Raw genomic sequence first — 68,881 nt, 5'->3', positions numbered from 1 at the left:
GGCTGTAGCAGACGCCCCCCCGAGTCTGCTACTTGGAGGCCATGTGGCAGATCAGGTCTGTGGCTCTGCCACCGACCACACCTCGGCCGCAGAGGATAGGGCAAGCGGCGCACCGTAATACCTACTTGCCTCTTCCTCTGCGGCCCCACCAATGCCGTTCAAGCGGAACGGCCCCGCCAGCTCGCAGGGGGGGTAGGGAAAGCGGCAACCTACCACAATGCCTCCCCCCCCGCGATCCGTCCTCGGCCGCAGAGGATAGGGCAAGCGGCGCACCGTAATACCTACTTGCCTCCTCCTCTGCGGCCCCACCTCGGTGCGCATCCGCAGCGGACTCCTCCAGTCCGCTGGGAGCGCCCTCCTCGGGCCAGGCGGCGACACCGGCCGGCCCTGGTTGCCTCTTTGCTTCACCGCGGTTGTCCAAGCCGCGGTTACTAGAGCCCCACCGCCACGACAAGGCGTGCAACCATCGGGGGGAACCTAACCTAACCTAACCTAACCTAACCTTTTTTTTTTTTTTTTTTTCCGGAGGGGGAAATGCATTACGCATACCACCCAGGCGCAGGGGGCGACCCGAGTGGTTATGTGGGACTCCCGCGGCTAATGAGACCACGGTATACCCACTAAAACCCCCCCCCCATCTTCCGCCACGCCGCATATTGACGGGGCCACAGGAACGATACACACATCTGTGACCCCGCCAGCGGCCCGAAGACTCCACGATGGGCGCACAACACGTGCGCCCTCCTCCTCGGCCCCCACCAAGGCTGTAGCAGACGCCCCCCGAGTCTGCTACTTGGAGGCCATGTGGCAGATCAGGTCTGTGGCTCTGCCACCGACCACACCTCGGCCGCAGAGGATAGGGCAAGCGGCGCACCGTAATACCTACTTGCCTCCTCCTCTGCGGCCCCACCAATGCCGTTCAAACGGAACGGCCCCGCCAGCTCGCAGGGGGGGTAGGGAAAGCGGCAACCTACCACAATGCCTCTCCCCCCCGCGATCCGTCCTCGGCCGCAGAAGATAGGGCAAGCGGCGCACCGTAATACCTACTTGCCTCTTCCTCTGCGGCCCCACCTCGGTGCGCATCCGCAGCGGACTCCTCCAGTCCGCTGGGAGCGCCCTCCTCGGGCCAGGCGGCGACACCGGCCGGCCCTGGTTGCCTCTTCGCTTCACCGCGGTTGTCCAAGCCGCGGTTACTAGAGCCCCACCGCCACGACAAGGCGTGCAACCATCGGGGGGAACCTAACCTAACCTAACCTAACCTAACCTAACCTAACCTAACCTAACCTAACCTAACCTAACCTAACCTAACCTAACCTAACCTAACCTAACCTAACCTAACCTAACCTAACCTAACCTAACCACCGAGGAGAAATGCGCACACTGCTCCGGGGCGCATCACCAGTCTCAGTGTGATGATCGTAAGGAAGGTGTGAGGCCGTGCTGCACGAATTGTCAGAAGGAACATCACGAAGACACAGGCCATAACGCACTTAGTGCGGAATGTCCGGTCCGTCAAAAGTGGGATGTCATAGCGCGCGCAACAGTCGCATACGATCCCGACTCTAAGTGAGATATGGTGTTAAGTGGTTGCAGAAATTGGTAAATTGGATGTAATTAATTATGTAATTAAAAACACCAATGCAAATAAACAACTTGTAAATGTGTTGTGAAAAAAAAAAAAAAAAAAAAAAAAAAAAAAAAAAAAAAAAAAAAAAAAAAAAAAAAAAAAAAAAAAAAAAAAAAAAAAATCTTAGCACCTACATGAGATTATTGATAAAGCAATAAGACAAGCATGTAAGGCATAAGATAAGATATTAAAAAACAAAATAGCACAACACATACGACGATCTCTCTGTAACTGCACACTTATCTATTACCTGTACTTGCGCGCGCTATGACAACACCACAAAACTGCACTTCTGTTATGCTTTATAACACAATGCAACTAAAAACTGGCCGGGGTTCCGGACTGGATGCTAAAGACAATTGTTAATATGGAACTGTACCTTATTTTGAATTGTAAAATTGTAGTATTGCACATAACGAAACCTTATGAAACGAAATTGTATATTAATATGAATGTAACATAAAAATAAATGGAAAAAAAAAATATTTTGGAAAATGGATTAATATAAATAAAGAAATGTAAACTAAGCAAGTCACGAAAAGAAATGTAAAATTGCAATATGAATAAATTATGTATTGAAATTCTATGTAATAAAAATTTATATAAATGTGAATGTATCAAAAAAAATTAAAGAAAAATGTATCATCTAATAAAAATGTATAGTATAGTAATATAAATATAAAATAAATGTAAAATTAAATATAAGTAAAATAGGATCTTGCAGAAATAATGTATGATGCAAAGAAATTGAAATAGAAAATAAAACTAAGTTTAATATATTAGTAAATAAAACATAAAAATTAATACGAATGTAAAAAGTTAATAAATGCAAGCAATTGTCCCTTCTTATGGAAGGGGGAACAAGAGGTCCCAAATGAGGGGCCGTAAAAAAATAAAAAAAAAAAAAAAAAAACCTAACCTAACCTTTTTTTTTTTTTTTTTTTTTTTTTTTTTTTTTTTTTTTTTTTTTTTTTTCCGGAGGGGGAAATGCATTACGCATACCACCCAGGCGCAGGGGGCGACCCGAGTGGTTATGTGGGACTCCCGCGGCTAATGAGACCACGGTATACCCACTAAAACCCCCCCCCATCTTCCGCCACGCCGCATATTGACGGGGCCACAGGAACGATACACACATCTGTGACCCCGCCAGCGGCCCGAAGACTCCACGATGGGCGCACAACACGTGCGCCCTCCTCCTCGGCCCCCACCAAGGCTGTAGCAGACGCCCCCCGAGTCTGCTACTTGGAGGCCATGTGGCAGATCAGGTCTGTGGCTCTGCCACCGACCACACCTCGGCCGCAGAGGATAGGGCAAGCGGCGCACCGTAATACCTACTTGCCTCTTCCTCTGCGGCCCCACCAATGCCGTTCAAACGGAACGGCCCCGCCAGCTCGCAGGGGGGGTAGGGAAAGCGGCAACCTACCACAATGCCTCTCCCCCCCGCGATCCGTCCTCGGCCGCAGAAGATAGGGCAAGCGGCGCACCGTAATACCTACTTGCCTCTTCCTCCGCGGCCCCACCTCGGTGCGCATCCGCAGCGGACTCCTCCAGTCCGCTGGGAGCGCCCTCCTCGGGCCAGGCGGCGACACCGGCCGGCCCTGGTTGCCTCTTCGCTTCACCGCGGTTGTCCAAGCCGCGGTTACTAAGCCCCACCGCCACGACAAGGCGTGCAACCATCGGGGGGAACCTAACCTAACCTAACCTAACCTAACCTAACCTAACCTAACCTAACCTAACCTAACCTAACCTAACCTAACCTAACCTAACCTAACCTAACCTAACCTAACCTAACCTAACCTAACCTAACCTAACCTAACCTAACCTAACCTAACCTAACCTAACCTAACCTAACCTAACCTAACCTAACCTAACCTAACCTAACCTAACCTAACCTAACCTAACCTAACCTAACCTAACCTAACCTAACCTAACCTAACCTAACCTAACCTAACCTAACCTAACCTAACCTAACCTAACCTAACCTAACCTAACCTAACCTAACCAGTTTCGTGCCGATTCTTGCCGAGAGCACATGTTTTTTAACCTCGCTCCTCTTTAAAAATTCAAAAAAGTGGTAAAAAGTGCACCGATTTTAAAGATTTTGGTACCAATCGACGCGTCTCGGTACCCCCCACACGAGGGTAATACGACCCCACCTTAAGTCGTGCGAAAAAGTGTTGAAAAATCGGAAAAACCGAAAGTGATAAAAATCAAAAAGTTTAAATAGCGATAAAAGACGCACCAGTGTGAAATTCGAAGTGAAAGTTTTTAGACATAGTGCAGGATAGTGACCTTGACAAGTGTAGTGATTTTCACAATTATAGACCCACCGGAAGTACCTTTGACCTTGTGGTAAAGATTTTGGCGTCCCCACGAGGTCGAGGAAATCGGGGGTCTAGCGACACAAAACGTATGCATATGGGAAGACCCTGATAAGAGGAGACCATTTCTGCAAAAAGAAAAATTTTTCGACACACAGGGGGTGAGTTATTAAAATTAGAAAATAGGTTTTTGAAACATTAATAGCGGAGCAGCATACAGAGACGCGTGGGTTTTGGCAGTGGAATTAGCTGGAATAAATAGGGGCGTTTACAACCCACACCAAAAAGGTAGGTGGTCCTGAAGAAGAACCCAAAGAAAAATCGGGAAAACCCTTTTTCCAAAAAAGTAGTGACCACACTGACCAGGAGAAAGCTGCAAACGTCAAAACCCATCAGAAGCTGCCCGCCCTCACTCCCTACCGAACGCCGCAAACCGGAAGTCTCCAGCTGCTCCAGAACCGGAAAAAACTTAAATAAGGTAAAAATCCTGGATAAATAGGGAACGGCTGGAATAGCTGGAATACTTTCTGAACGAGGCGATAGACAACGAGGAGACGAATCCAACGATACGTCGCACATCTCTCTACGACCAAGGGTTCCGGAGATAATTAAGAAAAACGTTTTAGCGGCCATTTTGTCGGCCATATTGGAAAAACTTGAAGGCCGACAGCTCCGGAACCGCTCATCATACAACTACGTGCGACACATCGTTGGAACGGGCTCGGCGAGGAGCATCCGGACAGATCAAAAAAGGGGGGAAAAAGGGGGGAGTTGTAACCCCCCCAAATTCACGCACCAGCATCTGCCCAAGGTGAGGATCCTCCCAGCAACTGGAAACCGCGATCCAGGCAAGTTAAAATTGACGGAGTAATCGAGTGAAAACAACTGACTTTGACGTTTCGTCCGCCATCTTGTAAAAGTTCAGACGCCGATTGCTCCGAAACCAGAAGCCTTAGAAGGACGCGGTTTTCAACATTAGGCATTACGAGACACCAGCTACGCATCTCGGGGGGTCAGAACTCGGAAAAGCCGGAAAAGTCCAAAAATTTTCCGAAAATTTTTTTCATCAAACTGACACCGAAAAACGATAGAGGAGCTCAGACCGAGGCCAATAAGCCCAAGCACCCCCTATCTAGGACAAACGGTTACAGAGAAAACAGGCTCCAAATATTGACTTTGACAGTTCGACATCTGTCAAACAGCGGACAAAAACTTAAATATCTCCGCTTCTAGAGAAGCTACAGAAACGCGGTTTCTTTTGTATTAAAAGGCCTCGCCTCAGCTACCCCCTCCCCAAATTTAAACCAAATCGGGATCAACAAATTTCTAAGGTCGAATTTTGGGGGCTGACCGACACCATCAGGAAGAGCTCAAAAAACTGAGAAAAACGAGCCCAAACTCGGTCCAGTTCGCCCAGAAAATAGAGAAGCAGCGGAATTTCTAAATTCCAGGCTGAAAATTGGCCGCCATATTGGAAATTTTAAAAGCCTGATAACTCCGCTCCTATAACCAGCAGAGAGACGGGGTTTTCTTCGGTGACATCGGCAGGCAGAGCTTTATCCAGACGTGTCCACACCGAACACCTGGAAAAGGGGTCGACCCCTGAAAACAACAAAAACTCACCTGCAAGCTTCGGGACATCGCAGAGAGCTGCGGTTTTCGGGTACCGGTACTGGAGAAGGTTGAAGACGCCACACCTGCAAATCCGGAACACCTGGAACGCCTGCAGCACCTGGAAATAAGAAAAAACCGAACTCACCTGGAAGGAGACGTCGCACCGGGAACTGGACAGCTGCCACACCTGGAAAAGAACTTAAAGCTAAGGTACAAAAATTGTAAATAGTTTTAGTGACCAGTAGCCCCTATTGGAGCTACTGTTTAGTGTGTAAGAATTTGAATAAGGACCAACTACACCATTTTTGGTGTAGTTGTTAGGTTAAGTCCTGATTGCTTTGTGTGCTTAGGGAACCCCTCACACAACACGTTATTTTATTTAGCTAGAATAGGTCAGTTAACCCCCTATTGGGGAAACTGTTAGGTTAGAAAATTTTGACATTTTATTAATTTGACATTTATTTTTAATAATTCAATTTTAAATTATTTAATTTATCTAATTTATTACTTATATTTTAATATTATTCATTCATTCATTTATAATTGTATTTAATTGACATTTTAACTTAATTTTATTTAATTTTGACTTAATTCCCCCTAACAAAATGATGTCACGCACCCCCCCCGCCCAATTACACCGAGCTAGCGACACCTTCATAATTTCACCACCTAAAAGAAATGAGGCCGATGAGGGCAGAGCCCAGTCGCAGCCGATAAAGACCTCCGCTGTGCGGAAGAGCATCGACAATTACGAGACGATAATTATAAATAACGAAACGCCAACTACTAGTAAAGTAAAGTCAAATCAGGAACCTACGGCACCTAAAACAAAAACCAAAAAACCTGTAATTATAGAAAAAGTTTATAGCCCCGTTCCACCTAACAAACCCAAAACAACAGAAGGAAGAGCCTGTCTAGAGCGAGCGAAGAGATTCATAAATTGTTCCAAAAATTTTAAGACGGAACTTAAAGAAGGAGCCTTCGCCGCTATAGAGAGGCTCTTCGAAATAGTAAAGGAATTAGAAAACGAACTCACCAGTGTCAGAGCCGGGAGCAATGGCGGGCTGGGGAAGGACCCTATACATCCTCCTCGGTCAGCCGGCGCAGGAGCGAATGTGGAGGCAGAAGCACTGGTGAGGAACCTGGAAGAGAATAGTAAATTAATCATAGAAAATATAAAAAAGATGGAAGAAATAGGAGAAAGCATAAAGGAAAACAGGGATAAAATGGGAAAATTGAGCTCGTTGCTGGAGAACAACATGACTGTCGCCAAACCGGCGACCTATGCGAGCGTTGCTTCGAGAGGTGTCGTAGAGAAACCTCCTGAAGCAAGAGCTCTGCATTCAGTCATGGTGTCCTCCAGAGACGGGCAAGATAATGGGGAAGAGTTATTAGAAAAGATTAGGACGACGGTTAATCCAAAAGATGGTTGGGTAAAGGTGGAAAGGGTTAGGAAAGTAAAGAACAGAAAAGTCGTCATAGGCTGCATAAACGAGGAGGAGAGAAACAAGGTGAAGGAGAGACTGGGCAGGAACGAAGGATTAATAGTTGAAGAAGTGAGGAATAAAAACCCCCTTCTAGCTTTCAAAGATGTGATGAAGGTCGACGTAGCTGACTTCGTCACTGCGTTCTGCAACCAAAATGCAGACATCTTTGAGGGCTTGAGGGGGGAGGAGAAAAAGGTAGAGGTAGCGTATGTGAAGAATGCTAGGAACTCCCTACAAAAACATCTCGTGGCCAGAGTCAGCCCACAGGTATGGAAGAGGTGTGTGAATGCTGGCCATGCCCATATTGGGCTTGGCAGGGTGCGTGTGGAGGACCACAGTCCGTTGGTGCAGTGCTCCTGTTGCCTGGGGTACGGGCATACGAGGAGGCACTGTCAGGAGAGTGAGGTGCGATGCAGTCACTGCGCTGGTCCTCATCTGAGGACTGATTGCGACAAGTGGCTGCGGGGAGAGAAGCCCAAGTGCATTAACTGCACGAAGGCGAAGAGAGGCAACGAGGAGCACAGCGCCTTCGATAGAGAGTGCTTGGAAAGAAAGAGGTGGGATGCTCTGGCCAGATCGGCGGTAGCGTACTGCTAAGGTTGTCACCGGTGAGTACTTCCAGTACCGAATTCTGCAGGCCAACCTCCAGCGGAGCCAAATCGCCACAAGGGAGCTAATGCTCGAAGCCACCAAGCGTAAGGCCTGCGTGGCGCTGCTGCAGGAGCCCTACATAGGTGGGGCCCGGAGTGTGAGGACACACAACGGAGTGAGGGTCTACCAGAGCGATGGGGAAGGGGGCGGTGTTGTCAAAGCGTGTGTTGCAGTATTCGACGACACGTTGGATGTCGAACTGCACACGCGCCTCAGCAACAACAACATTGTTGTGGCCACCCTCCGAACCAAAGCCTGGGAGATGGTTGTTGTGTCCTTCTACTTCGAGCCCGACAAGCCTGTGGGGCCCTACCTGGACCATCTTATGCGGATAGGAAGAGAGTTGGGATCCGATAAGATGGTCTTGGGAGGCGACGCCAACGCAAAGAGCCCGTGGTGGGGTGGCGATGTGGAAGACCCGCGAGGAAGAGACGTGTCTGCTGTACTGGAAGCAATGAGCTTACACATACTCAACACCGGAGACATACCCACGTACGACACCGTCAGAGGGGGTAAAAGGTACACTAGCTTCGTGGATGTGACAGCATGCTCCGACGATCTGCTGGACCGAGTGGGCGACTGGAAGGTGGAGGAGGGTCTGACGAGCTCGGACCACAACGGCATCTCCTTCGGCATCACACAACATAAATCCACAGGCACGAACATAATACGTACCACACGCATCTTTAACACACATAAGGCAAACTGGACTCAGTTTCGTGAGAAACTGACCCAGCTGATGTCAGACAGACAATTGACTGTACAAGCGATAGACTCAATACAAAGCACACAACAAATAGATGACGCAATAGACAGTTACACAGAAGCCATAACACAGACATGCAGAGACACTATGCCGACCAAAAAGCACACACAGAAATTCACCTTGTCGTGGTGGAATGATGAGCTCGCGCAGATGAAGAAGGAGGTCGCCACGAGGAAACGCAGGATCCGAAACGCAGCGCCTGATCGCAGAAACCGCGTGGTTGGGTTGTACCTGGAAGCGAAAGAGAAGTATGAGAGTGCAGTGAAAGAGGCTCAAGTAGCGAGCTGGAAGGAGTTTTGCCGAAAACAGGATAGGGAGGGGGTCTGGGAGGGCATCTACAGAGTGCTGAACAGAGTTGGAGGGAGGGAGGAGGATCTGCCCCTGACAAGGGGTAGTGAGACCCTCGACGCCCGAAGCTCCGCAGAACTGTTGGCGGAGACCTTCTACCCCGCGGACCTGGAAAATGATGAAAGCGAGGAACATCGACGGATGCGCCGGCGTGCGGAGTCTTTAGACTCCGAGCCGCCGACGGGTCCGGACGACCCCCCTTTCATCATGGAGGAGTTGAAGAGAGCCGTAAGGTCCTTCAACCCTAAAAAGGCCCCCGGGGCGGATGGTCTCACGTCTGACATCTGCCAGCACGCTGTAGATTGTAACCCGGAATGGTTCCTTGCCCTGCTGAATAAGTGCCTTACTGTCGGCTACTTTCCAGAAAAATGGAAGCAGGCGACAGTGGTGGTGCTGAGAAAGCCGGGCAAGGAGTCATACCGGATACCAAAGGCCTATCGACCGATCGGCCTCCTTCCCGTTCTCGGCAAAATCTTCGAAAAGATGCTGGTCGCCCGACTTAGGTTTTACCTGTTGCCCAAAATAAGCCCCAACCAGTATGGCTTCATGCCCCAAAGGAGCACCGAGGACGCCCTCTATAGGTTGGTGAACCACATCAGAAAGCTGAGGGAGGAGAAGAAAATTTCTGTTGTGGTATCACTGGACATAGAGGGGGCCTTCGATAGTGCTTGGTGGCCGGCCATAAAGGTTCGGTTGGCTGAAGTTGGGTGTCCGGGGAACCTGAGGCGAGTGTTCAGTAGCTACTTGAACGGCAGAAGAGTGAATGTGAGGTATGCCGGAGTGGAAGTTGGCAGGGGGACCGACAAGGGGTGCGTACAGGGGTCCATCGGTGGACCGATCCTGTGGAACCTCTTGTTGGACCCCTTGCTAACTTTGTTAGAGGAGATGGATGTCTTCAACCAAGCGTTCGCAGATGATATAGTGCTGGTATTTGAAGGGAAAACGGCCCTGGAAATCGAGCTTAAAGCTAACAAAATATTAGAGGAAATTAGGAAATGGGGGGAGTCGAACAAGCTAAAATTTGCCCCCCATAAAACTTGTGCGCTTCTGTCAACAAGGAAATTAAAATTTGACGTTCCACGACTAACTATGGGGGGTGTCGACTTAAAATATTATGACAATATAAAAATACTAGGTTTAACGATTGACAGCGGCCTGACATTTAATACCCACGTCACTGAGGTATGTAAAAAAGCAATATCACGCTACAAGCAGCTCGCCAAAGCTGCTAGAGTAGGATGGGGGCTTAACCCCCAGATAGTTAGAACCATATATATGGCCGTAATAGAGCCGACTATTATGTATGCAGCAGCAGCGTGGGCACCCACCGTGGAAAAGATGGGGGTCCAAAAAAGGCTCAACTCCGTCCAACGGGGTTTTGCCCAGAAGATCTGTAGAGCATATCGAACCGTCTCCTTGAACTCTGCAATGCTGTTGGCTGGGATACTCCCTCTTGACCTCAGGATACTCGAAGCATCGAGGCTCTATGAGGCCAAGAAGGGAGTACCACACCCGGTACTAAGAGACAGGGAGGTGGAGCGAATGGCTCCTGCGATTGAGGACCCACATCCGGCAGAGCAGGTAGAGCTGATGTTCGGATTGGTAGATGAGGACTCATATGCTGACGTGGTTAACAGCCACGTCCATAGGATTTATACGGACGGCAGCAAGATTGAGGGTCGAGTCGGAGCCGCACTTTCCGTATGGAAGGGTGAGGCCGAGACGAAGGCCGTCAAGCTTGCATTGCCGTCGTATTGCACCGTCTACCAAGCCGAACTTCTAGCGCTCCAAAGAGCTGTAAACATAGCCTGCAAGAGCGGAATGGCAAAGGTCGGTATCCTTAGCGATTCCAGATCGGCACTCCAGGCAGTCACTCTTAGTTCCCCTCATCCCCTGGCGGTGCAAACGAGGGCGGCCCTCCGAAAAGCTGCATTGCAGAGGCGGGAGGTCTCCTTGTTTTGGATTAAGGCGCACGCAGGATTGAGAGGGAATGAGAGAGTAGACGAGTTAGCCAAGGAGGCCGCTCTGGGCTCGAAGAGGAAACCCGACTACGATCTGTGTCCTGTTTCATTCGTCAAGCGTATCTTAAGAGAGGATACGGTTGAGGAATGGGACAGGAGATACGAAGTGGGAGGGACGGCCGGAGTCACTAAGCTCTTTTTCCCAAGCGCTGCTGCTGCACACAAAATAGTCAAGAAAATAGACATTACACATCACACAACACAGATACTGACTGGCCACGGCGGGTTCGCCTTCTACTTGCACAGATTCAAGTTGAAGGAGGATCCGTCGTGTTCGTGTCAGCCCGGAGTTGAGGAGACGGTTCCTCACCTGTTACTCGAGTGCCCAATTTTTGCAAGCAATAGATACGATATTGAGCAGAAATTGGGCACATCGATGACGGGTGAGAACCTGCCTTCTATCCTGGGGGGAAAGAAGAGGGAGATATTCCTCGGTTTTTGTAAATATATTGTTGAATACGTAAATAAGACAAACTGTGATAAATTAGTGTGATGATAGTTGTAGGTTCTTTACTGTTAGGTTTTTACTGTGATATTAGGGTTAGATTGAATGTTTGTGCCGTAGTTTTATCATTTATTGTTGACATTATTGGGCTTCATTTTATTGGATTTTATTTGAGTTTTATTAATTTTATTGTATACCGTCCGAAATTTAGTAAATTTATTGATTTTATTGTATTAACTATTATTGCTTTTATTTTTAATTGTATTGCTTATTATTCTGTGTCAAAAACTTCGAAATGTATATTAAACTGACATGTACTAGAAGTACTGCACTGTATACAAATGACAAAATTACTAATGTAATGAAAATTAAAACCATACTGTACTAGATAAAAGATGAAAACAAAGTTTGTAAGAAATCAATGAAAAAGAAATGAAAATTATAAGAGCATTACTTAAAAAAGAAAAGAAAAAGATGAAAAGAGCCAAAAAATAAAAAGAAAGCAAAAAACAAGCCCTGATATTGTTAGGGGAATGGCAAAAAAAAAAAAAAAAAAAAAAAAAAAAAAAAAAAAAAAAAAAACCTAACCTAACCTAACCTAACCAGTCTCGCGCCGACCGCGGCCGAGGACGGACGTGTCTCCGATAGACATCGGTTACATGCGGTTACATCTGTGACCGCATGTAACCGAGTGTAACCGAGTGTGACCGGGAGTGACCGGGTGTTGCCGAAATCGGCTACATCACAAAATTTTATGTAACCTTCTGTTACCCACGGAGACACGTTCGACTATCACATGTTGAGTACATCAACCAGGTGCCGCGCGCGCACACCTTTGGTTACGATTAATGCTCCCGAGTTCCCTCGAACGCAGGGTAGCACCGCGCGCGTCGCGAAGCAGCTATCGGTCGGCTGCCGTTACCATCGCCGGGACGCTCCCAGGCGCAGACAGTGATATTGGTGAACAAACAGTGGAATTAGTGTTAGTGAGTCGCCATCAACATTCGCGGTCGAGTGGAGTGATACACGATAACGAATGTGTCTCCGGTAGACATCGGTTACATGCGGTCACATATGTGGCCGAGTGTAACCGGGTGTGACCGGGAGTGACCGGGAGTGACCAACTTCGGTTACATCACAAATTTTATGTAACCTTCTGAAACCCATGGAGACACGTTCGACTATCCCGGGTCGAGGACATTAACCAGGTGCCGCGCGCGAACACCTTTGATTATGCTCAACGCTCCCGAGTTCCCTCGAACGCAGGGTAGCACCGCGCGCGTCGCGAAGCAGCCACCGGTGGGCTGCCGTTACCATCGCCGCTAGGATGCCTGACGAAAACAACCAACCAAAGAAGTTGACACAGAAGAATCAAGATTCAACATAGCATAAATGACATTGTAAACAATTGATATTGTATATTTTATCACAAATAAAGAAGAGAAAAAAAAAAAAAAAAAAAAAAAAAAAAAAAAAAAAAAAAAAAAAAAAAAAAAAAAAAAACCCAACCGATATCACAACCTACCAACCCAATGCAACCAAATGCAACCAAATTATTATTCTAACACGCCACGCCACTACTACTATATACTCAATACCATATACAAAACAACCAAAACACAAAACACCCAACAACTCAGCACTACAATCAAAACTATCCTATGCACATCAAATCTTATGTATATATACAATCAAAACACAAACATCCAATAACTCAGTTACATTCGGATACACTCGGTTACGCTCGGCTACACTGGGTCACACATGATCACACTACCAACCCTATACAAACTACGTCACTAACCCAACTCATATTCATTACAACCAAAAACAAATAAAGCAATCCACACACACAACCTACCCAACCCAATACAAACTTTGTCACTAATCCAAATCGTATTAATTACAACAAAAACAACAAATAAAACAAACCAATCTCACAACCCAGCAACCCAACACAATTACCATTAACACTCAAATCATAGTAATTGCAACAAAAACAACAATAAACAAACCAATATCACAACCTCCTAACCCAATCCAAACTTCATCACTAACCTAACTCGTACTCATTACAACCAAAAACAAAAATAAAGCAATCCACACTCACAACCTACCCAACCCAATACAAACTTTGTCACTAACCAAATCGTATTAATTACAACAAAAACAACAAATAAAACAAACCAATCTCACAAACCAGCAACCCAATACAATTACCATTAACACTCAAATCATAGTAATTGCAACAAAAAACAACAATAAACAAATCAATATCACAACCTACCAATCCAATACAAAATTTATCACTAACCCAACTCGTATTAATTACAACAAAAACAACTAATAAAACAAACCGATCTCACAACCCAGCAACCCAATACAATTACCATTAACACTCAAATCATAGTAATTGCAACAAAAACAACAATAAACAAACCAATACCACAAACTACTCAACCCAAAACAAATCTTCTCACTATCAAACCGTGCTAATTACAACAAGAACAACAAACAAAACAAACCACAATCATAACCCAGCAACCCAATACAAATACCATCAACACTTAAATCATAGTACTTGCTACAAAAAACACTTATAAACAAACCAATATCAAACCTTTCAACCCAATACAAACTTCATTACTAACCCAACCCAAATCGTCTCAACTGAAACAAAAATCAAAATATAAAACAAACCACACTCACAACCTACCCAACCCAATACAATCATTACTCAACCAGCTCTTATTAACCCCAACTCGTCACACGTTATAACACACACCAACCCAACAATCCAACAATCAGCCCCAAACCAAGCTCATACCTATCAACCTGAAAACAGCCTGGTGGAATGTGTAAACCGATAGCGCTGAACACCGGGACGAAGCCCCAAATAACTGCCCCTCAAAAAAAAAAAAAAAAACCTAACCTAACCTAACCTAACCTAACCTAACCTAACCTAACCTAACCTAACCTAACCTAACCTAACCTAACCTAACCTAACCTAACCGAGTCTCGCGCCGACCGCGGCCGAGGACGGACGTGTCTCCGATAGACATCGGTTACATGCGGTCACATCTGTAACCGCATGTAACCGAGTGTAACCGAGAGTGACCGGGTGTTGCCGAAATCGGCTACATCACAAAATTTTATGTAACCTTCTGATACCCACGGAGACACGTTCGACTATCACATGTTGAGTACATTAACCAGGTACCGCGCGCGCACACCTTTGGTTACGATTAATGCTCCCGAGTTCCCTCGAACACAGGGTAGCACCGCGCGCGTCGCGAAGCAGCTATCGGTCGGCTGCCGTTACCATCGCCGGGACGCTCCCAGGCGCAGACAGTGATATTGGTGAACAGACAGTGGAATTAGTGTTAGTGAGTTGCAAGTCAACATCCGCGGTCGCGTGGAATGAAACACGGTAACGGACGTGTCTCCGGTAGACATCGGTTACATGCGGTCACAGATGTGACCGAGTGTAACCGGGTGTGACCGAGTGTGACCGGGTGTGACCAACTTCGGTTACATCACAAATTTTATGTAACCTTCTGAAACCCATGGAGACACGTTCGACTATCCCGTGTCGAGGACATTAATCAGGTGCCACGCGCGCACACCTTTGGTTACGCTTGATGCTCCCGAGTTCCCTCGAACGCAGGGTAGCACCGCGCGCGTCGCGAAGCAGCTATCGGTCGGCTGCCGTTACCATCGCCGGGACGTTCCCAGGCGCAGACAGTGATATTGGTGAACAGACAGTGAAATTAGTGTTAGTGAGTCGCAAATCAACATCCGCGATCGCGTGGAGCGATACACGGTAACGAACGTGTCTCCTGTAGACATCGGTTACATGCAGTCACAGATGTGACCAAGTGTAACCGGGTGTAACCGGGTGTGACCGAGTGTGACCAACTTCGGTTACATCACAAATTTTATGTAACCTTCTGAAACCCATGGAGACACGCTCGACTATCCCGTGTCGAGGACATTAACCAGGTGCCGCGCGCGCACACCTTTGGTTACGCTTGATGCTCCCGAGTTCCCTCGAACGCAGGGTAGCACCGCGCGTGTCGCGAAGCAGCTATCGGTCGGCTGCCGTTACCATCGCCGGGACGTTCCCAGGCGCAGACAGTGATATTGGTGAACAAACAGTGAAATTAGTGTTAGTGAGTCGCAAATCAACATCCGCGATCGCGTGGAGTGATACACGGTAACGAACGTGTCTCCGGTAGACATCGGTTACATGCGGTCACAGATGTGACCAAGTGTAACCGGGTGTGACCGAGTGTGACCGGGTGTGACCAACTTCGGTTACATCACAAATTTTATGTAACCTTCTGAAACCCATGGAGACACGTTCGACTATCCCGTGTCGAGGACATTAACCAGGTGCCGCGCGCGCACACCTTTGGTTACGCTTGATGCTCCCGAGTTCCCTCGAACGCAGGGTAGCACCGCGCGCGTCGCGAAGCAGCTATCGGTCGGCTGCCGTTACAATCGCCGGGACGTTCCCAGGCGCAGACAGTGATATTGGTGAACAAACAGTGAAATTAGTGTTGGTGAGTCGTGAGTCAACATCCGCGGTCGCGTGGAGTGAAACACATTAGCGAATGTGTCTCTGGTCGCAGTCGGTTGCATGCGGTTGCAGGTGTGGCCGAGTGTTGCCGGGTGCGACCGACATTGGCTACATCACAAGCTTTATGTAACCTTCTGAAACCCATGGAGACACGTCCGACTATCCTGTGTCGAGGACATTAACCAGGTGCCGCGCGCGCACACCTTTGGTTATGCTTAATGCTCCCGAGTTCCCTCGAACGCAGGGTAGCACCGCGCGCGTCGCAAAGCAGCCACCGGTGGGCTGCCGTTACCATCGCCGGGACGCTCCCAGGCGCAGACAGTGATATTGGTGAACAGACAGTGAAATTAGTGTTAGTGAGCCGCAAATCAACATCCGCGATCGCGTGGAGTGATACACGGTAACGAACGTGTCTCCGGTAGACATCGGTTGCATGCGGTCACAGATGTGACCAAGTGTAACCGGGTGTGACCGAGTGTGACCGGGGGTGACCAACTTCGGTTACATCACAAATTTTATGTAACCTTCTGAAACCCATGGAGACACGTTCGACTATCCCGCGTCGAGGACATTAACCGGGTGCCGCGCGCGAACACCTTTGGTTATGCTCAACGCTCCCGAGTTCCCTCGAACGCAGGGTAGCACGCGTATCTAGGCCGGCGATGCGCATCTCCGCGCTTGCAACCGGCCGTCCGACCTTCACCCCTGTTGGCAGGACGGACCTCAGCCTCGCGGCAAAGGCGTCCGCCTTTTCATTTGCGCCCTCGCCAGAAATCGCGAGGAGGCGCCCTCCGGTTCGGGCCCGGCGGAAGCGGACTTGTGGAATGTCAAGTTCCGCGATGTTAACCGCCCGCCGGGCCGTCTCAAGCGCCTTGGCGTATGTCATACCCGCCTTCACGGCCGACTCCTCTATGGTCAGAGCAACGGCCGCAGTGGCGGGGACGCGAAGCCTTGGCTTTCTCTTCTTCGGGGCGGCTGTAGATGGCGTAGCCGCCCCCTTCTTCTTCTTACCCTTTGGGCCCACCTTGGTCCAAGGGGTCTCAGTACGAGGGGAGCTGGTGTTCGCTCCCCCCTGTGCCGCCTCCTGAGCGGCCATTGACGGCCGCTTCTTCTTCCGGCCCTTCTTGGCCTTGGGCGCCTCGGGCGCGGCAGGGGCCTCTTGCGGGGCCACTGCGGCTGGCTGCCGTGTCTTCTTTGGGGCCGGTTTCCCCTTGGCCTTCTGCTTCGGGGGCTCCGGCGTTACATCCGGTGGAGCCTCTACACTCTCGACGGGAGCCGGCGTAATACTCCGGGCTCTGTCCGCCGCGAGCGGAGGGCGCAGTCGAGGCTCTGGAAGGAGCCGACTCTCCAGTCCAGCCAGCCGAGCGTTCAGCATGTTGCTGAAGGTCTCCACGTTAGATCGAGAGACCTCAGACAACAGCTGGCGCATATCCTGCTCGGCCGGCTTCAACACCTGACGGCGTAGCTCCTCTAGCTCTTTGCGCAAAGACTCCACTTCATTCTGGAGCCGCGCATTCTGAGCCTCGAGGGCCCTCATCTCTTCGGTCGCTCCGCGACTTCTCATTTCGGCGACAGTGGCGCGTATATCGCTGACCGCCTCCTTGAGGAGCCGCTGGAACGTCCCCTTGAGGTTATTCGACTTCGCTGCGACCATGGAGATCGTTCCCAGCGAAGTCTCAACACATTGGGCCAGAGCGTGGATGGTCTGCTCTGGCCTATCTTCTTCCATGGGGGCGGGGCTGGCGAGGAGCGAAGAACGCATCTCTCGCGCCGCCCTGGCCGCCTCGGCTACCTCCTCCTCCGCCTGGAGTCGAAGGGCCTCCTCCTTTTCTCTGTTTAGATCGGCCTGCGCCTTCGCCAAGCCGACATATTGTCCGGTCGTTGGTGGGCGGCCACGTCCTCTCTTTGCTTTTGGTACGGCCCCTTTGCTGAGGGGCGGTGTCACGTCATCGTCAGAGCGCCTCTTCCGGCGCGTCAAATCCGAGAATGCGGGCAAGCCCTCGGAGTCCAGCGATATGCCAGACATCTCACTGGAGTCCGAGAGCCAGTCCTCGCTGTCATGTCCGGGTAAGTCACGTCCATGTTGGGAGACTCTACCGCGAGGGGAGTCTCTACCAATCGGGTCCTTTCCGGTGCTTGGAGGCGGCATTTTCACGTCGCGTGTCAAAAGGACACGCGGAAGATCCTTGTCGCCTCTCATCTTCTTCTTCTGCATCAACTTCAGCATTCGCTCAACGCCGTTAGGCTGCGGCTGACTGAAGTCGATGTCTTCGTCCGTTAGAAGCTCCGCCGCCGGCGCGGTAATGGGCGCCGGCTTCGGGCTGTCGCGCTTCTTCGCGCTGTCCCCTCCTCCTCCTAACGCAGCCAAGATGGCCCGCTGCCTCGCCGCCTTGGCGGCCTCCTCGTCCTTCTTCACCGCCTTAGCGGCCCCCTCATCCTTCCTCGCAATAAGTGGCCCCTCCGTATACGAGGGCCGGCCACCGTCCGAAGACGGCGCATGGGATTCTCCGGCTCCTGAGGAGCCGGGACCCACCCGGAGAATACTTGGCTTATTACGACCTTCCATCATTACTAACACCGACACCCCGGGTCGCGGGCCCCTTCGTCACACTGTGGGCGCAGCCAAACATACAACAACAAGCACACACACAAACACACGCCATACCGGCGTTCAGCCACCCCTCCCGTGTCACCGTGAAAACGCTCACGATGGCACGGGGGAGGTGCCCAGGGACACGACTAACCTAACCTAACCTAACCTAACCTAACCTAACCTAACCTAACCTTTTTTTTTTTTTTTTTTTTTTTTTTTTTTTTTTTTGATGCGCAGGGGAAACCCATCATGGGTCCCCCGGGTCGGGTACATGCCTCAGTTAAGCTGAAGCACCCCGGGGGTATGTGAGACTCTTACTCACTAAAACCACCTGCGGTTGCCTTCAGCCGTATAAAGGAGGGATGTCCCGGATCTTACAAACACAGGACTCCCTCCACGACCGGCCGGTCTACCTCAAGGGACCGGACTTTCACCAAAAGTAAGGGAACACTTAGGCATACTAAAGCGTTCCCCTCGGCGCCGGGACTAGCTAAGCCGGGCAGGTACCCATCCTGACCCGGAGCCCCGTGGGACGAGAGTTATTGGAGGTTCGCATAGCGACGCCTCCGCACTCCCGTTCTACGCCGGCGGAGCGGAAGAGAGGACCTGTCATCCTCTCTATTCCGCTCCGCGGTCTCTTTCTGCGAGATGACATACTCGCAGAAAGAGACCGCCGCCTGCCAGGCCTCATCGCTCTCAAGCATGCAGCGCACCATGCTCGGGAGCGAGAGGTCCCCGCCTAGCACTGCCACAAGATCGTGGCGCTGCACGGCCCAGCGATCGCACACCTCGAGGGTGTGCTGGGCCGTGTCCTCCGCAGCGCCACAGTCGTGGCAGGCTGGCGTAGGCTCCCTCCTGGCGACCTTACACAGGTACGCACCGAAACAACCATGTCCGGTGAGCACCTGAGCAAGGCGGAAGGTGAGGGGTTTTCTCTTGCGACGCATCCACGCCGCAAGAACTGGACGCAGGGCCTCAGCAGTACGTTAACCTAACCTAACCTAACCTAACCTAACCTAACCTAACCTTTTTTTTTTTTTTTTTTTTTTTTTTTTTTTTTTTTTTTTTTTTTTTTTTTTAGGAGGGGAAATGCATTACGCATCCCCCGCCCCCTCGGGGGAAGGGGCGGGGGTATGTGGGACTCCCTACACGAGGTTTACCCACTAAAACCCCCCCAGCCCTTCGTCATGCGCCTTGTGCGGGAGGGACGGGAAACCGCGGAGCGACTACAACTCCGCCCCTCCCAGCGCGCAGCCGCAACCGGCACCTTCTTCAAGCGGCTTGAGCCGCGTTCCTCACCGAGAGCCCCCCGGGCTATAGGGGGGCTGTCTTCTCGGGACCCATACAGTGGGCGGGATCCCCCGATCACCGCCCACGGGTCTAGGCGTCCGTCTCCATTCGGGCGGGAGCGAGCGGGGCCCGCGCGCCCCTTGGCCTCGACTTCTGTCGGGCTTTTTTGGTCGGCGCCTTGTCTTCTCCGGGGGCCGGCTTTTTGGCAGATGGACATCTGCCCAGCTCGTGCCCCCTTTCAACTCTGCCAGCGGCCTCGCACAGGGAGCAGTTCGGCTCCGCTGCCCCGCACTCCGCCGCCTTGTGCCCCGGCTTCCCGCACCGGAAACATGTCCCACTACGGTCCACCGGGCACTGGCACTTGGCAGCCACGTGGCCGGTGTCCTGGCAGCGGAAGCAGCGCGTTGGCCTCGCGGCCAGCAACGCCACCCTCGCCGACACCCAACCAATACGCAACCGCCCAGAGCTCGAGAGCTTCTTAGCGGCCGCGACTGGAAGGCGGACCCAACACGATCCGTCCCCCCGCGGCCCCTCTCTAATCGGCCCCACCCGGACATCGCCGGCCAGGCACTCCCCTTCAAGTGCGACCGCTTCCATGATTTCGGCGGCCGTCACAGAGTCGTCAAGGCCGGCGATGCGCATCTCCGCGCAAGCAGCTGGCCGCCCGACTTTCACTTCCTGAGGCAGGACGGTCCTCAGCCTCGCGGCAAAGGCGTCCGCCTTCTTCTCTGCACCCTCGCCGGCGATAGTGAGGAGGCGCCCTCCAGTTCGGGCCCGGCGGAAGCGGACTTGCGGAATATCGAACTCCGCGATGTTCACCGCCCGCCGGGCCGTCTCAAGCGCCTTGGCGTACGTCATACCCGCCTTCACGGCCGACTCTTCAATAGTGAGAGCGACGGCCGCAGTGGCGGGGACGCGGAGCCTCGGCTTCTTCTTCTTCTTCGGGGGGGCTGTAGATGGTGTAGCCGCCCCCTTCTTCTTCCCACCCTTCGGACCCACCGTGGTCCAAGGGGTCTCTGTACCAGGGGAGCTGATGGTCGCTCCCCCTTGTGCCGCCTCCTGAGCAGCCATTGACGGCCGCTTCTTCTTCTTTCGGCCCTTTTTGGCCTTGGGCGCCTCGGGCGCGGCAGGGGCCTCTTGTGGGGCCTCTGTGGCGACGGGCTGCCGCGTCTTCTTTTGGGCCGGTTTCCCCTTGGCTTTTGGCTTCGGGGTCCCCGGCGTCTTCTCCGGTATTGCCTCTACACTTTCGACGGTGGCCGGGGTAACACTCCGGGCTCTGTCCGCCGCAAGCGGAGGTCGCAGTCGAGGCTCTGGGAGGAGCCGACTCTCCAGTCCGGCCAGCCGAGCGTTCAGCATATTGCTGAAGGTCTCTACGTTAGAACGAGAGACCTCAGACAACAGCTGGCGCATGTCCTGCTCGGCCGGCTTCGACACTTTTTGACGCAGCGCCTCTAACTCCTTGCGCATAGACTCCACTTCTTGTTGGAGCCGCGCATTCTGAGCTTCAAGGGCTCGTATCTCTTCCGTCGCTCCGCGGTTCTTCATAGCGGCGACGGTAGTGCGTATGTCACTGACCGCCTCCTTCAGAAGACGTTGGAATGTCCCCTTCAGGTTGTTCGACTTCGCTGCGACCATGGAGATCGTTCCCAGCGAAGTCTCAACACATTGGGCCAGAGCGTGGATGGTCTGCTCTGGCCTGTCTTCTTCCATGGGGGCGGGGCTCGCGAGGAGCGAAGAGCGCGTCTCTCGCGCCGCCCTGGCCGCCTCGGCAACCTCTTCCTCCGCCTGGAGTCGAAGGGCCTCCTCCTTCTCTCTATTCAGGTCGGCCTGCGCCTTCGCCAGACCGACATATTGTCCAGTCGTTGGCGGGCGGCCGCGTCCTCTCTTGGCTTTTGGCACGGCCCCTTTGCTGAGGGGCGGTGTCACGTCGTCGTCAGAGCGCCTCTTACGGCGCGTCTTCTCCGAGAGTGCGGGCAAGCCCTCGGAGTCCAGCGATATGCCAGACATCTCACTGGAGTCCGAGAGCCAGTCCTCGCTGTCACATCCGGGATAGTCTCGTCCATGTTGGGAGACTCGACCACGAGGGGAGTCTCTACCAATGTCGTCTTTTCCGGTGCTTGGAGGCGGCATTTTCACGTCGCGTGTCAAGAGGACACGCGGCAGATCCTTGTCGCCTCTCAGCTTCTTCTTCTGCATCAACTTCAGCATCCGCTCAACGCCGTTGGGCTGCGGCTGACTGAAGTCGATGTCCTCGTCCGTTAGAAGCTCCGCCGCCGGCGCGGTAATGGGCGCCGGCTTCGGGCTGTCGCGCTTCTTCGCGCTGTCACTTCCTCCTCCTCCTAACGCCGCCAGAATGGCCCTCTGTCTCGCCGCTTTAGCGGCCTCCTCTTCCTTCTTCACCGCCTTAGCGGCCCCCTCGTCCTTCCTCGTAATAAGTGGCCCCTCCGTATACGAGGGCCGGCCACCGTCCGAAGACGGCGCATGGGATTCTCCGGCTCCTGAGGAGCCGGGACCCACCCGGAGAATACTTGGCTTATCACGACTGCTCATCTTAACTCACTCCGACACCCCGGGTCGCGGGCTCGTTCGTCACACAGCGAGCTCTGCCAGACATACAAAACAAACACGCACACAAACACACGCCATACCGGCGTTCAGCCACCCCTCCCGTGTCACCGTGAAAACGCTCACGATGGCACGGGGGAGGTGCCCAGGGACACGACGTGGACAGACCGGTATCGCCCCCAACCTAACCTAACCTTTTTTTTTTTTTAACGCAGTGAAATGCAGTAACGCATTCGACGCAGGGAATGGGGACTCCCCTGCGGATATGTGGGGCTCGCCGCGGCGAAGATGGTGAGTGCCGCGGCCCTACCCACTAAAACACTGCGATGTTCCTGTCTCCTGCAGCTGACGGATGCACGGGACCCGACGAGCATTACTCCGTAGGTCCGTCAGCGCAGCGCCTGTCTTGCGCAGGCCCCTCTTCTTGGTGGGGGTAATGGCCCCCTAAGCCGAACAGAGGCCCCAAACGGGGGGCTTGTTCAGGCCATCCTTCACCGGCGGTGTCGCGATGCGCAGGAACATGAGGCGCATCACGACCGTCTCGGGACTCGGTGCAATGGGCGGCGGCGTCCCCACACTGCCACCCCGAGTACCCCTGCTAAGGCGGGACGTTTCGGCCATTTTGGACGATCCGTCTACGCCTCGGCCGTCGTCTCCTATGAGGGTCGAGCGCCTCCCTCTCTCTGACTCGCTCGGCTTCCTCTTTAATGGAGATCACCTCCTCGGCAAATCTCTCTACGTCTCTCCAGTGGTGCTCGCTGCTCAGCATGGCTTGCACCAGTGCCGGCAGCGAGAGGTCGGGTCCGATGGCGGCCGTTAAGGCCGCTCTTTGTCTGGTCCATGAGGGACAGGCCAAGATGGTGTGATCGGCCGTGTCCCTGTCCGCGGTGCAGTGGTGGCACCGCGCTGACTCCTCTCTCCGGGCTATCTCACACAGGTACCGACCGAAGCAGCCATGCCCGGTCAGCACCTGTGTAAGGTGGAACGAGAGAGCACCGTGCTTGCGTTTCACCCAGTCCTTCAGAACCGGGCGAATGGCCTCCACTAGGTCTACGCTGACCCGTGGCTCCAGCAGGCGCTCCTCCCATAACTCCAGTGTCCTGTCCTTGGCTTGAGCCCTCCACCGACGTACGGCGTCCGGAAGGGGGTTGCTGCCCCCCGCGCGGACCTCTGCGCAACGCCAGTAGATGTCGGCGAGAGCTCTTGCGTCTATGTCCCACGGGACGCTGCCGGCGAGCAGGCAGGCCGCATCCTTCGATATGGTGCGGTATCCGCGCACCGCCCGCGTCGCCATTACCCTCTGCAGTCGCCCCAGGACGAGTCCGTTTGCGGGCAACAGATCTTCGGCCCAGATCGGCGCCCCATACATACACATGGAGCGTATCACCCCCATGTAGAGGCGCCGACACTCCAAGCTGGGGCCCCCGAGATTCGGGAGCAGAGTGGCTAAAGCCCCAGCAGACTTGGTGACCTTCTCGGACAGCCGGCGGAAATGCTCCTTAAAGGACCACCGGCTGTCAAGTACCAGACCGAGGTAGGTCATGGAAGACGCCACTTCGATCCTGGTTCCGCCAACCACGATAGCCAGACCGGGCGGAGGGGCGTTCCTCGGCCCATGGAAGATCAGGGCCTCGGATTTGTGAAGCGCCACCTTCAGACCCAGCGACTCAATACGCCGGACTGTTTGCGCCACCGCCGCCGTCGCGAGTATGACCGCTTCGCGCACTGTCTTGCCACGGCAGACGACAGCTGTATCGTCCGCATAGGCGACCTTCTCTGCGCCGGGGAGATCGGCGCCACGGAGGACATAGTCGAAGCCGATGTCCCACAGGGTCGGCCCAAGAGAAGAGCCCTGTGGGACACCGCAGTCGACCTCATGTTCTTCCCAGTTGCCGTCTTCCGTCGGGTATTGTACCGACCGCTCTGATAGGTAATTCCGGATCACCCTGCGCATGTACCTTGGCACGCCGTGGTACCTGAGCGCCTCGTTGATTGTAGCCCAGGGCAGGGTGTTAAAAGCGTTGCTGATGTCTAGTGACACAACCACCACCACCCCACCCCGGGAAACTACCTCCTCTGTGATCGCCCGGATTCGGGCTACCGCATCTATAGTCGATCGACGAGGTCTGAATCCGAACTGGGCGCTGCTGAGGTTCGGGCCGACGTTCTCAAGGTGGCGATTGAGACGCGCCACGATCACCCTCTCGAACGTCTTGCAGATCTCGTCGATCAACACTATTGGACGGTAGGCCGATGGTTGGTCCTCAGGCCGCCCGTGTTTTCTCAGCAGGACGAGTTTGCCGGTCTTCCAACGGCGGGGTACTCGACCCTGGACCAGACATCTGGTCAAAACGGTGAGTACCCGCTCCTCCATGTGCTTCACCGAGAGCACCCACACTCGTCCCGGAACGCCGTCAAGACCGGGGGCCCTGTTCTTCTGGCCCATCTTCTGAACGGCTGCTGCCAGCTCTCCCGCCGATACGGGCGGCACTTCTTCATCGTCATCGGACTCCGCAGTGGGTGGTGCCATGGGAGGTGGCGACCACTCGGCCCTAGATGGAAACAGGGCCGAAATGATGGTTCTGCGGAGCTCCGGTTGCAGAGTCTGGGTGAGTGGTGGGGCCGCCGGGCGAAGCTTCTGCCTCACCCATTTATATGGCTTGCCCCACGGGTCCTGGTCCAACGTATCCAGGAACTCTTCCCAGGCACGTTTCTTCGCTTCCTTGATGGCGTCCCTCAGTTCGCGACGTGCTGTACGGTACTGGTCATAGACGGACTCTTCTATCTGTTCCTCTCGAGTCCGTCGTCGGCGATACCTCTGGTAGCAGCGTCGGGCCGCAACACACTCCTGTCGAAGTCTGGTAAGCTCAGGGCACCACCAATAGCTCTGGCACCGAGGCTTAGCTGGTCCTACGCGGGGCATCGAGGCGTCGCAGATGTTGTGCGCCGCCTCATTGAGCCATTCAGCACACTCTTCCACATCCTCCGAAGGCAGAGGGGCCCATGACGCCACTATCGCCGCTTCCTCGAGCAGGTCTCGGTCCAATCCTTTCAGGGACCACCTCGGGCCGCCGCCAGATGGAGTTGGGCGGCCTTGCTCCACTGAGTGAGTACAGACGGCGAAGCTGATATACAGGTGGTCCGAGAGCGTCTCGGTATTACCTAAGACCTGCCAGTCACTGACTCGTCGGGCTATCGATGAACTGACCAGGGTCAGGTCGACGATCGACTCGCCTTGGCGGCGGACACACGTACTGACCGCGCCGCGATTCGCCACCACTAGACCGGTTGTGATCAGCCAGTCTTCTACCACGCGGCCTCTTGCATTCGTCGCCGGAGAACCCCATAGCGTGGACTTCGCATTGAAGTCCCCGGCGACGACTACAGGAGGCGATGACCCCTCGATGTATGCGGTGAGTCGAAGAAGCAAAGCTTCGAATTCCGCCAACGGTCTGTTGGGGGAGAAATATACCCCCACAACGGTAAGCGCCCTCAGACCGACCACGACAAATCCTTGGCCCCGAGTCGTGTTCCCCGAAGAAGGAGGCACGATATTGGAGCCGAGCACCACGGCGACAGACGAGTCGACGTCCCCAATCCAGTCGTCCCTAGCCAAGACCCGATATGGCTCAGCAACAACGGCGACATCCACCCTCCGCTCCAGTATCGCCTGAACCCACAAGTCCTGCGCCTGAGCGCAGTGATTCAGGTTACTCTGAAGGAAGCGTAGAGTAGCCGTTATTGGGCCTCCATCGGAACCTCTCTAGCACCAGAAGCCGCCGTAGCTGTTGTGGCGAGCTCCTTAGTCTCTTGGCTCTTTTTAGAGCCGCTTCTCTTTTTAGTGGGGGCAGACTTTGAGCACGGTTTGCTCCCCACAATGTGGTCCGCCGGCTTCCCCTTCGATGCACACAGAGCGCAGTGAGGCGGATTTCCACACGTTCCAGTCTGGTGTCCGGACTGTCCGCAGCGGAAACAGAGCTTGCTGAGATCAGTTTCCGAGGGGCATGTCGCTCTTGTGTGCCCCGTTTCGAGGCAGCGGTAACACCTCATGGTGCGCGCAGCCAGGAGAGTTACGCGCACCACTAACCACCCGACGTAAACTTTGGTGCCGGGAGCCGTCACCAGTTTTGCGGCTTCGACGGGGCACTTCACCCACGCCGTTCCGCGGCCACTCCGGTCCAGGCGGATCTCGCCGACCTTGACGTCCTCGACGCGGCAGTTGCCTGGACGAGCAATGGCTGCCGCGATCTCTGTCGGGGTGGCCGTGTCATCCATCCCCGAGACTCTCAACTCGGCGCACTTCTGCGGTCGGGAGATACGGACATCGTCCTCCCCGAGAATCTCTCTTAACTTCCCCGCGAGGGCGTCGGCCTTTTCCTGGCAAGCCGTACCCGAAACTTCGTATAAACGAGCCCCGGTCACGGCCTGCTTGAATTTAACCGCCGGAATTTCAAGTGCCGGGAGGTCTAGACGCTGTTTTGCCCTCTCGAGGACGTCTTTATAAGAGACGCCTCTCTTCTCCGCGTCCGGCATCAAAGTTATAACGACAGCCGCAGACTTCGGCGCGCGCAACTTCTGCTTCCTTCTATGCCTTTTCCTCTTTCCTTTCTTCTGCGACTTCTCCTCTTCTTTCTTATTCGTTACCTTCCCTGTCTTGACGACCCGTGTCCACTCAGAAGTGGAGGCGGGTTGTGGTGCCGCCGTTGTTGCAGCCGCATCGCGTCTCGCGGCTGCCGCTTCAACAGCGGCGGCAGTCGTCTTTTTCTTTTTCTTTGCCTTTTTCGGCGCTGGACCGGGATTCGTCGGAGGTGTAGTGACCTCAGTCACTTATTCTATTATTGTAGCAAAGTTTATTTTATTTTGTCAAAATTTATAGTTCCTAAATTTACATTTAAATAAGTTTTAGAAATAGGTTTTTACAAATTTTATCAAAATTGTATTTACAACATTAGATTATACATTTTACAAAAGTTATATTTACAAAAATAGTTTTTACATATTTACAAAAGTTGATTTTATATTTACACTTTTTTATACAACTGTACTTTATTAATTTAACGACTGACAACATCTAGTCATTTATCTATATTGTATACTATAACTACTATTAAACCTAAACTTGGTTACAACAAAATTATAGCTTATTTACAACTAGTATTATAAATTAAATAACTACTTACATAAACTAGAATAAGAATTGTAAAGTAGAATTCTAAGTTAAATAAATAATAACGGGCAGCGAACAAATTAGGCAAGTCGGCAATTACTCGCAATGTATGTTGCAGTGTACAGAAATTCGCACACTAGCTGTAACATTCCGTGGCGCGCGCGCGCGGAACCGGTTCGGCCGGGCGGCCGGCCCTCGCCCCGCCGGCCGGGCGCTCGCGCAGTAGTCTGATCGATGCTTTTACGCAGGACGCATGACTATCGCTGATTTGCTCCTTGCCCGCTTCGCGCTAAATACGTATTTTATTTTCGCCTATTCTCTCTCGCTTGGCTGTGTAGCTCCTTCTAGTAATAGAAAAAGGTGGACAGTACTTCTTACCTTCTTCATTGGTGACCATCCGAAGAACACGATGTCGCAGTCGGGTAGCGATAACGAGAACAAAGGCGAGCCATTTCAGTTAAATCGCGTTGGTGTGCGGGTACCGCCTTTCTACCCTTCAAAACCGAAGCTGTGGTTTGCGTCGTTGGAGAGCCAATTTGCTCTGGCTGGAGTTTCATCAGACGCTACGAAGTATCACTACGCCGTGTCACACCTCGAACCTCAGTACGTGGAGATCGTGGAGGACATCGTCGAGGGGCCAGCTTTACCTAACAAGTACGAGTTGTTGAAATCGGAGCTCGTGAAGAGGTTGTCTGCGTCACGTGAGAAGCAGGTCCAGCAGTTGCTGCACCACGAAGAGTTAGGGGACCGGAAGCCATCGCAGTTTCTTCGGCGGTTACGAGGCTTAGCTGGTTCGGAAGTACCTGATGACCTTCTCAGGACCCTTTGGGCCAGCCGTCTACCCAGCAGCGTGCAGCCGATAATCGCATCACAGGCCAAGATGAAGTTGGACGAGGTTGCCGAGCTTGCTGACCAGGTTCTGGATGCAGTATCCCCCAGCGTGCAGGTAGCAGCAGTTTCACCAGCCACCAGTGGATCTAGTGAGATTGCGATGTTGACGCGGCAAGTAGAAGCGCTAGCACAAAAAGTTGAGCGTATGTCGCGGTCACACTCTAGAACCGGACCTTCTTCAAAACGTCCGGGTCGTTCATCTTCGACGAGACGGTCGCAGTCGAGCTACAGACGACATCCAATGTGCTGGTTCCACTTCAAGTTCGCGGACAAGGCAAACAGGTGCGTGAAACCCTGTGACTATTCGGGAAATGCGGCAGGCAGTCGGTAATGGCGGCCGACGACTGCCCAAGTGCCGGTCGCCTGTTTGTAACGGATAAGCAGACTAAGCTACAATTTTTAGTGGACACTGGTAGCGATTTGTGTGTTTTTCCCCGTAAATTTTTAAAAGAATTTCGTGCCAAAACAAATTTTGAATTGTGTGCCGCTAACGGTTCAGTTATTAACACTTATGGTACTTACCACATTGTTTTAAATTTAGGGCTACGTCGTGACTTCCCTTGGAATTTTATTGTGGCCGATGTCACGAGGGCTATAATAGGCGTGGATTTCTTATCACACTACAACCTAATAGTAGATGTCCGAAATCAACGTCTCATAGACGGTAAGACTACGCTTGTTACGGCGGCTTCACTCGCATCTCGTAATGATAGCATTTCTTCCGTGAAGGTGGTATCTGGTAACTCTGTGTATCATGACATTCTTGCTCAATACCCAGAAATTACACGTCCACCCGGGATACATCGCACAACACACCACAACACCATTCACCACATCCGCACAACACCTGGGCCACCGGTTTCTTGCACACCACGCAGGCTTGCACCCGATAAACTTAAGATAGCAAAGTCTGAGTTTGAGTCGATGTTGCAGAGTGGTACCTGTCGACCTTCGGAATCAGCATGGGCTTCACCCCTTCACCTCGCGCCCAAGAAGGACAATGGGTGGCGTCCTTGTGGGGACTACCGCATGCTGAATGCCCGAACTATTCCCGACAGATACCCCATAAAACACATTCACGACTTTGCTCATTGTTTATCGGGCTGTACGGTCTTCTCCACCATCGACCTGGTTAAGGCTTATAACCAGATCCCCGTTCATCCCAACGATATCGCGAAAACCGCGATCACGACGCCGTTCGGACTTTACGAATTTCCATTTATGACATTTGGACTTCGTAACGCCGGACAGACGTTTCAGCGGTTTGTTGATGAGATGCTACGGGGTCTGGATTTTACATATGCCTACCTGGATGACTTCTTGGTCTTTTCCAGAGACGAGGAGACCCACAAAGACCATTTACGGCAGCTGTTCGAGAGGCTAAGGCAGTATGGTATGGTCGTCAACACGGCCAAGTGCGTTTTTGGTGTCTCGCAGGTAACTTTCTTGGGCTACCAAATTTCTAAGAGTGGTACAAAACCCATGCCAACGAAGGTCGAAGCCATCAAAAACTTCCCCATTCCGAAGACGGTAAGAGAACTCCGTAGGTTTCTTGGAATGGTGAACTTTTATCGCAGGTTCATCCCAGGCGCTGCTAAACAACAAGCTGCATTGAACGAGCTGCTCACAGGATCGGTGAAGGGTTCGCACCCGGTCAACATTAGTGGTAAGTCACTTGAGGCCTTTGAAGCCTGCAAAGGAGGTCTGTGTCAGGCCGCCTTGCTGGCTCATCCCGATTGTGAGGCGAAGTTAGCGCTTGTCACCGACGCATCGGACAGGGCCATTGGTTCGGTGTTACAGCAAAGGAGTGGTGACGGTGAGTTCTGGGAGCCTCTGGCATTTTTCTCTCGTGGGTTGAGTCCTTCTCAACGGAAGTACTCACCCTACGATCGAGAACTACTTGCTATCTACGAGAGCATTAAATATTTCAGGCACATGCTCGAGGCCCGGGACTTCACAGTCTACACCGATCACAAGCCTCTGACCTTCGCGTTTCACAATCGGAAGGAAAACTGCTCGCCAAGACAGTTCCGTCATTTGGATCTGATCGCGCAGTTTACCACCGATATTCGCTACATATCTGGTAAAGACAATGTGGTAGCTGACACTCTTTCGCGAGTTGAGGAGATTGCCCAGCCGATTGATCTTGAACAGCTGGCCGCTGCTCAACTGTCCGATCCAGAGCTGAAACAACTCGCGGAAGGCACGACGTCGCTACGCATCGAAAAAATCCAATTTCAAGGTGCGAAGACGGAACTGTTTTGCGACGTCAGTACGGGCGTCAGGAGGCCTTATGTACCCAGGGTGCTGCGCAAAAGGGTGTTCGAAAGTCTGCATAGTCTTAGTCACCCTGGTGCCAGTGCTACTGTTAAGCTAGTTTCTGAGCGATACGTATGGCCCGGAGTTAGACGGGACTGTAGGAACTGGACACGGGCATGCTTAGCATGTCAGAAGTCTAAGATTACTCGCCATACCAGCGCTCCACTTGGCAACTTCCACCTTCCACCGTCCCGTTTCAAATTTGTACACATCGACCTGGTAGGTCCTTTGCCTCCATCCCAGGGCTACAGATATTGCCTCACCGCCATCGACCGTTTCACGCGTTGGCCTGAGGCAATACCATTAGAAGAGATGACGGCTGAGGCCGTAGCAAGAGCCCTCGTGAGTGGGTGGATTTCTAGGTTTGGTTGTCCTGCTGACATCGTGACAGATCGTGGCAGGCAGTTTGAGTCGGCGCTGTTCCGAAATCTTTCTCGGATCGCTGGATTCACGCATCACCGAACCACTTCGTATCACCCAGCTAGTAATGGTCTCGTCGAAAGATTTCATAGACAGCTAAAAGCTGCCTTAGTCTGTCACGGTGACAGCAACTGGGTGGAGTCACTTCCTCTTGTGCTGCTTGGCGTTCGCAGCTCATTTAAGGAAGACCTGCAGACCACTTCAGCTGAACTGGTGTATGGCGAACCTTTGCGTCTACCTGGTGAATTTTTCGATTCAGAGCCTGACTGTCCTCTAGACTTGACTGAGTTCACGTCAAGACTACGAGGCATAGTCCAGAGCCTGAAGCCTTCACCTGGGTCTCGTCACCACGGGAAACGTCTGACATTCGTTTTCAAGGAGTTAGCCACTTGCACTCACGTATTCTTGCGTGATTGTACTGTTGGTGGCGCCTTAAAACCCGCTTATTCTGGACCTCACGAGGTTCTGCAACGTGACGACAAAGTTTTCACTATACTGGTAAATGGCAAGAAAGTCACGGTATCGATAGACCGGGTCAAACCGGCCTACATACTTAGTGACCCAGACACCACGCCACACACACATACACCACAAACACAACAGCCCAAAAGTCAGAAAAATACACACGTGACACTACCGGAGAATCAGAGTCCACCGGATCGCGAAAGAGTTGCCTATAGAACGAGATCCGGACGTACCGTTAGATTTCCCGATTATTATCGCCCTTGACGGTCTCAAGGGGGGGCTGGTGTAGTGACCTCAGTCACTTATTCTATTATTGTAGCAAAGTTTATTTTATTTTGTCAAAATTTATAGTTCCTAAATTTACATTTAAATAAGTTTTAGAAATAGGTTTTTACAAATTTTATCAAAATTGTATTTACAACATTAGATTATACATTTTACAAAAGTTATATTTACAAAAATAGTTTTTACATATTTACAAAAGTTGATTTTATATTTACACTTTTTTATACAACTGTACTTTATTAATTTAACGACTGACAACATCTAGTCATTTATCTATATTGTATACTATAACTACTATTAAACCTAAACTTGGTTACAACAAAATTATAGCTTATTTACAACTAGTATTATAAATTAAATAACTACTTACATAAACTAGAATAAGAATTGTAAAGTAGAATTCTAAGTTAAATAAATAATAACGGGCAGCGAACAAATTAGGCAAGTCGGCAATTACTCGCAATGTATGTTGCAGTGTACAGAAATTCGCACACTAGCTGTAACATTCCGTGGCGCGCGCGCGCGGAACCGGTTCGGCCGGGCGGCCGGCCCTCGCCCCGCCGGCCGGGCGCTCGCGCAGTAGTCTGATCGATGCTTTTACGCAGGACGCATGACTATCGCTGATTTGCTCCTTGCCCGCTTCGCGCTAAATACGTATTTTATTTTCGCCTATTCTCTCTCGCTTGGCTGTGTAGCTCCTTCTAGTAATAGAAAAAGGTGGACAGTACTTCTTACCTTCTTCAGAGGCATTAAGGTGGAAACTGTTGGCTCCGGCGAAGGCGTCCTCTTCTCAATTGGAGGCGGTCCCTCAAGTGTGATGGCAGGGCCTGCCTTGTCCTTCCTCTTGTTGTCCGCGGCCAAAGGCGGACGCAGGCGCGGCTCCGGTAAGAGTCGGGCCTCTAAGCCCTCCAGTCGCGCATCCATTCGGGCGCTGGTTACAGAGACCGCCTCGCGCACGGCCCGCTGCAGCAACTCCTCTATATTAAGCTCCTGATTGATGGGAGCAGGTTGTGGAGGGGCGTCAGCCAGTCTGCGCTTGACAGTCTCCAGTTCCTTTTTCACTTCCTCTAGCTCTCTGGAGAGGCGCGCATTAGCCATCTCCAGAGCTCTTGTTTCGGTGGACGCCGAGTGATTAAGGAGGGCCACACACGCCTCCTGTATGGCACTTGTTGCCTGCTTAAGGGCCGCCACTGATGTCCCCTTCAAATTCTTAGATTTTTTGGCCACGTCGCTGATGACCTCTAGGCTGGTGGTAATCACCGACCCAAGTCTCGCCGTCGTGACCTCCTCCTTCTCTGCCATGGTGACGTCCAAGTTGAAAGAGGATTCTGACATCCGGTCCACCAGAACCCGTGGAACCAGTGGAATCCTCTTAGCCGATTCCAAGATTTGGCGCTCGGCCTCGACCTCCAGGGCCCGCTGTTCTACGTCCAGAAAATCCTGTTTGGCCTTGGCCAGGCCAGCGTATTCACCAGTCGTGGGGGGCCTGCCCCTCCCACGTTTAGAAGAAGATCGGTTTTTCGCCGCTCCCTTGTCCTTCTCAGGGCTGTCCTCGCCACCACGCCTCTTGCGCAGGAAACGAGCCCTTTTCGAGTCGTCACTGTCCTTGTCCAATGAAGCGGCGGTCTCATCGCCACTCATGTCATCGGTCCCACTGCCTGGACCTGGATGCCTCCGGAAGAACCCAGTTGCAGAGCCAGTAGAAACGGGCGTAGTCGCCCGCGAGCCTTCTCCTTCACTTGCCGTCAACATAACCATCACGTCGTGCCTATCTGATGCCGTTTTCTTGCTTAAGTCGTCGTTTGATCCGCTCCTCACCTTCTCCATAGCATGTTTAGGGCCCCCAGTATACCTGGCCCGATCCCCCGCCGAAGCGGGAGTGTGGGATTCTCCGTTGCCGGTACCCACCCTGGGAGTATTTTTTGCATGCTGACTTTCCATTGTTGTTTCCCCATTTAAGGCTGGGTCGACCTTGTGCCCTCATGACCGAACCTCTCCGAGTGGCCACGCAGCCCATCGCCGGGCACAAAAACTTAGGCTTCGGGGCCCACAGGCCCATCCGTCACTCAATCACACACACATATACACACAGTATCATACGCTGATGTATAGAAGAGGTTAAACAAAAAATGAAAGACAGTGTAGAAAGATGGTGAAGAGATAGACAAAAATAAAACAAAACAGAAAAAAGAGAAGAGTATACTATAAAAAGAGAAGAAAGATAGAAGATAGACCGGCGTTCAGCCATCCTGAGTGCCTCGCCCCGTGTAAAGGGCGGGGCGGCGCACCCAGGCGCCCAGGGACACCAACGAGGAGGAACCGGTATCGCCCCCAACCTAACCTAACCTTTTTTTTTTTTTTTTTTTTTTTTTTGACGCAGTGAAATGCAGTGACGCATTCGACGCAGGGGATGGGGGCTCCCCTGCGGATATGTGGGGCTCGCCGCGGCGAAGATGGTGGTGCCGCGGCCCTACCCACTAAAACACTGCGATGTTCCCTCGACACGCTAAACCGAGTGCGACCGGTAACTGCAACATGGCTTCCGGGACTCAGTCGGCGACACCTGCTGTACGGCGCAGGCCCTTACATTGGGGGGGCTTTGAGACCCCTCAGGCCGAACAGAGGCCCCACATGGGGGGCTTGCATGGGCCGTTCCTCTGCTTTTGTCGCGATGCGCGGGAACATGTTGCGCATCGCGACCCACTCGGGGACTCCATGTAACGGGCGGCGGTATCCCCATACCACCGCCCGAGTCCCCAGACTAAGGCGGGATGTCGTGGCCATTACGAGCGACACGTCTCCGCCTCGGCCTTCTTCCTGGGAGTTCGAGCGCCGCCTGCTCTCTCACGCGCTCGGCCTCCTCCTTCGTCGAGATGACGTTGTGCGCGTATGTCTCGACGGCTTTCCACTCTTCTTCGCTCCTCACCATGGCCCTGATGAGCGCTGGGAGCGTTATGTCCTCGCCGATGTTGGATGAGAGTTCCGCTCGTTGTTCCGACCAAGCGGGACACGCCGTGAGTGTGTGATCGGCCGTGTCCCGGTCCGCACCGCAGTGATGACATTCTGCGGTCGGTTCGCTTCCAGTAATCTCGCACAGATACCGACCGAAGCAGCCATGCCCGGTCAGCATCTGTGTGAGTCGGAAGGTCAGCGCTCCATGCCTGCGCTTTATCCACTCCCTGAATAAGGGGCGTATCGCCTCTATAAGGTTAATGCTCACAGTAGGCTCCTCTAGCCGCTGCGCCCACGTCTCCAGTGCCGTCTCCTCTGCTGAGCTCCTCCACCGACGTACGGCGTCCGGTAAAGGGTTGCTTCCCTCCGCGCGGACCGCTGCGCAACGCCAAAATACGTCGGCAAGTGCTTGAGCATCGAGGTCCCAGGGTGTGCTACCCGCGAGCAGGCATGCCGCATCCTTGGATATGGTGCGGTAGCCACGCACTGCCCGGGTCGCCATCACCCTTTGTATCCGTCCGAGTACGAGCCGATTCTGGGGCGAGAGATGGTAAGCCCAGATCGGCGAGCCGTACATGACCATCGATCGGATGATACCCATGTACAGCCGCCGGCAGCCGATGCTCGGCCCCCCGAGATTCGGGAGGAGCGACGCGAGGGCTCCAGCTGCCCTGGAGACCTTTTCGGACAGCCGGCGGAAGTGTTCAACGAAGGACCACCTTTCATCCAGAACGATGCCCAGGTATGTCATGGTCGGACCGACATTTATCCTGGTTCCACTTACTACCACGGCCATGTCCGGCGGCGGTGGGTTCCTCGGCCCGTGGAAGAATAGGGCCTCGGATTTCTCCAACGCGACATTTAGGCCCAGCGCGCGTATCCGGCGAACCACTTGAGCGACGGAAGCAGTCGCCAGGATAACTGCTTCGCGGTAGGTCCTGGCACGACAGACGACTTCTGTGTCGTCCGCGTAGCAGATGACCTCTGCACCGCGAAGCATTACGCCGCGGAGTACTGGGTCAAACCCGATGTTCCACAGTGACGGCCCTGCCGCCGATCCCTGTGGAACGCCACAGTCAACTTCTTCTATGTCCCATCCGTTCTGTGTAGGGAACTGCACGGAGCGTTCCGAGAGATAGCTACCGAGGGTGCATCGCATGTATCTCGGAACGCCGTGGTGTCTGAGTCCGTCCTTTATGACTTCCCAGGGCAGGGAGTTGAAGGCGTTTGATATGTCCAGCGACACTGCCAACACTACCCCACCCCGGGAGACCTCTTCCTCTACAATATCCCTAAGTCGCGCTACCGCCCCGATCGTTGAGCGGCCTGAGCGAAATCCGAATTGGTTCGGGCTCAGGTCCGGGCCGACGCTCTCAAGGTGTTTGACGAGTCGCGCCACAATCACCCGCTCGAGAATCTTCGTGATCTCGTCTAGCAGCACGATCGGACGGTATGCGGATGGGCTGTCCTCCGGGCGTCCGGCCTTTCTGAGAAGTACCAGCTTGCCAGTCTTCCATCGTCGCGGAACTCTACCCTGGACTAAACAGTTAGTCAATATGGTGAGTATCCGCGACTCCATCGCTTTCATCGACAAGAGCAGGACACGCCCGGGGACTCCGTCTAGTCCAGGCGCCGTATTCTTTAACCCCATCTTATGGACTGCCGCCGCCAATTCCGCAGATGTTACTGGCGGTATTTCCTCTTCAACCTCCAGTATCTCTTCCGATTGAGCCGCCATCGGTGGGCTCCATTCGACCCCGGATGGGAATAGGGTCGAGACCACTCTGTTGAGCAGTTCCGGTTCGAGACACTGGGTGACTGGCGGGGCAGCCGGACGGAGTTTCTGCCGTACCCATTTGTAGGGCTTACCCCAGGGATCCTCGTCAAGAGCCCGCAACCATTCCTGCCATGATGCGGCCTTCGCCTCTGTGATGCCCTTGCGGAGGGCTTGGCGCGCTGCGCGGTAGGCATTGTAAAGAGCCTCCTCCTCTTCCGGAGCCCTATTTCGCCTCCTTCGGTAGTGTGTGTAGCGGCGGCGAGCCGCAATGCTTTCCCGTCTCAGTTGGTCGATCTCGGGGCACCACCAATAAGTCTGGCGTCGGGGCTTGCGTTTCCCGACGCGTGGCATAGAGGCGTCGCAGATGTTGCGCAACGCCTCGTTCAGCCACTCCGCACACTCCTCTACATCGTTGGAGGGAAGTTGAGCCCACGACGAAACGATTGCGGCCTCCTCTAGTAACTCTCTGTTGAGCTTACTCAGACACCATCTCGGGCCGCCGCCCGGTGACATTGCGCGGCCCAGTTCCGAAATGTGTGCGGATACATCAAAACGGATGTACCGATGGTCCGAGATGGTCTCTTCTTCGGCATCAACTCTCCAGTTGGCGATTCGACCCGTGAATCCCGGACTCGCCAACGTTAGGTCCACGATTGATTCGCCCTGCTGTCTGACACAGGTGCTCACGGCCCCTCTATTGGCCACCACCAATCCTGTGGACACCAGCCAATTGGCCATCACTCTGCCTCTTGCATTCGTCGCCGGGGATCCCCAGAGCGAAGACTTCGCGTTGAAGTCTCCGGCGACGACTACAGGTCCAGAAGCTCCGCCTACGATGGGAGTTAGTCGTCCCAGAAATGCCTCAAATTCGGCAAGAGGCCTGTTGGGGGAGAAGTAAACCCCCACCGCAGTGAGAGCCCCCATGCTGGCGACGACAAATCCTAGGCCTCTGGTCGTCCTCCTCGATGTTGGAGGCATAATTCCGGGGCCAAACACTAATGCGACTGAAGAGTCCGCGCTTCCCACCCAGTCATTTCTGGGGAGTATGCGATACGGCTCCGACACGAACGCAAGGTCAATCGACCACTGCGCCATATTCTGAATCATCAGATCTTGCGCCTGGGCGCAGTGATTCAGATTGCCTTGCAGGAAGCGATGGGTAGCCGTTATTGCTCCTCCATTTGAGCCACACCAGGTTCAGAAGCCACCGTAGGTGTTGTGGTGAGCTTCTGGGTTGCCTTGCTCTTTTTGGAGCGTTTCTTCTTTGGGGCCTCCTTGCCGCAGGCTCGGCTGCCGACACTGTGGTCCGCCGGTTTTCCACTTGCTGCGCATAGTGCACAATGTTGTGCGTTTTCGCACTGTGCAGCTACGTGATCCGGCCGGCCGCAGCGGAAGCAGAGCCCGCTTCGGTCAGCCTCATTTGGGCATGTCGCTCGTGTGTGCCCGGTCGCGTGGCATTTGTAGCAGCGCATAGGCCGCGATGTTAGAAGCACTACGCGTACTACGGTCCACCCCACGTACACCCTTGTATTGGGTGCTGTCACCTTTTTGGCCGCTTCGACCGGGCATTTCACCCATGCCATTCCGCGCCCTCTTCGATCCCGCCTTATTTCTCCTACCTTTACATCGGCAGCAGTACAGCAACCCGCCAGAGCTATGGCTTGCGCTATTTCCGTTGCGTTGGCGGAGTCGTCGAGCCCATGTATGCGCAACTCTGCGCATTTTTGAGGTCGTGAAATGCGGACCTCATCACTCTCTATGACCTCTCTCAACTTTTCCGCTAACCTGTCCGCCCTCTCTTTGCAGTCCGCTCCCGAGATCTCGTATAAACGGGCCCCGGTCACGGCCTGCTTAAACCTCATTAGAGGAACATCCAGCACCCTAAGATCCAGCCGTTGCTTAACCTTTTCGAGGACGTCTTTATACGAGACGCCTCGTTTTTCAGCTTCGGGTTGCAACGTCAGGACCACTGCTGCCGATTTGGGGACGCGCAGTTTGTCCTCTATCTTTTTCTTCTTTTTTCTGGACACTTTCTTCCTATCTCCTCCTTCTTTTAGTGCCCTTCCCTTCTTTCTGACAACCTCTGTCCACTCCTGTTCTGATGGTCTCGATGCTGCCGATGTTGAGGCGGCATCGCGTCTAGCGGCAGCCGCTTCTTCCGCGGCAGCAGACTTCTTTTTTCCCTTCTTCTTTTTCAGGGCCGGACCCGGGTTGAGCGGAGGCGACAGAGTCGACACCGCGGGCTCCGACACCGCTGCCTTCTTCTGGGTTTTTGACGCATAAGTTGGTGGTGCGTCTTGGACCTGTTCCTGTCTCTTGTCCGAGGCAAGGGGCGGCCGGATTCGCGGCTGCGGTAACAGTCGCGCCTCTAAGCCCTCGAGCCGCGCATCCATGCGAGCGCTCGATACGGCGATCGCTTCTCGCACTGCCTTTGCCAGCATCTCTTCCAGTGCCGGTGTTGCGGGGGCAGACTGAGGCCGCACATTCGTTAGCTCGCGTTTGAGTGTCGCGAGCTCCGACCTCAGTTCCGCAAGGTCTCTGGAGAGGCGTTTGTTTGCCGCTTCCAGGGCCTGCGTCTCCTCTGTTTTAGAGTGCCGCAGCAATGCCGCAGTCGCCTCTTGTATCGCCTTCGTCGCATCTTTCAGGTGCTTGACAAAGGGGCCACTTAGGTTTTTGGACTTCGAGGCCACCATGCTGATGACCTCTAGGCTCTTGGTAATGGTCGAGCCTAATTTGGCCGAAGTCACCTCCTCCTCTTCTGCGTCCGACATTGTAACGTCCGAGTATCTGGAAGCTTCCGACAGCCGGTGGGACCGTTGCTGTGGAAGCTCCTTTGCCACATCCGAGATCTGGCGTTCCGCCTCAGCCTGCTGAGCCCTGCGCTCTTCCAGTCGCTCAGCAGCAGCCTTCTCCATTTTGGTTTGGTGCAAACCAACGTATTGGCCGGTGGTAGGCGGCCTACCCCTGCCCCGCTTGGTGCTCCGCGAGGCAGTTGTGCCTTTGCCTTTATCCGAGTCATTGTCCACTTCGCTTCCGCGCCTTTTGCGGAAGTGACGTCTCGTCTTTTCTCTCTCATTATCCAGTACTTGAGAGGCGGTTGTCTCGTGACCGCTCTCGCCATCGTCGGAAGTTCCTTCGGAGCCAAAGAACTTACTGCTCCTAGTAGACCCGGGCGTCGCCGCCCGTGAGCCTCCTTCCGCGTCCTCGAATCGTTCCAGGTGTACGATCGGAACCTTCAGGTCAAGCCTGGGGTCGTCGTTTGCCTGCTTCTTTCCTGCCTGCGTCGCCTTCGCGACCTCCTTTTCTCTCTCCATTGCAGCGGTGGCGCCCCCCGTATACATGGGCCAGACCCCCTCCTCTGAGGGGGTGCGGGATTCTCCAACATTGTTGGTACCCGCCCGGGGAATATTTTTGTCGATGCAACCTTCCATATTTTGATCATTGAGGGGTGAGTCTGCCCCACGTCCTCGATGCGTAGTCACCGACTCGCCATGCACCCCGTCACCGGACGTTACCAGTTTAGGGTTCGGGGCCCACGGGCCCATCCATCACAGAAACACACACAGATTTTCACACACAAACAGACAATAGTGTAAAAAAGGTATAAATACAAGGAAAGATAGGGAAGAAAAGATGGTGAAAGATAGGGTTAATAAATATTAGATGATGAACAAAACAAGAAAGTTAATATAAAGAAAGAAAGATAGAAGAAAGACCGGCGTTCAGCCATCCTGAGTGCCTCGTCCCGTGTAAAGGGCGGGGCGGCGCACCCAGGCGCCCAGGGACACGAACGTGGACGGACCGGTATCGCCCCCAACCTAACCTAACCTAACCTAACCTAACCTTTTTTTTTTTTTTTTTTTTTTTTTTTTTTTTTTTTTTTTTTTTTTTTTTTGCGTCGGGAAATGCCTTGACGCATCTCGCGGGGATCGGGGACTCCCCAGCGAGTATGTGGGGCTCGCTGCGGTCGTGGAGATGGTGAATTGACCGCAGCCCTACCCACTAAAACCCGACGGTATTCTTCTGTGTCCCATGCAGGGTTGCGAGCACGCGTGAGCCTTCGTCCGCGGTCCTGCATGTCTTTGCCTGCGTGTCACGGCAGGCCCGTCTTCTGTGGAGCACTAGGGCTCCTAAAGGCCGAACAGAGGCCCTCCCGGGGCTTGCATAGGCCTGACTCTCCGGGGTGTCGCGATGCGCGAAGAATACGCAGCGCATCACGACCCACTCGGGGACTCGATTTGACAGGCGACGGCATCCCCATGCCGCCACCCCGAGCCCCCCGGCTAAGGCGGCAAGTGGTCATTACTACTAATGACCTGTCGTCGCCTCGGCCGTCTCCTTCGGCGGGGGTCGAGCGCTTCCAGCTCCCTCACTCGCTCGGCCTCCTCCTTCGCGGCGATGACCTCCTCACAGAAGGTCTGCACCGCTGTCCATCCGGGTTCGCTGCCCACCATGGCGCGAACGAGCGCGGGCAGCGAAATGTCAAATCCAATGGCGGCCGTAAGGGCCGCCCGTTGTCGAGTCCAAGAAGGACAGGCAGACACTGTGTGCTCCGCCGTGTCCCTGTCACAATCGCAGTGGTGACAGCGCGTACTCTCTTCTCTGTTCGCGATCTCACACAGGTAGCGACCAAAGCAGCCGTGCCCGGTCAGCACCTGCGTGAGTCGGAAGGAGAGCGCGCCGTGCTTTCTGGTCAACCACTCTTTGAGTACCGGCCTGATAGCCAGCACCAGTTCCACACTGACTTGCGGCTCGAGGAGTCGCTCCTCCCAAAGCTCGATGGCCGCTTCCTCAGCTCGGTCCCTCCACCGACGTACGGCTTCCGGTAAGGGGTTGCTTCCCCTCGCGCGGACCGCTGCGCCAAGCCAATACACTTCGGCGAGGGTTTGAGCGTCCAAGTCCCAAGGAACGCTTCCAGCAAGGAGGCACGATGCGTCGCGAGAGATAGTGCGATATCCTCGGACTGCACGCGTCGCCATCACTCGCTGTAGCCGTCCCAGGGCCAGCCTGTTCTCGGGCAACAAACTGTCCACCCAGATCGGCGCCCCATACATGACCATCGAACGGACGACGCCCATGTAGAGACGCCGACAGGTCAAACTCGGGCCCCCGAGATTTGGGAGCAGCGAGGCCAAGGCGCCCGCAGACCTCTTCACCTTCTCGGATAGTCGGCGGAAGTGTTCCTTAAATGACCACCGACTATCGAGGACCAGACCGAGATAGGTCATTGTGGACGCAACTTGGATCCTCGTCCCGCTCACTATTACTTCCAGGCCCGGCGGAGGCGCGTTCCTGGGCCCATGGAACAAGAGGGCCTCCGACTTGTTCAGCGCCACCGTCAGACCCAACGCCTGGATTCTTCGCACAACTTGTGCGACTGCTGCCGTTGCCAGTATTTTTGCCTCTCGGTGGGACTTGGCGCGGCAGACGACTGCCGTGTCATCCGCGTACGCGACGAGCTCCACGCCCGGAAGATTGGCGCCGCGGAGCACGTGGTCGTAGCCTATGTCCCATAGGCCCGGACCGAGCGACGAGCCCTGTGGGACGCCGCAGTCCACCTCCAACTCCTCCCAGTCGTCCTCCTCGGTTGGGTATTGCACCGAGCGCTCAGAGAGATAATTGCCGATAGTTCGGCGCAAGTATCTCGGCACTCGGTGGTACCTAAGTCCCTCCTTTATTGTCTCCCAGGGCAGGGTGTTGAAAGCGTTGGTAATGTCCAACGAGACGACCAACACCACCCCGCCCCGAGAGATTTCCTCCTCTGAGATTTGCCGCACACGCGCCACCGCATCTATCGTTGACCGACAAGCCCTGAACCCGAACTGAGCATCACTCAGGTTCGGGCCGGCGCCCTCAAGGTGGCGGGTGAGGCGCGCCACGATCACCCTCTCCAGGGTCTTGCATATCTCGTCGATCAAAACGATAGGGCGGTAGGCCGACGGCTGGTCCTCCGGTCGTCCATCTTTACGGAGCAGCACTAGCTTGCCCGTCTTCCACCGGCGCGGCACTCGGCCCTGCACCAGACATTTGGTAAAGAGTTCGAGCACGTGCGCCTCCAGGTGCTTCATGGCTAGCACCCAGACGCGACCGGGGACCCCGTCCAGTCCAGGAGCCCTGTTTCTCTGGCTCATTTTATGTACGGCCGCTGCCAGCTCTTCAGCCGACACTGGCGGTACGTCTTCCTCATCCTCAGACTCCATACTCGATGGTCTCATAACTGGCGGAGACCACTCGGCCCTGGATGGAAATAGGGCCGAGAGTACCGAGCGACGGAGATCGGGCTGCATATTCTGGGTAAGTGGTGGGGCAGCGGGGCGAAGCTTCTGCCTCACCCATTTGTAAGGCTTGCCCCACGGATCCTGCTCCAATGTGCCCAGAAACTCCTCCCACGCCTCCTTTTTCGCCACCTTTATGGCCTCTCGTAGTGCCTGGCGTGCCAATCGGTAGCCGTTGTAGACGGCTTCTTCTTCCGCCTCCTGTCTCGTCCGTCGACGGCGGTACCGCAAGTAGCGGCGTCGCGCGGCCACGCACTCCTGACGGAGTTGCCTAAGCTCCGGGCGCCACCAGTAGGTCTGGCGCCGAGGCATGACGGGTCCAGCGCGTGGCATTGAGGCTTCGCAAATGTTGCGAGCTGCCTCATTCAGCCAATCCGCGCACTCCTCGACGTCGTCCGACGGCAGAGGTGCCCACGATGCGACGATGGCCGCTTCCTCGAGAAGGTCTCGATCCAGACCTCTCAGGGACCACCTTGGGCCGCCACCGGATGGAAATCGGCGGCCAGGTTCCGACACGGAGACTATTTCGAAACCTATGTATAGGTGGTCCGAGAGGGTCTCGACCTCTCCGAGGACCCTCCAGCCGCTTGTTCGGCGAGCGATTGTTGGACTGACAAAGGTCAGGTCCACAATGGATTCACCTTGCCGCCGGACGCAGGTACTAGCGGCACCTCTGTTGGCCACGACCAGGCCGGTGATTGCCAGCCAGTCCGTTACTGCTCTGCCTCTCACGTCCGTCGCCGGGGAACCCCAGCGCGTGGACTTCGCATTGAAGTCTCCGGCGACGACCACGGGATTAGCTGCTCCGTTCACGAAGGTGGTGAGCCGGAGAAGAAACGCCTCGAACTCGGCGATGGGTCTATTCGGTGAAAAGTAGACCCCCACGACAGTGAGGGCCCCCACATCCGCAACGATGAAGCCGCGGCCCCGAGTCGACCTCCTTGTAGATGGAGGAACGATTTTGGGACCGAACACTAACGCCACCGTCGAGTCCGCGCTGCCCAACCAGTCACCCCTAGGGAGGATTCGGTACGGCTCGGCAATCACACCGACGTCGATTGACCTCCTCAGCATCTCCTGAGACCACAAATCCTGCGCCTGAGCGCTGTGGTTCAGGTTCCCCTGCAAGAACCTTATGGAATCCGTTATTGGGCTTCCATGGGGGCCACTCCCGCTCCAGAGGCTACTGTAGTTGGAGTAGCAGCCTTGGGCGATTGGCTCTTATTGGAGCCCTTTCCCTTCTTCCGCGGTATCTTGCAGGGTGTGCTCCCTACGACGTGGTCCGCCTTCCTCCCGTTCGCCGCGCACAGCGCGCAGTGGGGTGGGTTTCCGCAGGTCTTGATTGTGTGACCAGGCTGCCCACAGCGGAAACACAAATCTCCTCGGTCTGTATCAGAGGGGCAAGTCGCCCGCGTATGACCGACTTCGTGGCAACGGTAGCATCGCATGACGCGTGCCGACAGAAGCGTCACGCGCACCATGGTCCACCCGACGTACAGTTTGGCACCAGGCGCTGTCACTACCTTTGCGGCCTCGACCGGGCACTTTACCCAGGCCGTGCCGCAGCCACTACGATCCACTCTTATTTCTCCCACCTTTATGTCCTCAGCCGCGCAGCAACCAGCTCTTGCGATGGCTGCGGCAACCTCCGACGCAGTGGCGGAGTCGTCCATTCCCGATATTCGAAGCTCGGCACACTTTTGTGGCCGAGATATCCGGACGTCTTCCTCTCCTAAAACCTCTCTCAGCTTACTTGCCAGAGTATCCGCCTTCTCCTTGCAGGACGATCCCGAGACCTCGTACATACGGGCCCCGGTCACGGCCCGCTTAAACTTGACCGCGGGGATCTCGAGGGTGACAATATCGAGACTCCCCTTGGCCTTGTCCATCACGTCTTTGTACGTGACGCCCCTCTTCTCCGCACCCTCCTGCAGTGTGATAACTACTGCCGCAGTTTTAGGAGCGCGGAGACTTTTTCTCTTTCTCTTTTTCTTAGCCTGTCCTTTCTGTTTAGGCCCTTCCTTCTTTCCTTCGCCCTTCTTCTGAATCTTCCCTCCCCTTTTGACTACTTCCGACCATTGCTCGGTCGGATTTGGTCCTTTCGCAGCCGTAGATGGGGCAGTGTCGCGTCTGGCGGCCGCCGCTTCTACGGCTGCGGCCGACTTTTTATTAACTTTCTTTTTCTTTTTCAGAGCCGGACCAGGATTCAACGGAGGCATCAGAGTTGACACCGCATGCTCCGGCTCCGGAGTCCTCTCCTTGGCCTTCGACGCTGCTACCGCTGCGCCTTGGGCTTCGTCGTTTTTCTTATCTGCGGCCAGAGGAGGTCTTAGGCGTGGCTCCGGCAAAAGCCGGGCCTCGAGACCCTCCAGCCGCGCGTCCATCCGGGCGTTCGTCAGCGAGACCGCCTCGCGCACTGCCCGCTGTAGGAGCTCTTCCACATCCAACTCCCTTCCGATAGAGACAGGAGTGGGTTGTGGTTGGGCATCGGCGAGCTTGCGCTTGACGGCTTCCAACTCCGCTTTCATCTCGTTGATTTCCCTTGAGAGACGTGCGTTCGCCGCCTCAAGGGCTCTCGTCTCATCCGAGACTGACCGATTCATTATGGCCGAGAAGGCCTCACTTAGTGCCTGGGTCGCTTTTTTAAGAGTAGCGACAGAAGTCCCCTTCAGATTTTTCGACTTCACGGCCACACTGTTAATGGCCCCCAGACATTCGGTAATTACGACGCCCACAGAAGCCGCCGTAACTTCCCGCGCCTCTACAGCAGTCGCGTCCGAGTTTGAGGAGTTGCCCGACAGCCGGCCTGCCCGGAACTGCGGTATTCTCCTGCCTGACTCAAAAATCTCTTTCTCGGCCTCGAGCTGCATAGCTCTCATCTCCTCGTCGTTAAAGTCTTTTTTGGCCTTGGCCAAACCGACGTACATCCCTGTGGTGGGAGGTCTCCCTCTACCTCGTTTGGAGGAGGGCTTCCTCGCTGCTCCCCTATTCTTCTCCGGGCTATCCTCCAACTCGCTACCACGCCTCTTGCGTCGGAAGCGGTCTTTAGTCTTGTGCATGTCATCATCCTTGTTTTGGGAGACAGCAGACTCACTGTCGCTCTCGTCACTTCCAATCCCAGGCTTGAAAAACAAACCTGAGCGAACTGTACCAGTGGATACAGGCGTTAATACCCGTGATCCACTTTCTCCTTCACTTGCTGTCGACAAAGCCAAATCGATATCGGACACGGGTGTCGTCACCCGCGATCCGCCTTCCAAACCAAGTAATCGCTCCAACTGCACCACCGGCGATCGGGCCGTGTGCCTGGAGTTGTCGTTCGTCGTTAGTATGTTCGCCACCGGCGCGGTTAGGAGCGCCGGTTTCGGACCATCGCGCGAAGATGCGCCACCACCTCCACTCGCCGCCGCAGCGGCCTCCACACCCTCCAACGCATTTTGTGCCGGCCCCGTATACGCCCGACAGACCTCCGAAGAGGTGTGGGATTCCCTGGTGTCCACCGGACCACCAAGACCCACCCGGGGAGTGTTTTTCAAAATACGCTCTTCCATATTTGATCATTTGGGGGTGATTCTGCCCCACATCCTAGGTGCGTAGTCACCGACTCGCCATGCACCCCGTCACCGGACGTCACCAGCTTAGGGTTCGGGGCCCACGGGCCCATCCATCACACAATCACTCACTGAATTTCACACACAAACAAACAATGATGTAGAGAAGAGCACAACAAAAAATGAAAGATAGAGAAGAAAAGATGGTGAAAGATAGGACAACTAAAATAAAACAATACAAAAGAAGAGTATCGTACCAAAAAGAAGAGAAAGATAGTGAAAGACCGGCGTTCAGCCATCCTGAGTGCCTCACCCCGTGTAAAGGGCGGGGCGGCGCACCCAGGCGCCCAGGGACACGAACGTGGACGGACCGGTATCGCCCCCAACCTAACCTAACCTAACCTAACCTAACCTAACCTTTTTTTTTTTTTTTTTTTTAGGAGGGGAAATACGTTACGTATCCCCCACCCCTTCGGGGGAAGGGGCGGGGGTATGTGGGACTCCCTACACAAGGTTTACCCACTAAAACCCCCCCATGCCCTCCTTCAGGCCATCGTGGGGCGCGGGCACTTATCTGGACTTCCGCACCCAACATAGCCGTTCGCCGCATCCGGCACTACTCCGCTGCGGCGGCTGGTGTTCTGCCGCCGCCTTTCTTCACCGAGAGCTCCCCGGGCATCTAGGGAGCTTTCTTCTCGGGGCCCTTCGTGCGGGCGGCGATCCCCCGATCAACCGCCCACGGGCCTATGGCTCCACCTCCATGGCGGGCTGGGGCTGACTAACCCCAGCACCGCCGGCTCCAGGCTCCTTCGGCCGAGCCTTATCGGAGGGAGCTCCTCGTCTCTTCCGGCGCTTGGTGCTGGGGAGCGGCTTCTTCACTGTGATGCAGCCGCTGCTACCCAGCACGTGGTCTTTCTCTTTGCCGAGTGCCTCGCAGAAGAAGCAGTTGGGTTGCTTCTCCCGGCACTCGGCGGCCTTGTGCCCCGGCTTCCCACAGCGGAAGCAGTTCCGGCTGCGGTCCACCGGGCACTGGCATGTCGTCGCCAGGTGGCCGGTGTCAAGGCATCGGTAACACCGCTTAGGCCTCGCGGCCAGCAGTGTCACCTTCGCCGAGACCCAGCCCACTCGCAGCCGCCCCAAGCTGATCAGCTTCTTGGCTGCCGCGACGGGGACGCTCAGCCATAGCGAGCCATCGCCCCACCTTCCTTTCTTTATGGGGCCCGACCTGATGGATGTAGTCGGGCACCCCCCTTCTCTGGCAACCGCTTGTAGCACGTCGGCGGTTGTGGCCGAGTCGTCCAGCCCGGCGATGCGCATTTCTACGCATTTCGCCGGGCGACCGATCTTCGCCTCTTCCGGGTCCAGCACCTCCCGCATCTTTGCGGCGAGGGCGTCCGCTTTCTCGTTGGCGCCCTCACCAGGTATGGTGAGGACGCGCGCGCCGGTTTGGGCCTGACGGAAGCGGAACTCGAGCTTGTCGATGTTGAGTTCCACCATCCCGGCCGTTGCGGCGTCCTTCGCCTTTAAAAGGACGTCCTTATATGTGACCCCCTTCGCCGCGGCGCTCTCCATCAGCGTGACGGTGATTGCCGCGGTTGCAGGGGCACGAAGTTTCGCCCTTTTCTTCTTCTTGGGGGCGGCCTTAGCTGGAGTAGCCGCCCCTTTCTTCTTCTGTTTGGGCCTGCGCGGACCGACTGTGGTCCACGGGGCCTCGGCGGGAGGGGCGTTGGTGTTCTGCCCCCCCTTTGCCGCCTCCTGAGCGGCCATTGATGGCCGCTTCTTTCTTTTCTTCTTCTTGTTGGGCTTTGCAGCCCTCTTCTCCACAGGTGCAGCGGGCGGCTGTAAAGGAGCCGCCGCGCCGCCCGCCGAACTCTCGTCCGGGGCTTTCGCCGGTGCCGTCTTCTTCGGCTTCGGCGTCTTCTTCTGTGCCGCCGTTGGTGGGGCGCCGGATAATGGACCAGCACTGTCCGCCGCCAGCGGCGGTCTTCTTCGGGGCTCCGGAAGGAGCCTGTCCTCCAAGCCGGCAATCCTTGCATTTAGCATGTTGCCGAAGGTCTCAATATTGGAACGTGAGACCTCCGACAACATCTTTTGCAGGTCGTCAGTTGCGGGTCCAGTGACGCGACGGCGGAGCTCCTCTAATTCCCGGCGCATCGCGTTCACTTGGCGCAGAAGGCGGTCATTTTGCGCCTCCAGTGCCCGCATCTCCTCATTCATACCGCGTCCTCTCATCTCGGTGACGGCCACCTTTATAGAGGCGACCGCCTCCTTGAGGGCCCGCTGGTAGGTCCCTTTCAGGTTGGAGGACCTTGTGGCGACCATGGTCACCATGTCTAAGGCCCTCTCTACGTCGGCTGCCAGGCCGGCGCTGGTCTGCTCCGTGTTATCGGCCGGGGCAGGGCTTGCGCGAAGGGACGCTCGCGCTTCCCTCGCTTCTCGCGCTTCCCGTGCCGCTCGGGCTACCTCCTCGACTTTCGCCCTGAATGCAGCCCGGCGTTCTTCCTCCTTCTCCTTGTTTAGCTCCGCTTGAGCTTTACCAAAGCCGACGTATTGGCCGGTGGTTGGTGGCCGGCCACGTCCCTTCTTCGCTTTGGGCACCGCCCCTTTACTGATGGGCGGCCCCATGTCTTCATCAGAGTTTCGCCTTTTCAGGCGTGTCCTGTCCGGTGTTGTGGGCAGGCCCTCGGAGTCCATCGATATGTCCGAGGCAGTATCGTCGGAGTCCGCGGGCCAGTCCTCACTATCAAGTCCGGTGGAATGGTCTCGTTCTTGTGGAGGCGGTATCGAGAATTCACGCATCACGTCGCGCAGAACGACGCGAGGTGAGCGCGTCAACTCTCTACCGACCTCTTCGTCACGTCCGGTAGGAGTAGGAGCGCGGGGCTGCTTCCCGAGAACATCCCGGTACTGCAGCACAGGCGGCAGGTTGGGTAAGTCCCGGATTGGACAACCCCGCTCCTTCTTTCTCTGAGCCAGTTTCTTCACCCGCTCTACGCCGTTAGGCTGATAGACGGAGAAGTCGACGTCCTCGTCGGTTATTGCATCCGCCACCGGCGCGGTTAGGTGCGCCGGCTTCGGACAATCGCGCGTAGTCGCGCCCTTTCCATCACTCACCGCCGCAGCGGCCTCCTCTACCTCCAACGTATTTTGTGCCGGCCCCGTATACGTCCGACAGACCCCCTGGTTAGAGGGGGTGTGGGATTCCCTGGTGTCCACCGGACTACCAAGACCCACCCGGGGAGTAGTTTTCAAATTACGTTCCGCCATGATTTGATCTTTAGAGGGAGATTCTGCCCTAGTGCCCTTGCGACGTAAGCCACCTGCTCGCCACGCATCCCAAGGCCGGGCACCACAAACCGGGGATTAGGGACCCACGGGTCCATCCATCCACAAACACTCACACACATGTACACAGAAACACACGCTGGTGTAAAGAAGAGTGTAAGCAAAACGGAAAGACAGAGTAGAAAAGATGGTGAAAGGTAGTGAAACAAAAACAAAACAATACAAATGAAGAGTAAACTATAAAAAGAGAGAAAGACAGGAAAGACCGGTGTTCAGCCATCCTGGATACGTCACGTCCGTGTAAAGGGCGGGGTGGCGTACCCAGGCGCCCAGGGACACGAACGTGGACGGACCGGTATCGCCCCCTTTTTTTTTTTTTTTTTTTTTGCGTCGGGAAATGCCTTGACGCATCTCGCGGGGATTGGGGACTCCCCAGCGAGTATGTGGGGCTCGCTGCGGTCGTGAAGATGGTGAATTGACCGCAGCCCTACCCACTAAAACCCGACGGTACTCTTCATCGCACCACTTTGCAGGGTCACGAGAACGCGCGAGCTCAACTCCGCGGCTCTGCAAGCGTGTCTGCCCGCGTGCTAATAGCAGGCTCCTCTTCGTTAGAGCGAATCAGCTCCTACCGCCGAACAGAGGCCCTACCAGGGCTTGCATAGGCAGTCCGTTCTCTGGTGTCGCGATGCGCGAAGAGTACATAGCGCATCGCGACCCTCTCAGGGGCTCGTTCGTTGGGCGGCGGCATCCCCATACCGTCGCCCGAGCTCCCCATCTAGGGCGGCAAGTCGTCAATCTGAATGACATGTTGTCGCCTTGTCCGTCTTCGTCGTCGGGGGTCGAGCACCGGTATCGCCCCCAACCTAACCTAACCTAACCTAACCTAACCTAACCTAACCTAACCTTTTCTTTTTTTTTTTTTTTTTTTTTTTTTTTTTTTTTTTTTTTTTTTTTTTTTTTTTTTTTTTTTTTTTTAGGAGGGGAAATACTTTGCGTATCCCCCACCCCCTCGGGGGAAGGGGCGGGGGTATGTGGGACTCCCTACAAGAGGTCTACCCACTAAAACCCCCCCAGCCCTCCGTCACGCGCCTAGTGCGGGAGGGGCGGGAACCGCGGAGCGACTACAACTCCGCCCCTCCCCGCGCGCAGCCGCAACCGGCACCTTCTTCAAGCGGCTTGAGCCGCGTACCTCACCGAGAGCCCCCCGGGCTATAGGGGGGCTGTCTTCTCGGGACCCATACTGTGGGCGGGATCCCCCGATCACCGCCCACGGGTCTAGGCGTCCGTCTCCATTCGGGCGGGAGCGGGCGGGGCCCGCGCGCCTTTAGGTCTCGACTTTTTGTGTCGAGCCTTTTTGGTCGGCGCCTTGTCTTCTCCGGGGGCCGGCTTTGACGTAGATGGGCATCTACCCAGCTCGTGCCCCCTTTCGGCCCTGCCAGCGGCCTCGCACAGGGCGCAGTTTGGTGCTGCAGCCCCGCACTCTGCCGCCTTGTGCCCCGGTTTCCCGCACCGAAAACAAGTCCGGCTACGGTCCACCGGGCACTGGCACTTGGCAGCCACGTGGCCGGTGTCCTGGCAGCGGAAGCAGCGCGTCGGCCTCGCGGCCAGCAACGCCACCCTCGCCGACACCCAACCAATACGCAACCGCCCAGAGCTCGAGAGCTTCTTGGCTTGTGCTTTATTTGTAAAGAATAGTAATGAAGTGACGTAAATAAGCTCGGTACTATGGCAACGACCAAAAGTAGCATAGATAAAGTATATGTCAGCTCTCCCCCGCTATTCCAGAATGCCTTGCGTAGGCAAGAGCTGCTGTAGGTTACTTCATACAGCAACTGCTACAGCATCCGTAGTATTGGTTTTAAGTTGGTATCCGCCTCCTCCTCCTTTATTCGATGTAAATTGCAGTGGCTCTTTTCTTGTAGGTCTCTCGTATATTCCTGAAGTGTGTATGTGATTTTGTATATGGAAATGAATCCCTTCTTTCTCACGTATTCCTATTCGCTTCTTCTTTTTTTTCTTTCCATTTATGCTTACGTATCTTGAACTTGTTTTTGTTTTTCGTTGTTTGTTGTATTTCTTTGGAATATACCAGATAAGAAATATTTTTTGCTCCTCCTTGCATAGTAACCATTATTTTGTATTCGCTCCGTTCTATATATTTTCTTTTCCGAATGTCGTTTGTATCTTTTTCTTCCTTCAATGTTGTATATTGTATTCTGTCAGAGGAATCGTATTCGCATCGTGTATTCATATTTTCTTGTAGTAGTTTTTCGCTCTGTGTGCTCGGCTCCGTAGGTGTACATGTTAATGGCTTATGTATGACGCCATCAGTTGTAGCTGGATCCTCAAAATATTTCGTAGACTGTAGGTTTTCCTTGCTTGAATATTCTTCCGATATATTGCAGCGTATAGGTTTATTCTCAGTAATATGTAATTGAAAACTTCGTGAAGTTTGAGAATTAGTTTCAACTCGTTGTTGCATATTAAGGAGTTTTAGTTTGATGGATATGAATTCCTCCTCAATGTCGTGCATTGTTTCAATTTCATCTTCTAATTATTCTTCATCAGGTATTTCACATATTATGTTCTGTTGTAGTTCTCGAAGTAATTGGAAGTCTTCGTGTAGGCGTTGTAGTCTGACATGAGCCTCTGCGTAATCAAGATCCTCATGTAGTGTGTTTATGTATGATTCCCACCTCGAAAATTGTGCGCGTATAGAGGCGTGAATCCTCTTCCAATTCTTCAAGTTTGCAGTCATCCTCGTCGCCAACTCTGTTGTGTAATGAAAACAGCATTTTGTATCGTAGTGCTTTATTTGTAAAGAATAGTAATGAAGTGACGTAAATAAGCTCGGTACTATGGCAACGACCAAAAGTAGCGTAGATAAAGTATATGTCAAGTGCTAACTTATTAGGTATTGATTTAATTCATGAAGCCCTAAGCGGCCGCATCCGGCCGCGATAACAATAGATAAGCTATTGTGTCTCGTTATTCCACGATCGATGGATTTATATGAACGTGGTACACGCTTTATTTAATCTTTTTCTCTTTCCTAATAGTTGTTATAGTAGTAGTCCAAAAGGGAATAATTTTGCGACATACTCAAGCGTGTTAGATTAACCGCCGTTCCCAGTATTTGATCTATCTCTGGTTTTGCCTTACTAGAGATAGGAATAACTCACATTAGACATTAGATACATATATTTTATGTCAATTATGAGTTATTCCTATCTCTAGTAGGGCAAAACCAGAGATAGATCAAATATTGGGAACGGCCGTAAGCTTGTATAGGCTTCTGACATATTGTGTCCAGTTATCATGGTACCGAAATCAGATTTCTCACTTGGTGGGTAAAAAAAATCTTCATAATTATTTTCTTTACTAAGCTTCGCAGATATTTTGTGTTGCGCTAAACTAAATGATTTAGTCCTTGTTGTTTAAAATCTTGTTATAATTTACCTAAAATTATTAAGCAATTTTCTTAATAAATTTAAAATGATTCAGTTTCTGAACCCGCTTAAGTAAAAAACGCTCTTATTATTTTTTATCGGTTTTACTTATTGTAAAAAAACCGACTAGGACTCAGTGACGCTCGAGTAACTACACAAATAGCTCTCTGGCATAGTAAAAGGAGGGGCTCTCTCATAATATTGCGAAGTTAGGTTTAATGGAGTTAGGTTGAATGGAGTTAGGTTGAATGGAGTTAGGTTGAATGGAGTTAGGTTGAATGGAGTTAGGTTGAATGGAGTTAGGTTGAATGGAGTTAGGTTGAATGGAGTTAGGTTGAATGGAGTTAGGTTGAATGGAGTTAGGTTGAATGGAGTTAGGTTGAATGGAGTTAGGTTGAATGGAGTTAGGTTGAATGGAGTTAGGTTGAATGGAGTTAGGTTGAATGGAGTTAGGTTGAATGGAGTTAGGTTGAATGGAGTTAGGTTAAGGGAGGTTAGGTGAAGGGAGTTTAGTTTAAGGAAATTGGGTTAAAGAAGGTTAGGTTAAAGACCCCCCTTTTAACCTAACCTAGTAAGTAGTTAGGTTGAATGGAGTGAGGTTGAATGTAGTTACGTTAAAGGAGGTTAGGTTAAAGGAGGTTAGGTTAAAGGATGTTAGGTTAAAGGAGGTTAGGTTAAAGGAGGTTAGGTTAAAGGAGGTTAGGTTAAAGGAGGTTAGGTTAAAGGGGGTTAGGTTAAAGGGGGTTAGGTTAAAGGGGGTTAGGTTAAAGGGGGTTAGGTTAAAGGGGGTTAGGTTAAAGGGGGTTTGGTTAAAGGAGGTTAGGTTTAAGGAGGTTAGGTTAAAGGAGTTTAGGTTAAAGGAGGTTAGGTTAAAGGAGGTTAGGTTAAAGGGGGTTAGGTTAAAGGGGGTTAGGTTAAAGGGGGTTAGGTTAAAGGGGGTTAGGTTAAAGGGGGTTAGGTTAAAGGGGGTTAGGTTAAAGGGGGTTAGGTTAAAGGGGGTTAGGTTAAAGGGGGTTAGGTTAAAGGGGGTTAGGTTAAAGGGGGTTAGGTTAAAGGAGGTTAGGTTAAAGGAGGTTAGGTTAAAGGAGGTTAGGTTAAAGGAGGTTAGGTTAAAGGAGGTTAGGTTAAAGGAGGTTAGGTTAAAGGAGGTTAGGTTAAAGGAGGTTAGGTTAAAGGAGGTTAGGTTAAAGGAGGTTAGGTTATGGGACGTTAGGTTATGGGAGGTTAGGTTAAGTGCCTTATCACACTGGCGATTAGCGAGCGAATTGAAAGCGACGCGACTGCGCAGCGCACACGCCACTATAGCACGCGCAATAGCGCGGCGTGGCGTGGACGCCATTTTGTACACTCGTCTACACAGATTATTATTATATGTATATAGTAGACTCGTCTAGGGAGTGACGTCAGAATCCATTTTGCTGCTGAGTGTCCAAAACGCCGAAGGCAAGCTGCGTGCACGCCACGCAATCGCGTCGCTTTCAAATTGCTCGCTAATCGCCAGTGTGATCCCTTATGGGATACCATATTAATATATATATGGCTGCTGCTGCGGCGCCGTGTAAATACGCTTAGGTTAGGTCAAAAAAGTTTTTGCGTGGGTTCTTCCGGATTTTAATCGTTAGGTTAGCGGTCCCGGAGGAACCTATCTTAGGCATCAATGTCACTTTGACATCTGTCACCGTCACAGCTGTCAAAATGACATTTACTCATGCCATCTTTCAAGTACAAACTACAAAGCATCACGGCTTGTGATGTGAGCACAAACCATGATAAAGGGTAAATAATGAAAGTCTCGTATGTAATATTTATTGTCGTTAAAGCAAAGACGTCTTCGAGGCTGCTGCAACTCATCCTACGGCAGCGCGCATATCACCTCCCAGAATCATCATGTGATCTTCGGCTCCACCGCACCTGGCAGTTCCGTCCTCCTTCCATGATCCATCGGCATACATGCAAAAATATAAGTTCGTTAATACATATTTATATCTAGTGTTCGTTGTAAGACCCTAATCCTTCCTATCCTAGACTACGCCGACTCCTGCTACTTGGACATCACCGAGGAGCTGTTAACAAAACTAGAATGTTTACAGAATCTCTGTATCCGTTTTGTGTTTGGACTTAAAAAATTTGATCACGTATCAGCCTTCAGGTTGAGGCTCAACTGGCTTCCTATCCGTCTCCGTCGCAACTCCCATATCCTCTGTTTACTTTAAGTATAATATTTTGCATAATCCTCTCTCTCCATCCTATCTGCTAGATAGATTTAACTTTTCCCACCCTCCTGAAATCCCGTGCAGATCCAGTGTCAGAACTAACCTTTCCCTCCCATCCCATCGTACCAATTTCTACTCCTATTCCTTTACCGTGCACGCAGTCAGATTATGGAACTCGCTTCCCCACACTGTTCGTGACAGTCCAACTATCGCTGTGTTTAAAAGACGATTGAAAGAGCATTATCTTAATTCTCAATCACCGTAATTTGTATTATTATGTATACATATAGTATTTATTTATTATATTCATATTATTATTTATTGATTTTATATATAGGTTTTATATTATAGTCTTAGTATAAATTATTATTAGTTCAATATTGTTGTATATATAGTTGATTTAGTTATATTAATTAATAGCTATTGATTGTGCACATCCTATCTGCTGTCTTTTAAATTGTATCTCTTCGTAGGGCTGCTGTAAGAGATTTCTTTTAGAAATAAGCAGTTCCTTTGTGTCGTCTTTCTGTGTTAATTATATCTTTATATGTGTATCTTGTGTACAATACAGAGTTAAATAAATAAATAAGTATGAGCTCTCAACATATTTTGCCCTCCATTAGTATACCCAAAATAGCTAACAACTTTTACGCATTACTTTTAGGTACTAGACAACACAGCTATTCTTGGTCTTGTGTGTAAACTGGAAGTATTTACTTACTTTGGTGCGTGATACCATGTGCATGGATCCAAATCCAAATGACCAGCTGCTGTTGTTACTCCAACTAAAACAGAACTCTCCATTTGACTTGAACACTTGCCGAGATCCGAACGAGACGCATGTCTTCGTCAGCGATAAGCTTTCAAAATTCCTTTATCCACTTCACAAGCTTTTGTTATTTTTATTTTATTCCGCTCCGCGGTCTCTTTCTGCGAGATGACATACTCGCAGAAAGAGACCGCCGCCTGCCAGGCCTCATCGCTCTCAAGCATGCAGCGCACCATGCTCGGGAGCGAGAGGTCCCCGCCTAGCACTGCCACAAGATCGTGGCGCTGCACGGCCCAGCGATCGCACACCTCGAGGGTGTGCTGGGCCGTGTCCTCCGCAGCGCCACAGTCGTGGCAGGCTGGCGTAGGCTCCCTCCTGGCGACCTTACACAGGTACGCACCGAAACAACCATGTCCGGTGAGCACCTGAGCAAGGCGGAAGGTGAGGGGTTTTCTCTTGCGACGCATCCACGCCGCAAGAACTGGACGCAGGGCCTCAGCAGTACGTTAACCTAACCTAACCTAACCTAACCTAACCTAACCTAACCTTTTTTTTTTTTTTTTTTTTTTTTTTTTTTTTTTTTTTTTTTTTTTTTTTTTTAGGAGGGGAAATGCATTACGCATCCCCCGCCCCCTCGGGGGAAGGGGCGGGGGTATGTGGGACTCCCTACACGAGGTTTACCCACTAAAACCCCCCCAGCCCTTCGTCATGCGCCTTGTGCGGGAGGGACGGGAAACCGCGGAGCGACTACAACTCCGCCCCTCCCAGCGCGCAGCCGCAACCGGCACCTTCTTCAAGCGGCTTGAGCCGCGTTCCTCACCGAGAGCCCCCCGGGCTATAGGGGGGCTGTCTTCTCGGGACCCATACAGTGGGCGGGATCCCCCGATCACCGCCCACGGGTCTAGGCGTCCGTCTCCATTCGGGCGGGAGCGAGCGGGGCCCGCGCGCCCCTTGGCCTCGACTTCTGTCGGGCTTTTTTGGTCGGCGCCTTGTCTTCTCCGGGGGCCGGCTTTTTGGCAGATGGACATCTGCCCAGCTCGTGCCCCCTTTCAACTCTGCCAGCGGCCTCGCACAGGGAGCAGTTCGGCTCCGCTGCCCCGCACTCCGCCGCCTTGTGCCCCGGCTTCCCGCACCGGAAACATGTCCCACTACGGTCCACCGGGCACTGGCACTTGGCAGCCACGTGGCCGGTGTCCTGGCAGCGGAAGCAGCGCGTTGGCCTCGCGGCCAGCAACGCCACCCTCGCCGACACCCAACCAATACGCAACCGCCCAGAGCTCGAGAGCTTCTTAGCGGCCGCGACTGGAAGGCGGACCCAACACGATCCGTCCCCCCGCGGCCCCTCTCTAATCGGCCCCACCCGGACATCGCCGGCCAGGCACTCCCCTTCAAGTGCGACCGCTTCCATGATTTCGGCGGCCGTCACAGAGTCGTCAAGGCCGGCGATGCGCATCTCCGCGCAAGCAGCTGGCCGCCCGACTTTCACTTCCTGAGGCAGGACGGTCCTCAGCCTCGCGGCAAAGGCGTCCGCCTTCTTCTCTGCACCCTCGCCGGCGATAGTGAGGAGGCGCCCTCCAGTTCGGGCCCGGCGGAAGCGGACTTGCGGAATATCGAACTCCGCGATGTTCACCGCCCGCCGGGCCGTCTCAAGCGCCTTGGCGTACGTCATACCCGCCTTCACGGCCGACTCTTCAATAGTGAGAGCGACGGCCGCAGTGGCGGGGACGCGGAGCCTCGGCTTCTTCTTCTTCTTCGGGGGGGCTGTAGATGGTGTAGCCGCCCCCTTCTTCTTCCCACCCTTCGGACCCACCGTGGTCCAAGGGGTCTCTGTACCAGGGGAGCTGATGGTCGCTCCCCCTTGTGCCGCCTCCTGAGCAGCCATTGACGGCCGCTTCTTCTTCTTTCGGCCCTTTTTGGCCTTGGGCGCCTCGGGCGCGGCAGGGGCCTCTTGTGGGGCCTCTGTGGCGACGGGCTGCCGCGTCTTCTTTTGGGCCGGTTTCCCCTTGGCTTTTGGCTTCGGGGTCCCCGGCGTCTTCTCCGGTATTGCCTCTACACTTTCGACGGTGGCCGGGGTAACACTCCGGGCTCTGTCCGCCGCAAGCGGAGGTCGCAGTCGAGGCTCTGGGAGGAGCCGACTCTCCAGTCCGGCCAGCCGAGCGTTCAGCATATTGCTGAAGGTCTCTACGTTAGAACGAGAGACCTCAGACAACAGCTGGCGCATGTCCTGCTCGGCCGGCTTCGACACTTTTTGACGCAGCGCCTCTAACTCCTTGCGCATAGACTCCACTTCTTGTTGGAGCCGCGCATTCTGAGCTTCAAGGGCTCGTATCTCTTCCGTCGCTCCGCGGTTCTTCATAGCGGCGACGGTAGTGCGTATGTCACTGACCGCCTCCTTCAGAAGACGTTGGAATGTCCCCTTCAGGTTGTTCGACTTCGCTGCGACCATGGAGATCGTTCCCAGCGAAGTCTCAACACATTGGGCCAGAGCGTGGATGGTCTGCTCTGGCCTGTCTTCTTCCATGGGGGCGGGGCTCGCGAGGAGCGAAGAGCGCGTCTCTCGCGCCGCCCTGGCCGCCTCGGCAACCTCTTCCTCCGCCTGGAGTCGAAGGGCCTCCTCCTTCTCTCTATTCAGGTCGGCCTGCGCCTTCGCCAGACCGACATATTGTCCAGTCGTTGGCGGGCGGCCGCGTCCTCTCTTGGCTTTTGGCACGGCCCCTTTGCTGAGGGGCGGTGTCACGTCGTCGTCAGAGCGCCTCTTACGGCGCGTCTTCTCCGAGAGTGCGGGCAAGCCCTCGGAGTCCAGCGATATGCCAGACATCTCACTGGAGTCCGAGAGCCAGTCCTCGCTGTCACATCCGGGATAGTCTCGTCCATGTTGGGAGACTCGACCACGAGGGGAGTCTCTACCAATGTCGTCTTTTCCGGTGCTTGGAGGCGGCATTTTCACGTCGCGTGTCAAGAGGACACGCGGCAGATCCTTGTCGCCTCTCAGCTTCTTCTTCTGCATCAACTTCAGCATCCGCTCAACGCCGTTGGGCTGCGGCTGACTGAAGTCGATGTCCTCGTCCGTTAGAAGCTCCGCCGCCGGCGCGGTAATGGGCGCCGGCTTCGGGCTGTCGCGCTTCTTCGCGCTGTCACTTCCTCCTCCTCCTAACGCCGCCAGAATGGCCCTCTGTCTCGCCGCTTTAGCGGCCTCCTCTTCCTTCTTCACCGCCTTAGCGGCCCCCTCGTCCTTCCTCGTAATAAGTGGCCCCTCCGTATACGAGGGCCGGCCACCGTCCGAAGACGGCGCATGGGATTCTCCGGCTCCTGAGGAGCCGGGACCCACCCGGAGAATACTTGGCTTATCACGACTGCTCATCTTAACTCACTCCGACACCCCGGGTCGCGGGCTCGTTCGTCACACAGCGAGCTCTGCCAGACATACAAAACAAACACGCACACAAACACACGCCATACCGGCGTTCAGCCACCCCTCCCGTGTCACCGTGAAAACGCTCACGATGGCACGGGGGAGGTGCCCAGGGACACGACGTGGACAGACCGGTATCGCCCCCAACCTAACCTAACCTTTTTTTTTTTTTAACGCAGTGAAATGCAGTAACGCATTCGACGCAGGGAATGGGGACTCCCCTGCGGATATGTGGGGCTCGCCGCGGCGAAGATGGTGAGTGCCGCGGCCCTACCCACTAAAACACTGCGATGTTCCTGTCTCCTGCAGCTGACGGATGCACGGGACCCGACGAGCATTACTCCGTAGGTCCGTCAGCGCAGCGCCTGTCTTGCGCAGGCCCCTCTTCTTGGTGGGGGTAATGGCCCCCTAAGCCGAACAGAGGCCCCAAACGGGGGGCTTGTTCAGGCCATCCTTCACCGGCGGTGTCGCGATGCGCAGGAACATGAGGCGCATCACGACCGTCTCGGGACTCGGTGCAATGGGCGGCGGCGTCCCCACACTGCCACCCCGAGTACCCCTGCTAAGGCGGGACGTTTCGGCCATTTTGGACGATCCGTCTACGCCTCGGCCGTCGTCTCCTATGAGGGTCGAGCGCCTCCCTCTCTCTGACTCGCTCGGCTTCCTCTTTAATGGAGATCACCTCCTCGGCAAATCTCTCTACGTCTCTCCAGTGGTGCTCGCTGCTCAGCATGGCTTGCACCAGTGCCGGCAGCGAGAGGTCGGGTCCGATGGCGGCCGTTAAGGCCGCTCTTTGTCTGGTCCATGAGGGACAGGCCAAGATGGTGTGATCGGCCGTGTCCCTGTCCGCGGTGCAGTGGTGGCACCGCGCTGACTCCTCTCTCCGGGCTATCTCACACAGGTACCGACCGAAGCAGCCATGCCCGGTCAGCACCTGTGTAAGGTGGAACGAGAGAGCACCGTGCTTGCGTTTCACCCAGTCCTTCAGAACCGGGCGAATGGCCTCCACTAGGTCTACGCTGACCCGTGGCTCCAGCAGGCGCTCCTCCCATAACTCCAGTGTCCTGTCCTTGGCTTGAGCCCTCCACCGACGTACGGCGTCCGGAAGGGGGTTGCTGCCCCCCGCGCGGACCTCTGCGCAACGCCAGTAGATGTCGGCGAGAGCTCTTGCGTCTATGTCCCACGGGACGCTGCCGGCGAGCAGGCAGGCCGCATCCTTCGATATGGTGCGGTATCCGCGCACCGCCCGCGTCGCCATTACCCTCTGCAGTCGCCCCAGGACGAGTCCGTTTGCGGGCAACAGATCTTCGGCCCAGATCGGCGCCCCATACATACACATGGAGCGTATCACCCCCATGTAGAGGCGCCGACACTCCAAGCTGGGGCCCCCGAGATTCGGGAGCAGAGTGGCTAAAGCCCCAGCAGACTTGGTGACCTTCTCGGACAGCCGGCGGAAATGCTCCTTAAAGGACCACCGGCTGTCAAGTACCAGACCGAGGTAGGTCATGGAAGACGCCACTTCGATCCTGGTTCCGCCAACCACGATAGCCAGACCGGGCGGAGGGGCGTTCCTCGGCCCATGGAAGATCAGGGCCTCGGATTTGTGAAGCGCCACCTTCAGACCCAGCGACTCAATACGCCGGACTGTTTGCGCCACCGCCGCCGTCGCGAGTATGACCGCTTCGCGCACTGTCTTGCCACGGCAGACGACAGCTGTATCGTCCGCATAGGCGACCTTCTCTGCGCCGGGGAGATCGGCGCCACGGAGGACATAGTCGAAGCCGATGTCCCACAGGGTCGGCCCAAGAGAAGAGCCCTGTGGGACACCGCAGTCGACCTCATGTTCTTCCCAGTTGCCGTCTTCCGTCGGGTATTGTACCGACCGCTCTGATAGGTAATTCCGGATCACCCTGCGCATGTACCTTGGCACGCCGTGGTACCTGAGCGCCTCGTTGATTGTAGCCCAGGGCAGGGTGTTAAAAGCGTTGCTGATGTCTAGTGACACAACCACCACCACCCCACCCCGGGAAACTACCTCCTCTGTGATCGCCCGGATTCGGGCTACCGCATCTATAGTCGATCGACGAGGTCTGAATCCGAACTGGGCGCTGCTGAGGTTCGGGCCGACGTTCTCAAGGTGGCGATTGAGACGCGCCACGATCACCCTCTCGAACGTCTTGCAGATCTCGTCGATCAACACTATTGGACGGTAGGCCGATGGTTGGTCCTCAGGCCGCCCGTGTTTTCTCAGCAGGACGAGTTTGCCGGTCTTCCAACGGCGGGGTACTCGACCCTGGACCAGACATCTGGTCAAAACGGTGAGTACCCGCTCCTCCATGTGCTTCACCGAGAGCACCCACACTCGTCCCGGAACGCCGTCAAGACCGGGGGCCCTGTTCTTCTGGCCCATCTTCTGAACGGCTGCTGCCAGCTCTCCCGCCGATACGGGCGGCACTTCTTCATCGTCATCGGACTCCGCAGTGGGTGGTGCCATGGGAGGTGGCGACCACTCGGCCCTAGATGGAAACAGGGCCGAAATGATGGTTCTGCGGAGCTCCGGTTGCAGAGTCTGGGTGAGTGGTGGGGCCGCCGGGCGAAGCTTCTGCCTCACCCATTTATATGGCTTGCCCCACGGGTCCTGGTCCAACGTATCCAGGAACTCTTCCCAGGCACGTTTCTTCGCTTCCTTGATGGCGTCCCTCAGTTCGCGACGTGCTGTACGGTACTGGTCATAGACGGACTCTTCTATCTGTTCCTCTCGAGTCCGTCGTCGGCGATACCTCTGGTAGCAGCGTCGGGCCGCAACACACTCCTGTCGAAGTCTGGTAAGCTCAGGGCACCACCAATAGCTCTGGCACCGAGGCTTAGCTGGTCCTACGCGGGGCATCGAGGCGTCGCAGATGTTGTGCGCCGCCTCATTGAGCCATTCAGCACACTCTTCCACATCCTCCGAAGGCAGAGGGGCCCATGACGCCACTATCGCCGCTTCCTCGAGCAGGTCTCGGTCCAATCCTTTCAGGGACCACCTCGGGCCGCCGCCAGATGGAGTTGGGCGGCCTTGCTCCACTGAGTGAGTACAGACGGCGAAGCTGATATACAGGTGGTCCGAGAGCGTCTCGGTATTACCTAAGACCTGCCAGTCACTGACTCGTCGGGCTATCGATGAACTGACCAGGGTCAGGTCGACGATCGACTCGCCTTGGCGGCGGACACACGTACTGACCGCGCCGCGATTCGCCACCACTAGACCGGTTGTGATCAGCCAGTCTTCTACCACGCGGCCTCTTGCATTCGTCGCCGGAGAACCCCATAGCGTGGACTTCGCATTGAAGTCCCCGGCGACGACTACAGGAGGCGATGACCCCTCGATGTATGCGGTGAGTCGAAGAAGCAAAGCTTCGAATTCCGCCAACGGTCTGTTGGGGGAGAAATATACCCCCACAACGGTAAGCGCCCTCAGACCGACCACGACAAATCCTTGGCCCCGAGTCGTGTTCCCCGAAGAAGGAGGCACGATATTGGAGCCGAGCACCACGGCGACAGACGAGTCGACGTCCCCAATCCAGTCGTCCCTAGCCAAGACCCGATATGGCTCAGCAACAACGGCGACATCCACCCTCCGCTCCAGTATCGCCTGAACCCACAAGTCCTGCGCCTGAGCGCAGTGATTCAGGTTACTCTGAAGGAAGCGTAGAGTAGCCGTTATTGGGCCTCCATCGGAACCTCTCTAGCACCAGAAGCCGCCGTAGCTGTTGTGGCGAGCTCCTTAGTCTCTTGGCTCTTTTTAGAGCCGCTTCTCTTTTTAGTGGGGGCAGACTTTGAGCACGGTTTGCTCCCCACAATGTGGTCCGCCGGCTTCCCCTTCGATGCACACAGAGCGCAGTGAGGCGGATTTCCACACGTTCCAGTCTGGTGTCCGGACTGTCCGCAGCGGAAACAGAGCTTGCTGAGATCAGTTTCCGAGGGGCATGTCGCTCTTGTGTGCCCCGTTTCGAGGCAGCGGTAACACCTCATGGTGCGCGCAGCCAGGAGAGTTACGCGCACCACTAACCACCCGACGTAAACTTTGGTGCCGGGAGCCGTCACCAGTTTTGCGGCTTCGACGGGGCACTTCACCCACGCCGTTCCGCGGCCACTCCGGTCCAGGCGGATCTCGCCGACCTTGACGTCCTCGACGCGGCAGTTGCCTGGACGAGCAATGGCTGCCGCGATCTCTGTCGGGGTGGCCGTGTCATCCATCCCCGAGACTCTCAACTCGGCGCACTTCTGCGGTCGGGAGATACGGACATCGTCCTCCCCGAGAATCTCTCTTAACTTCCCCGCGAGGGCGTCGGCCTTTTCCTGGCAAGCCGTACCCGAAACTTCGTATAAACGAGCCCCGGTCACGGCCTGCTTGAATTTAACCGCCGGAATTTCAAGTGCCGGGAGGTCTAGACGCTGTTTTGCCCTCTCGAGGACGTCTTTATAAGAGACGCCTCTCTTCTCCGCGTCCGGCATCAAAGTTATAACGACAGCCGCAGACTTCGGCGCGCGCAACTTCTGCTTCCTTCTATGCCTTTTCCTCTTTCCTTTCTTCTGCGACTTCTCCTCTTCTTTCTTATTCGTTACCTTCCCTGTCTTGACGACCCGTGTCCACTCAGAAGTGGAGGCGGGTTGTGGTGCCGCCGTTGTTGCAGCCGCATCGCGTCTCGCGGCTGCCGCTTCAACAGCGGCGGCAGTCGTCTTTTTCTTTTTCTTTGCCTTTTTCGGCGCTGGACCGGGATTCGTCGGAGGCATTAAGGTGGAAACTGTTGGCTCCGGCGAAGGCGTCCTCTTCTCAATTGGAGGCGGTCCCTCAAGTGTGATGGCAGGGCCTGCCTTGTCCTTCCTCTTGTTGTCCGCGGCCAAAGGCGGACGCAGGCGCGGCTCCGGTAAGAGTCGGGCCTCTAAGCCCTCCAGTCGCGCATCCATTCGGGCGCTGGTTACAGAGACCGCCTCGCGCACGGCCCGCTGCAGCAACTCCTCTATATTAAGCTCCTGATTGATGGGAGCAGGTTGTGGAGGGGCGTCAGCCAGTCTGCGCTTGACAGTCTCCAGTTCCTTTTTCACTTCCTCTAGCTCTCTGGAGAGGCGCGCATTAGCCATCTCCAGAGCTCTTGTTTCGGTGGACGCCGAGTGATTAAGGAGGGCCACACACGCCTCCTGTATGGCACTTGTTGCCTGCTTAAGGGCCGCCACTGATGTCCCCTTCAAATTCTTAGATTTTTTGGCCACGTCGCTGATGACCTCTAGGCTGGTGGTAATCACCGACCCAAGTCTCGCCGTCGTGACCTCCTCCTTCTCTGCCATGGTGACGTCCAAGTTGAAAGAGGATTCTGACATCCGGTCCACCAGAACCCGTGGAACCAGTGGAATCCTCTTAGCCGATTCCAAGATTTGGCGCTCGGCCTCGACCTCCAGGGCCCGCTGTTCTACGTCCAGAAAATCCTGTTTGGCCTTGGCCAGGCCAGCGTATTCACCAGTCGTGGGGGGCCTGCCCCTCCCACGTTTAGAAGAAGATCGGTTTTTCGCCGCTCCCTTGTCCTTCTCAGGGCTGTCCTCGCCACCACGCCTCTTGCGCAGGAAACGAGCCCTTTTCGAGTCGTCACTGTCCTTGTCCAATGAAGCGGCGGTCTCATCGCCACTCATGTCATCGGTCCCACTGCCTGGACCTGGATGCCTCCGGAAGAACCCAGTTGCAGAGCCAGTAGAAACGGGCGTAGTCGCCCGCGAGCCTTCTCCTTCACTTGCCGTCAACATAACCATCACGTCGTGCCTATCTGATGCCGTTTTCTTGCTTAAGTCGTCGTTTGATCCGCTCCTCACCTTCTCCATAGCATGTTTAGGGCCCCCAGTATACCTGGCCCGATCCCCCGCCGAAGCGGGAGTGTGGGATTCTCCGTTGCCGGTACCCACCCTGGGAGTATTTTTTGCATGCTGACTTTCCATTGTTGTTTCCCCATTTAAGGCTGGGTCGACCTTGTGCCCTCATGACCGAACCTCTCCGAGTGGCCACGCAGCCCATCGCCGGGCACAAAAACTTAGGCTTCGGGGCCCACAGGCCCATCCGTCACTCAATCACACACACATATACACACAGTATCATACGCTGATGTATAGAAGAGGTTAAACAAAAAATGAAAGACAGTGTAGAAAGATGGTGAAGAGATAGACAAAAATAAAACAAAACAGAAAAAAGAGAAGAGTATACTATAAAAAGAGAAGAAAGATAGAAGATAGACCGGCGTTCAGCCATCCTGAGTGCCTCGCCCCGTGTAAAGGGCGGGGCGGCGCACCCAGGCGCCCAGGGACACCAACGAGGAGGAACCGGTATCGCCCCCAACCTAACCTAACCTTTTTTTTTTTTTTTTTTTTTTTTTTGACGCAGTGAAATGCAGTGACGCATTCGACGCAGGGGATGGGGGCTCCCCTGCGGATATGTGGGGCTCGCCGCGGCGAAGATGGTGGTGCCGCGGCCCTACCCACTAAAACACTGCGATGTTCCCTCGACACGCTAAACCGAGTGCGACCGGTAACTGCAACATGGCTTCCGGGACTCAGTCGGCGACACCTGCTGTACGGCGCAGGCCCTTACATTGGGGGGGCTTTGAGACCCCTCAGGCCGAACAGAGGCCCCACATGGGGGGCTTGCATGGGCCGTTCCTCTGCTTTTGTCGCGATGCGCGGGAACATGTTGCGCATCGCGACCCACTCGGGGACTCCATGTAACGGGCGGCGGTATCCCCATACCACCGCCCGAGTCCCCAGACTAAGGCGGGATGTCGTGGCCATTACGAGCGACACGTCTCCGCCTCGGCCTTCTTCCTGGGAGTTCGAGCGCCGCCTGCTCTCTCACGCGCTCGGCCTCCTCCTTCGTCGAGATGACGTTGTGCGCGTATGTCTCGACGGCTTTCCACTCTTCTTCGCTCCTCACCATGGCCCTGATGAGCGCTGGGAGCGTTATGTCCTCGCCGATGTTGGATGAGAGTTCCGCTCGTTGTTCCGACCAAGCGGGACACGCCGTGAGTGTGTGATCGGCCGTGTCCCGGTCCGCACCGCAGTGATGACATTCTGCGGTCGGTTCGCTTCCAGTAATCTCGCACAGATACCGACCGAAGCAGCCATGCCCGGTCAGCATCTGTGTGAGTCGGAAGGTCAGCGCTCCATGCCTGCGCTTTATCCACTCCCTGAATAAGGGGCGTATCGCCTCTATAAGGTTAATGCTCACAGTAGGCTCCTCTAGCCGCTGCGCCCACGTCTCCAGTGCCGTCTCCTCTGCTGAGCTCCTCCACCGACGTACGGCGTCCGGTAAAGGGTTGCTTCCCTCCGCGCGGACCGCTGCGCAACGCCAAAATACGTCGGCAAGTGCTTGAGCATCGAGGTCCCAGGGTGTGCTACCCGCGAGCAGGCATGCCGCATCCTTGGATATGGTGCGGTAGCCACGCACTGCCCGGGTCGCCATCACCCTTTGTATCCGTCCGAGTACGAGCCGATTCTGGGGCGAGAGATGGTAAGCCCAGATCGGCGAGCCGTACATGACCATCGATCGGATGATACCCATGTACAGCCGCCGGCAGCCGATGCTCGGCCCCCCGAGATTCGGGAGGAGCGACGCGAGGGCTCCAGCTGCCCTGGAGACCTTTTCGGACAGCCGGCGGAAGTGTTCAACGAAGGACCACCTTTCATCCAGAACGATGCCCAGGTATGTCATGGTCGGACCGACATTTATCCTGGTTCCACTTACTACCACGGCCATGTCCGGCGGCGGTGGGTTCCTCGGCCCGTGGAAGAATAGGGCCTCGGATTTCTCCAACGCGACATTTAGGCCCAGCGCGCGTATCCGGCGAACCACTTGAGCGACGGAAGCAGTCGCCAGGATAACTGCTTCGCGGTAGGTCCTGGCACGACAGACGACTTCTGTGTCGTCCGCGTAGCAGATGACCTCTGCACCGCGAAGCATTACGCCGCGGAGTACTGGGTCAAACCCGATGTTCCACAGTGACGGCCCTGCCGCCGATCCCTGTGGAACGCCACAGTCAACTTCTTCTATGTCCCATCCGTTCTGTGTAGGGAACTGCACGGAGCGTTCCGAGAGATAGCTACCGAGGGTGCATCGCATGTATCTCGGAACGCCGTGGTGTCTGAGTCCGTCCTTTATGACTTCCCAGGGCAGGGAGTTGAAGGCGTTTGATATGTCCAGCGACACTGCCAACACTACCCCACCCCGGGAGACCTCTTCCTCTACAATATCCCTAAGTCGCGCTACCGCCCCGATCGTTGAGCGGCCTGAGCGAAATCCGAATTGGTTCGGGCTCAGGTCCGGGCCGACGCTCTCAAGGTGTTTGACGAGTCGCGCCACAATCACCCGCTCGAGAATCTTCGTGATCTCGTCTAGCAGCACGATCGGACGGTATGCGGATGGGCTGTCCTCCGGGCGTCCGGCCTTTCTGAGAAGTACCAGCTTGCCAGTCTTCCATCGTCGCGGAACTCTACCCTGGACTAAACAGTTAGTCAATATGGTGAGTATCCGCGACTCCATCGCTTTCATCGACAAGAGCAGGACACGCCCGGGGACTCCGTCTAGTCCAGGCGCCGTATTCTTTAACCCCATCTTATGGACTGCCGCCGCCAATTCCGCAGATGTTACTGGCGGTATTTCCTCTTCAACCTCCAGTATCTCTTCCGATTGAGCCGCCATCGGTGGGCTCCATTCGACCCCGGATGGGAATAGGGTCGAGACCACTCTGTTGAGCAGTTCCGGTTCGAGACACTGGGTGACTGGCGGGGCAGCCGGACGGAGTTTCTGCCGTACCCATTTGTAGGGCTTACCCCAGGGATCCTCGTCAAGAGCCCGCAACCATTCCTGCCATGATGCGGCCTTCGCCTCTGTGATGCCCTTGCGGAGGGCTTGGCGCGCTGCGCGGTAGGCATTGTAAAGAGCCTCCTCCTCTTCCGGAGCCCTATTTCGCCTCCTTCGGTAGTGTGTGTAGCGGCGGCGAGCCGCAATGCTTTCCCGTCTCAGTTGGTCGATCTCGGGGCACCACCAATAAGTCTGGCGTCGGGGCTTGCGTTTCCCGACGCGTGGCATAGAGGCGTCGCAGATGTTGCGCAACGCCTCGTTCAGCCACTCCGCACACTCCTCTACATCGTTGGAGGGAAGTTGAGCCCACGACGAAACGATTGCGGCCTCCTCTAGTAACTCTCTGTTGAGCTTACTCAGACACCATCTCGGGCCGCCGCCCGGTGACATTGCGCGGCCCAGTTCCGAAATGTGTGCGGATACATCAAAACGGATGTACCGATGGTCCGAGATGGTC

The 68,881-nt window shown here is 54.5% G+C and overlaps 6 protein-coding genes across 6 annotated transcripts; all 6 read right to left on the bottom strand.

The window, feature by feature from the left end:
- Positions 1-16,436: 16,436 nt before the first annotated feature.
- LOC121736782 (neurofilament heavy polypeptide-like) lies at positions 16,437-18,431 on the bottom strand. The gene is made up of 4 exons (XM_042128165.1): positions 18,399-18,431; positions 17,911-18,302; positions 16,877-17,793; positions 16,437-16,570 (listed from the first exon to the last, which is right to left on the bottom strand). The coding sequence occupies exons 1-4, from the start codon at positions 18,429-18,431 to the stop codon at positions 16,437-16,439; spliced, it is 1,476 nt and encodes a 491-aa protein (XP_041984099.1).
- A 391-nt stretch (positions 18,432-18,822) lies between these two features.
- Positions 18,823-19,647, bottom strand: LOC121736781. The gene is made up of 2 exons (XM_042128164.1): positions 19,619-19,647; positions 18,823-19,391 (listed from the first exon to the last, which is right to left on the bottom strand). Exons 1-2 carry the CDS (start codon positions 19,645-19,647, stop codon positions 18,998-19,000), a joined length of 423 nt encoding a protein of 140 aa, XP_041984098.1. The 3' UTR covers positions 18,823-18,997.
- A 191-nt stretch (positions 19,648-19,838) lies between these two features.
- On the bottom strand, positions 19,839-22,844 carry LOC121736780. Its single transcript, XM_042128163.1, has 4 exons — positions 22,782-22,844; positions 20,646-21,728; positions 20,298-20,591; positions 19,839-20,060 (listed from the first exon to the last, which is right to left on the bottom strand). Exons 1-4 carry the CDS (start codon positions 22,842-22,844, stop codon positions 19,839-19,841), a joined length of 1,662 nt encoding a protein of 553 aa, XP_041984097.1.
- Positions 22,845-44,009: 21,165 nt separating this feature from the next.
- LOC121736779 lies at positions 44,010-46,415 on the bottom strand. Its single transcript, XM_042128162.1, has one exon. It carries the CDS (start codon positions 46,413-46,415, stop codon positions 44,010-44,012), a length of 2,406 nt encoding a protein of 801 aa, XP_041984096.1.
- Positions 46,416-57,035: 10,620 nt separating this feature from the next.
- Positions 57,036-60,041, bottom strand: LOC121736778. The gene is made up of 4 exons (XM_042128161.1): positions 59,979-60,041; positions 57,843-58,925; positions 57,495-57,788; positions 57,036-57,257 (listed from the first exon to the last, which is right to left on the bottom strand). Exons 1-4 carry the CDS (start codon positions 60,039-60,041, stop codon positions 57,036-57,038), a joined length of 1,662 nt encoding a protein of 553 aa, XP_041984095.1.
- LOC121736777 lies at positions 60,003-65,513 on the bottom strand. Its single transcript, XM_042128160.1, has 2 exons — positions 63,270-65,513; positions 60,003-63,225 (listed from the first exon to the last, which is right to left on the bottom strand). Exons 1-2 carry the CDS (start codon positions 65,511-65,513, stop codon positions 60,109-60,111), a joined length of 5,361 nt encoding a protein of 1,786 aa, XP_041984094.1. The 3' UTR covers positions 60,003-60,108.
- Positions 65,514-68,881: the final 3,368 nt, after the last annotated feature.

The sequence above is a fragment of the Aricia agestis genome, chromosome 19 (assembly GCF_905147365.1).
Source record: "Aricia agestis chromosome 19, ilAriAges1.1, whole genome shotgun sequence".
Taxonomy (NCBI): Eukaryota; Metazoa; Arthropoda; class Insecta; order Lepidoptera; family Lycaenidae; genus Aricia; species Aricia agestis.
This window is presented reverse-complemented; position numbering and strand designations above follow the sequence as displayed.

What these genes read in the sequence shown, in the direction of transcription:
- LOC121736779 (XM_042128162.1), bottom strand. Translation starts at nt 46,415, where the DNA reads ATGGAAGAGCGTATTTTGAAAAACACTCCCCGGGTGGGTCTTGGTGGT.
- LOC121736781 (XM_042128164.1), bottom strand. Translation starts at nt 19,647, where the DNA reads ATGACGAAGGGCTGGGGGGGTTTTAGTGG. An exon ending in GGCTGGGGGGGTTTTAGTGG is followed by an intron (nt 19,392 to 19,618) that starts GTAAACCTCGTG and finishes GCGTCGCAAGAG; the next exon opens with AAAACCCCTCACCTTCCGCC.
- LOC121736777 (XM_042128160.1), bottom strand. Translation starts at nt 65,513, where the DNA reads ATGGAAAGTCAGCATGCAAAAAATACTCCCAGGGTGGGTACCGGCAAC. An exon ending in CGGCTTCTGGTGCTAGAGAG is followed by an intron (nt 63,226 to 63,269) that starts GTTCCGATGGAG and finishes CGCTTCCTTCAG; the next exon opens with AGTAACCTGAATCACTGCGC.
- LOC121736782 (XM_042128165.1), bottom strand. Translation starts at nt 18,431, where the DNA reads ATGGAAGGTCGTAATAAGCCAAGTATTCTCCGG. An exon ending in ATAAGCCAAGTATTCTCCGG is followed by an intron (nt 18,303 to 18,398) that starts GTGGGTCCCGGC and finishes ATTGCGAGGAAG; the next exon opens with GATGAGGGGGCCGCTAAGGC. An exon ending in GGACATGACAGCGAGGACTG is followed by an intron (nt 17,794 to 17,910) that starts GCTCTCGGACTC and finishes ACCGCCCCTCAG; the next exon opens with CAAAGGGGCCGTACCAAAAG.
- LOC121736778 (XM_042128161.1), bottom strand. Translation starts at nt 60,041, where the DNA reads ATGCGCCTCATGTTCCTGCGCATCGCGACACCGCCGGTGAAGGATGGC. An exon ending in GCGTCCCCGCCACTGCGGCC is followed by an intron (nt 57,789 to 57,842) that starts GTCGCTCTCACT and finishes ACGTACGCCAAG; the next exon opens with GCGCTTGAGACGGCCCGGCG. An exon ending in GCCTGGCCGGCGATGTCCGG is followed by an intron (nt 57,258 to 57,494) that starts GTGGGGCCGATT and finishes CGGTGCGGGAAG; the next exon opens with CCGGGGCACAAGGCGGCGGA.
- LOC121736780 (XM_042128163.1), bottom strand. Translation starts at nt 22,844, where the DNA reads ATGCGCCTCATGTTCCTGCGCATCGCGACACCGCCGGTGAAGGATGGC. An exon ending in ATGGCCTGAACAAGCCCCCC is followed by an intron (nt 21,729 to 22,781) that starts GTTTGGGGCCTC and finishes CTGGACTCCGAG; the next exon opens with GGCTTGCCCGCACTCTCGGA. An exon ending in GCGTCCCCGCCACTGCGGCC is followed by an intron (nt 20,592 to 20,645) that starts GTCGCTCTCACT and finishes ACGTACGCCAAG; the next exon opens with GCGCTTGAGACGGCCCGGCG.